Below are 72,089 nucleotides of genomic sequence, written 5' to 3' on the forward strand. Positions count from 1 at the left end.
CCCTGAGTGAATTTCCGTGTTAACTATCATACACTGTCAAAAAATAATAGTCGAAATAACTCAATAAAATTGAGGAAAAGAATGCCTTATTTTTATTAATTAATATTCCTACTGCATTCTTACAGTAAGAATTTACTTATTTTGCTGAATAAATTTTTACCCCGTTAAATCGAGTTACATTAACGGTAATAATTAAGTAATTTAATCATTTGTAATTAAAAAAAAGCTATGATAGGATTACATATTGCAACGTTTGGTACCCATCTATCTACAAAGTAACATCCACTAATCATCACTACTTCGATTAAGATTTAACCGTATATCTACCACCAATCACAAACTATTACATACCTCAATTCGACACATATTGAAAGGCTCCAAATTTTATATATCCTTGAAACAATAATTTATTCCATCTGGACTTGGGTAATCCAGATTCAAATCAAATTACATGCCAAATCCTTATAATTTGAGAACTCTCTCATTTATAGGGCTTATAGCCTCCACTGCTTTGCTTTTCTCATGGTATAGCCAACTATCACCTCCATCACACTTTATATGACATTTTCGCTGTATATTTAACTTTCTCATTTTCACTCCTTCGCTTTCCTCATTAAAGTATTTATGAAATCACTAAAGTAAATTCTCTCTTTCTCATGCAGTAGTAGAAAGACATCGCATTTATACAAACATTAACCAATACACTTAAATAATTAATTAATGATGCTTTTTGCAGTTGAAATGTAATCCATGTTTCTTTATTTGGCAATACAAATAAATGCACTGATAACAAATAAATAATTATTTACACAAAAGGTTGTCAATCACTTTTATAAATAACACAACTTGCAAAATATACAAATGTATATCATGCTGTTTGTTCTGACGTATAACTTTATACATGACATGGACCCTTTAAAAACGTATAAGTTTATACATCGTACAGACCATCCAAAAACGTATAATTTATACATCGTACAGACCATCCAAAACGTATAAATTTATACATCGTACAGACCATCCAAAACGTATAAGTTTATACATCGTACTGACCATCCAAAACGTATAAATTTATACATCGTACAGACCATCCAAAACGTATAAATTTATACATCGTACAGACCATCCAAAACGTATAAATTTATACATCGTACTGACCATCCAAAACGTATAAATTTATACATCGTACAGACCATCCAAAACGTATAAATTTATACATCGTACAGACCATCCAAAACGTATAAGTTTATACATGGATTTGGAGGGTGCGTGCCATGTATAAACTTATACATATAAACATACGTATAAACTTACACAGTGATCCTACAAATTGACCCTCTTAAAGTGATGTGAAACTTTAATATAATAACAAGGAGTAATTACAGCTGGAGTAAAAGCTTAACAATTTCCTCTGAAGTAGGCTCAATGCCACAACAACCACGACAATATATATGCGCTCTCCGAATACATGCACATTGATTCAAAAGAACTAACGATGAAACACCCGCGGCCAGTATTGCTACAGAGGATGCACATATGCAATTAAAGGTATTCAATATAATGATAATTGGTTACACAGAAAGTGCTCATGAATGGTATAACCAGGTGTAAGCAAACAGATACACGTCCAAAAATACAAGATTTAAAGTTGCTAATTCCATGAGTGGACACATGTGGACTTTACTCTGGTTGATTTAATTTAATAGAAATATTTTCTTGATAGTACCATAAAATATGAAAATCAGAAAAGCAATCAGCAAGGGATCAATATTGTACTTGAAGCAGTACATATTTATTACACTCTTAAGGCAATATCTCAAGAAATCTTGCTTGTTGAGGAATGGGATTTTCAGAGTGGCATCGTACATAATTACTAAACAATTGCCTATTTGTTTTCTATGTTTATTGATATAATAAATCAACTGTGCAAACAAAAACCCACAAAGTTCACATCCTCTCTAAAATGTTTTCTTTTACTTTGGTGGCATCGCGCATCAAATATCAAAGAACCAAGGCAGTTTAATAATTCTATTGACTATCCTTTGGAATCTGCCAGATGTTTGCATAAATTATCCTCAGTTTGGACTCCAGCTCTGATAATTCCTTGATTATAACTTTGAAGTATATGATCTTCCAACTACATCATTGATATCAACAACCGTCTTCTGATGCTTGGAAATGAGTTAGATCGAGTGTTTCATTTTGACAAGATGGTAACAAAATCAAGGGCCCAATAGTTGTGACCCGAGTTTTTATCCTTGATAAAATAATAATATGTGGGTTTTTGTGTTGATGCTTTAGAAAAATAAATAAGGTGACGAGTCACGTTCACCAACCCTGTGCCTTTGAAATTACCTTCAAAGTAATCAAGTTCACTTGGCAAGACAAAAATATGCTCTAATAAAAGATAATAATAATAATATTGCACTCTAGTATAGCGCTCATCTATATAGCAAGGTGCTCCTGCATGTATGTTACCTGACCTTAACTAGGCTACATATTTTGGTACAACATAGTTTGAGTGTAGTAAATGTATGTTAAGGTCTTGCCAAAGCTAGACCTTAGTGAAGTGGCCGAGATTTGAACCACATACATGTACCTAATGATCGGTAGTCCAGCCACCTATCTACTAAACTAAAAACACATCTACACATAGACTTAAATACTTGTATTAGATAGCTCAGAGAGTTGCTAAGGTGTGATTGGTCCACAGCATGTCAAGTGATATGGGGACTGCAATTTATTGTTAACAGTTCACGCCCGGTCATCTGGATGGTTATATTGACCAGCTGGTCAACGATAACAGTAGGAGCATACGCGCTTGAGCTAAGACAATGTATTCATGTATCAACAATATTCGTTATAACAGCTAAGCACAGAGAAGAAAGGCGAAGACAATGGATATCTACTGTAGATCAGACTCTATTAAACTGTTCGTGTTCAGACTTTCATGTAAAAACCATGACTTGGTCTTAATCAAGGTTATCTAATATTATAATAGATATTTCCTGTTATGTATGTAATACATATTCTTTAGCCTACCTAAAGGAGTTTTATTTTCCCTCATGAAAATACAACTCCAGCGGCCAAAAGAATGATATATAAACACCCTACCAGCCATATCTGTATAAAAATATTTACATAAAAACGTTAGTTTGTCACATATCTTAACAAGATTTTTCAGAACTAAATGAGGTAGTGATCGAGGTGAGGAAATGAGAGAAACAAAATGCACTAAGGTATAGAACACGTCTGGTCCATGCTTAATACTAGATCTGCATCTAGAATCTCCTCCGAGTCTGCAGCACCCATCATGGCCTCTATTTCTGTGCTGGACAGTGTTGTCTCCTCTACCATCCTCCCATTTCGTCCACATTCTGCTGCAACCCTTGCCAGCAGTCCTGAAAATATAATAGAGAAAAGAATATTTAATTTTGTTTGTCTGGTGAAGCTTGTGAAGAACCAAGTTATTAGACGCAACACTAGGTAAAGGGCTTTAACCACAGCAAACGAGCACCTAATTCCATACCAAATGCATTACATATTGTTCATTTTTGTATTTTACTTTGGTAAGTTCAATATGGAATGCTTTAGTAAAGTTCAGTCTGTCTTTGATTTTCAAAGCTGGTTTTCGAGTTAAATTTGCTCAACATCTCTTTATCAATACATTTCTACTTAAATGATAAACCCCCTTTTTTAAATTTTTGGTTGTCTTACTAAAATAATACTTTTACATTATCAATAAAAAAAAAAAAAGAAAAAAGCATAAACCCTTACTGAATGGGGCTATTTTGAAATTTGTAAGACTGGAGGGGGGGGGGGGGCCTCAGAGCCTACCCCTTAAGTAACCAATTTGGTGGCACTGACGTTTCAATTTTCTTGTTAGAATTTTTAAAATCTGATTTTATTTCTCGAAAATGGTATACACATATGAGTTATAGTTTAAATAGACCAATCTGAATGTCTCAAATTGTAATATCTATGGAAAGTATTTTTAAATAGTGAATATGTGAGCCATTGTTTAAAAACAATATATCTAACGATCGGTTCTAATAACCACCGTTTTAATTTCTCTCCTGGTGAGAATATATATAAAAAATCTCTGTTTGTAACCTATCTAAAATGTTTCATTCCAAATTGTTTTTGGTTTCAGAGTTTTTGAGAAGATATAAAGCTCTCTATATCTCTCTTGACTTGGATTTTTTTTAAATTATATGCTCACAATGTCATCTCAAGTCTTTAAGCTTTTACACAGTTCATTTCTTCTCAAACAGTTTTTATATGCCTTTTTTTTTGCATATTTTTCAATTCTTATGTATTTCAATGTTTTATGAACATTTTTTTTTTTTGCATTCTACTGGAAAACTGGAAGAAAAAAAAAAAAAAAAAAAAAAAAAAAAATCGGCTCGACCTTTTATCATGAAAGGTCTGATTTTCAACACCTCAGTGTCATAAGATTTATAACACTTGAAAAAAAAATCATGAAGCGCTAGCTATTGCTGAAAATGCAATGGGTTTGACAACAAAATTTGTCTGGGGGGGGGGGGGGGGCGCCATCTGAGACCTTTCCGGTAAAGTTAGGGTTAACACAAATTTCCGACAAGGCACAGGGTTGCTTATTGATATTGACCATGATTTTGCACGACCCCAAGTCTCGTGACTAAAATCTTTGTTGTGCAACACTGGGCAACTTTGATGCTATTAATGTCAGTTATTATGCGTCTAGAATTTATGGATAGTGAAAAATAGGTAATATATACTTGAATTGAAAAAAGCCAATTTGAATTTACACAATTTGGACGTTATTTCACAACTTTCCTTTCCTTACATTTTATTTTATTTTTGTATTCATGTTGCTTTATTGGTATCTCTATATATTTAATCTACCCATTTATTCTAAAACTGTATCATAATTTAATTGGATCTGTATATAGATAAAATGTCTTACCGTCTCCAACGTCAAGAACCACTTCATCAATAGAAGTGAAATGCTCCACTGCATATTGTAGAAGTCTGATCTTGATGGCATGTAGAGTTGGCTAGTGCCAGCACCCCTCCTCCTAGACTCGACAATACCATACATACTGCACAGACATTATGGTTGACATCTGTTGATAAAATATATATGCACATTTTATATGGCTACTTAGAACAGTATGAATAAGCCTTAATTTCCTATAGAAGTAAAACGAATATACATACATGTGATTTTTCACATGAGGCACAATTTCTTTTCAAACAGATACAATGTGATTTTTTTGAGTTCTGAATGCACCTTTTTCTTTAGGAATAAAAACCCAGACATTAGAAATGCATTTGTTTCACAATTACTCCGCAGTTGTCTAATTAATATAATTAGCTTGCTTTGGAGGTAATGTGTTTGAGATCACATGGCAAGCATCTTATCTTCATTTGTTCAGCATTAGTCAGCTATTATATGTTTTTTTTCCCCCAAAAGCATTCAGTAATCATTATTTTTTGAAGTTTTGAACATTCATTGTAAATGTCATTGGATTCTGTCAGAAGTTAATTTCTGTCATTACCAGAACTCAAGATTATATTTAAAATCCAAGTGATATAAACAAAAATTTATATGAATGTTGAGCTTCATAGGAGGATTTCTTAAGAAAGAATTTTCATTCAGATCGAGCAGCCAATCTAACACACTGGAAGTTATACGGTAACATTCTTTCTTAATAATTTATATTTTTTTAACACACACTGCAGCTATCTCATTATTACACAACCACAAAAACGTTTGTTATGTTGCTTTGAATACCGAAATAACAGTCAGCTTCATAAGATATTTAATAAAAGACATGGAACATGCATAGTTACCTTGAATATCTCCTACTGGGGACTGGACAATATGCAATATATGCACATCGTGTCGGGTATGTTGGCTGACCACTTTGGATATCGCTGTGATGTCCTTTGTCAGGAAGATTCTGGTAGTAGCCGATGGTGTTGAGGATAACTGGATATCCTGTAATATCAGAAATTCAAATAAAAAGGAAAGACATACAAATTAACTATAATTCTAATATGTTGAGCCCAGATAATATACACAATGCAAAGTTCTGGAAACTGTTTTTTTTTTTTATACCCTTTTCATAATTATCTGCAGCTTAACATTTGCTATGTTGAATCAAAATAGAAAAATCAAATTTGAAAATAGGATGAAATAGCATGTGGGTGCAGTTTTCCATGCCAGTCGTCTGGGCGAAAGTGCCATTGTACGTAATATATGACTTGTGGGAAAATTGCAATTTCTATGCCATGAATATAATTGTTTGTTTTTTGTTATCAATGACAAATTACCAATGATTTTTCATCAGCATAAGATCATTCTCCATGTAAATCCCTTAACCTTGAGTTCCTTATAGATTACAATATTACAACTTTGAGATATTTTAAACTCACAATTTTGAGATTTGTTTTATGTGAAATTCAGTTTACCTCTTTCAATTACCAAGTGCCTACAAATAAGTGCTTTGGAACCTTAAGAATATGGGACAATACCTCTTCTAGTTCTTGTATCATAAGGGCTGGGATGTCGTCTGCATTCATGTCCATGTCTCTCTTGGCCCTGCTGATGTGCTCCAGGAAGACCTCTGGGATGTTACCTTTTGTATACTTTTTACCTGAAAAAAAATACATATACATTGATCATAGAGCTCCGGAGTCAATTTGACCCCCCCCCCCCTCCCCCCACAATATCTTGGCCACAGAAGGTCTGATTGATGGGAAATTTTGCATGGACAGCAATGCACATGCAAAGAAATGTTGCTTTGATGTTTGTTTTTTAAAAAATCACTCATTTATTACTTTATTATAATTCATGCAAATTAAATTCCTATTTTAACACATTCAATAATATATCATTAAACAAGGCAAACGCCAAGCGTTGTCTTGCCTGCATCTTAGGCCCTATAAGCAGATCAGGAGGTGAATTTTGGGTTCTGGTAGTTTACTCTTTAGCAATAATGGAATCCCAAGGAAAGTCTGTTTTCCTTTTGACCTGTTGCCTTTGACCCACATTTGAACTTGACATGTTTTATAGAACAATTTAGAAAAGGCAGTATTTTGTACACAAACGTACTATGCAAAATGTCAATTGTGGCTAGACGTGTGGTTAAGTAATGTTGCATAACCTCTAGCATGGACTGTCCCAATTTTGGGGCAAATTTGGTCTCAAAAGTTGCGAGACAATAAAGTCATTGAAAGGCAGGTTGTGATTTGTAGCGGTTACGTGGCAGTCCTGGATTGTGTACGGGGAGGCAGGGGCCAAATTGACCCCCCCCCCCCCCCCAGTCAGAATAGTCAACCCTACTAGTTCATCTAAACTTTAAAATTTGGATTGATGGAGATACAGGATAGCAATTATTGTATATCTTGCTGGGGCTCAATATTCTCTTCAATAGACATTATACGAAGCCATGATTTGTGCATACCAACATAGGGTTCCAGGGCTGCTTCTGAAGTGAAGGTTGGGTATCTTTCTATCGCCTCTTCCCACGTCTTAGCCCCAACTCCCTTAGCAAACACGCTCTTCAGACTCTTCATTGCCTTCAGTTCATCGGCATCCGCCTTCATCTTTTTAACATTCAAAGACAAGGTCGCCTCCAGAAGAAGTGAATATCGCTCCTCTTCTGAGAGTCCTTGTAGCTTCATGAAACACTATAAAATAAGACAAATGAAAATAATAAGAGTAGTTATTAGTGCACGTGAAGTATTGTTGCTCACTGTCAGAAGACAAATTTTATTTGCATATATATGAACTATCAACTTTTTCAATCAAAGTCAATTCTTCTGCAAAGAATCCCCAATTCATCTATTGTTTGATTTGAATATGTAAAAAACTATTGCTTTAACCCTATTCTCACTTTGAGTGCAAGCTTAATGCGAAATATTGCAAGGACGTCAATACAGATTTGTTTTTATCACAAATTTGTTACTTTATTATAATTTATGCAAATTAGATACCTATTTTAACATATTCATTAATATTTCATTAAGTTATGAAGCTCAATCTCTTTTTTAAAGTTGCTGAATAGCATAGGCAACAATACTGAAATAATAAATAATGAAATTTCCGATCAATTCTTTTGTATTCTATTGTTTCATAAACTACTTATGTATCTATTGTTTTCATTTATATATGTGATTTTTTTCATGTTTCAAAAGTGTATCTTGAAAAGTTTCAAGACAAGTATGGTCAGGCAAAAAGACTAGAAGGCACAATTAACAGTGTTGTAAAGCAATTTAGGAAAAGCAGTATTTTGTACACGAACGTACCTATGCAAAAAGTTGATTTTATTGTTAATTTTTAGAACTCGGTCTCAAAAGTTGCGAGACAAACAAAAAAAGTCAGAAAAAGTCACCGGAAGCCGTGTCGCTATTTGCAGCCATTGCGCATCAGTCACAGATTTTGAACAGGAAATTGAACCCCCCCCCCCCCCCCCTCCAGTCAGAATAGGGTATCCGCCAATGGTGGCGCTATATTACTTTATTTACTTTGGTTGTGATGATTTGATAAACTCCTTATAGCGGCTGAATAAACCACAATTCTCATTTGCACAGAAAACATGTGGTATGTGTGACATCCAGTCCAGCTCAATTTTTGTATTTTTCATATAGCTCATTACTCAGCAATAATATACATTTTCTACCAAAAAGTTTTGAACATTCGCAAGTCAAGTTTTGTTCGATTCTATGAAGAAAAAAAATGCTTTCCTTCATTACTCAAGATGATATTTAAATGTGTAAAAAAAAAAAAAAAAAAAAATTTAAAGCTTACTTACACATTGTTTCAAATCCTTTCCAGTAGATTCTCTAGTTGCATCGAAAAGGAGAGTGGCTTTCCTGTAGCATCTGTTTGAATAACTAGCCAACTGGAAAGTTGGCTCGAGAGCCCTCAGTGCCTGTAAATTACAACAAAAAAAGAAATGGATAATATATGCTCTCATAACCAGTTTGATTCTGAACATTCCAATTCATTCACTGCAATCACCATTGCATTACATAATTCACCATATTGTAATATGACCCCTCAAGTTAAAATATAAGAAATGTTAGAACTTTTTGGCTAAAATTTATGTTTCCAACAGTCACTCTTGAAAGCTCGATCATCTCAAATCAATCATTGATTAAACTCCATTTTGTCATGTACATGTAAGTTGGCTGAATATAACAATAACCTTTTTATTGGGGGGTTGGGTGATGTTCATGAGTTTTTATGCTGAACATAAATCTAATTTAATGTCCGATTCATCGTTTCATTAAAAAAAAAACCTACTTCGCTACAAGTAAAAATAGAACATTGAATGAATTCAGCATTTTATCTAGATGAAAATGTCAGATGAAAATGTCAGCTCTAGTGTTTAGACTTACATTGAAGGAGCCATTTTTCCCAAGGGCTAGGGAACACTTGCGTCTTGTCGAGGCAGTCATAGTGCAGGGCTCATCCTCCACATCAAGGTTGTTGTCATCGTATAGAATTGACCTGCAGACAGCAACCTCCTCCTGCAAGCACGGCTTGTCTACAGCAGGTTGCCCACACCTATGCAGTGATGCCACTCTCAATGCCTCAACCTTGTCCAGGTTTTGGTACACCCTGCAGCGCCATCCACGAGATAGATGTTCATATCTAAAGCAATCAGAAAAAGTATATTGGTTATAGGATATTGAGATGGGTAGGATATAGAAACATGGTGTATATATGTATCATGCAGAATAAAATATTGGAAAAAAGCTTACACGGTATACCTTTCCATGCAGTCACACACTTTTTAAGAAAACAAATATGAACATGGTACACAAGGGAAATATTCTATGGGATTTTATTTGAGTCAGGGATCTAAAAATATTTTGTATTGTCCTTAATATACCCTTCATTGTATAACTATAAATGGAACACCTCTCTATTACCATTTTTCTTCCCAAATGGTACATTGACTACCTGGGTAGCATTTCTTTTATGTTACATGCTTCCACTACATATTTGTGGACTGCATAATAAATGGAGAAAAAAAAAAGACAAGTGATAAATGAATATGTTCTGTACATATAATATCGGTAAGTACATCACATAATCCCTTTAAAAATTTAACCTTTGTCTCATACACTGTAACTACAAAAAGAAACAAAAATAACATTAAAAAGCAATTGCAAAAACGGGTAACTTTTATAGAATAAAATACCTTTCATCGTCAACAAGATCCTTAGCTGCAAGAGCATAGCACACCCCTCCTAGGAGCTGGTAAGCTGTTCCAGAAGGGCCATCTACTGCGAGGACTGGAAGGACATGGGAGCTCTGGAAGTGGGTTGCTGCCTTCATCACGAACTGTTTGGCCTCCATCACTTCCTTCCTGGTACGTGGTCTCTGGAGATCCTTCTCGGGCTCCACAAGTTTTTTGAGGGAGATTTCAGAAATGCCTACATGTAAAGAAATAAAATTTCAGGTCAATGACACATTTTCAAAGATTGTGACATTTAAATCTTTAATGTTTATAAATAATATCCCCTGTGCAGAGAACAATCTACATTTTGAAAATGACACCAGGGGCCCGTTGCATAAAGACTTACTATTATGGTAACTTTGCCATTATGGTAACTACCATGGTAACCGGGCTCAGCAGCCAATCGAAATCAAGGTTTCTATGGTAGTTACCATAATAGTAAGTCTTTATGCAACGGGCCCTGATACATATTATTAGTAACTGGATCAAAACACACAGAGGCTCATCAGGGAAATTTTGTCCTAGAGCTATACAAAAAATATTCCTATAGCCCTTTTCAATTCAATCTCATTTTGCCTTATGTGGAAAATGCAACATATGAACATTGTTTTGGGGAATTGGCAATTAATCATTTTTCAACTTTATTTTGGTTTTAATCAGCAGTTGGCCATTTTACCTTCCCTGTGGCTATTGCAGAGGGGCATTAAATAATCAATTTGGCCCCAAACATGTACTTCATAAACAATAAGAAAAAGGAGATTGTAGTTTTGATGAAAAAAATGGAAATATTTGTGGTATTTGTATAGGAGTCCATTTAAAAATTGTTTGAAGTTATACAAAATCAAATAATAAAAGTGGAATGTCCCAATTTTATCAGGCTTTCAGTGCTGTTATATTGATAAACTATTTTGTACACATTCTCTCCATGATATTTGCATTTCTCTTTGATTTAAAAACTGCCAATCAATAACATCACATTTAAACTTAGTGATATCATGTAGAGAGAAATGTTGTACGTCTGGAATTATTAGTGAAATGAATTTTGTAAAAGAATGGAACACAAACTAACCTTGACATTTTTGTTCAATTGCTGCATCTGAATTCTCCGCCGAATGTTCAGAAGTCTTGTTTCGTCTCTTACGTTCTGGTGGAGTTCCGTCGCTGCTAGATCCAGAACTGCTACGTTTTTGCCTCGATTGTGTGTAAGATTGAGAAGGAAGGAGTTCTTCCTCTGATGACGGAAATGAATAGATCATGTCGTCATTAACGATCGCCATCACTGACAAAACATCGGTCAGGCTGTTCTCCGTTTTTTTCAAAGTCTTTGCCATGTTTGTGACACTCATTTGGCAAAACTTTGCCTGTGTAGAAAGACCATTACTAAAACAGACCTGGGAAGAAAGTAAATCGGACAAATACAGGCATTAATATAAGCTGCTTAATGAAATTATATTCATTTTGCTTTGACAACCTCACACAAAGATTATAAGGGATACAGTTGAATGTTCTACATGTTTGCCTAGAACTAGAAATATCACCGAAAGTGATTAATACTCACTCCCCATGTGTGTGCACGAAAAATGAAGAAGTGGTTTGATATATACAAGATTTTACAGATTTATTGCAATAATAGACCATTACCATGGCAACACACTTTCCGACACATTAAAAAATGTGTCTTGCACATAATCAACTCAAGACCAATATTTGTGCGAAATTTAATGAGCATTGCTCGAAAAATGAAGAAGTGGTTTGATCTGCAAGATTTTACAGATTTATTGCAATAACAGACCATTACCAATGCAACGCACTTTCCGACACATTAAAAAAAATGTCTTGTACATAATCAACTGGAGACCAATATGTGTGCCGAGTTTCATGAGCATTGCTCAAAAAAATGAGGAAGTATACATGTATATAGTTCGATCCACGAGATTTTCCCCCGATATATTACAATAATATGCCGTTCCCATGGCAACGCAGTATCCAACACAGTAAAAAAGTATGTCTTGCACATCTCCATCCTAAGACCAATATGTGTGCCAAGTTTCATGATCATTGCTCAAAAAATGAGGAAGTAGTTCGATCCACAAGATTTGCAACAGACTGACCGACTGACCGCCCGACAACCCGACCGTACGCCAATTCCTATGTACATGTATACCCCCTTCAAACTTCTTTTGGCGGGGGAACATGCAAAAAAAGATCCCTTTTTCCTTGAATGCCAATTTTTACTCATATTTCTTTGTTGTACATGTACATGTAGCTAGGGTAGATATGTTTTGCATAATATACAAATTACAATTCCCCTTGAGAAATCAAGAGTGAAGTTGTAGTCTGCCTGATGATCGTGTCATGTAACATACAACAAATGTGCATGCACAGGACATTCAGAAACTTTTAGTAAGTCGATTTCCTCCGAAATGTACAAACAGTACAGACTATATACCTCTATGTTTAGAGAAACAACCTATATTTTGCACTCTCATTAATTAGATGAATTTTCATTAATACAATTGCGATACAAGTATGGGATGTATAACTTTCAACAGTTTGCACTGCGGTAGAGTTTAGATTCTGCCCTCGTTATAAAGGAGAATAAACTCCTCAGAGACAATTGAATTGTAAGAATGCAGAAAATTAAAGTAACATAAATGTCAGTGAAATTAAGTTGAAGCAAAAACAGTCAATTAATGAGTAAAGACGTGAATTTAAAAAAAAGTTATGATTACTAATGTTTAATATGGAGATCATACATGAAAAACTTTCCAATTTCTTTTGCAGATATTGCACTAAAATCACCTCTTTTATAGGAGGACTTGGACAAAAATTCTGTTCTATGAATTGACTGAGGAAAAAAATGAAATTCACATATTTTTGTACATGTGGGAGAGTTCTCCTTGTATGACATCACAAAAAGTGACTGCGTTGCCAATATGAGATATTCCATGTCATCAGTGATTGAAACTTTTAATGGTGCACCATCCTCTCAGGTTGGCTAGCACTAGGTGGGTAGTCCAGTAATATGGCATAAAGCTAGTCTTGATACCTTTACAATACATTGTACATTTCAGTATAAATTATACCTGTATAATTGGATTTATAATGGAAAACAGGAATGTATGGAAGGGCATTGTACTAATTTGTTACAAGTTTGGTAACATATTTGTGGTATGAATGTCATAAAGAATAGAGGAAAAATTTGTAATCATTTAAGTGTGCATATATTATAAGACTACATTATCAGGATGCTGCATTCTAGGTTAGGAGCCTGGACAGTTCGAGTACCACCGGTACGATTTCAGGACTCAATTATGTATACAGTTCTGTTTCTGTCCCGTTTAAAGCCAGTATAACCTATAGCACCCTTGTAAGGACCATCTGCATAAGTAAGTCGTGAACTATTATATAAATAGTGTATACTCTATCATACAATAATGAATTATATGTCCGACTAAATTACTAAATTATCCTGAGTCAAAATAAACCTGCACGAGGGATAATTTAGTATTTGGAGTTCATAGTCCAGTATTTATAGTGTACATGATAGAACATTCACTATTTATTATAGTAAATAGACTCCTAAATACAAACCCCCCTCCCATTCATGAATTTCAGATTTCTCCAAAAAGGGAATTAAAAAAAACATTCTTTAGAGAATTCTAGATGTGTTTGTTTTTTTTTGTTTTTGAGAATCCTGAAATTCTGAAGAAAATTTTTTTTGGAGACTTTTTTATTTTGTTTGTTTTTGTTGAGAATTCAGAATACTTTCTTTCTTTCAAGAATTCATAAACTTTCATAATACAATATGCTGATTTACAGAAATACATTGTCAATCGCTATGTCAAAAGGTATAAGACTAACTTTGAATGTCGCCCAGTACATAGTCTAGCTAGGTTAATCCTCTTTTAAATATCTCTTTAAAAAATCTAATCTAATCTAAGATGGTTAATGTCAGCTTAAAGCTTAAAGGGAAATTGAATCTTTCATAGAAATTTGGTTTGGATGAATGTAGAAAAATCAAACAAATATGAGTTTTTAAAAGTATATACAAGTATGGAGACCCTCCCATTGGCAATGTGACCATGTATGTATGACTTAGTGGGGAAACTTTCAGTTTGTTAGGTATACTTTCCTACATGTAAGTTCCATGTTTAACCAACATTGGCCATTTAGAAAAAAAAGTACTTTGTATAAAAAAAACACTCTCTGCATCATCACATCAAATACAAAAAATACAACACAAGGACAACAAAGCGCGTAGCAAGCCCTCGCTGGAAACAAACGGCATAATACATCAGAACAAGTTACATGTACGTCCATTAGACGGAATTAAGTTACTGACATCTGGGGATTGAATGAAAAGAAAGTTTACTACTTTACGGAATAACCCAAGACATTTGACCTTTGACCTAATGTACATTATTCCAAAATCAAATTTAGGCTGTATTTGATACCATGCATGTACCTTCATATCAAATTTCATGAAAATCTGTCAAACATTTTAAATTATCAAACGGAAACCAGTACGTGTTCACAAGATTTGTTACAGGCGGACGGAAGGACGGACAGTAGCGTTACTATTTTCCCCTCAGATTTCCTCCGCAAGGGGATTATCTGACAAACATTACTAAAGTTATCGAATGGCAGGGGCCGCGGAGCCGCGGGGATTAAGGGGGGCTGCAGCCCCCCACTTTTTTCAGTAGACGTGTACAAAAACGCGAAAATGACTATAAGATTGTGCTTTTTTGCATGATCCGCCCCCCCCCCCCCCACTTTCAAAAAACGCTCCGCGGCCCCTGAATGGAAACCGCATATTCAGATGCATAGTAAGCTATTTTGCATATTTAATGAGCTATGACCTTTGACTTAAATACTCTGAAATCAAACTTAATAGGCTGTATGTTTATACAATATGTACAGTACCTTCATACCATATTTTATAAAAATCCATTAAAGGGGAAGTCCACCCTGAACTTAAGTTGTTTTTAATAAAAGCAGAACAGTGAGAGAAACATATCAGTGAAGGTTTGACGAAAATCCGACAAAGGATACAAAAGTTATGAATTTTTAAAGTTTTCATTTTGTGACGACGTCACATGCGAGCTGCTCTCCTATACGTTGTGTACTGTAAATTCCATAAATTGCCATTTTCTCAGAAAAATAATAATTATTTTACCTGTGCATTCGATATATTATCAGACACATGCTTTTATACACGCCTCTATGAAATAGATCCATTCCTTCATCAAGAACCATGAAAAGGGGGCAATTTATGGAAATTACAGTACACAACATATGGAAGAGCAGCTCGGAAGTGACGTCACAAAATTAAAAATTTAAAATTCATAACTTCGTTATCCTTTGATGGATTTTCGTCAAACCTTCAATGATATGTTTCTCTCATTCTTCTGCTTTTATTAAACCCAACTTAATTTCAGGGTGGACTTCCCCTTTAAACATCGAACGGAAACCACACTTTCGCATATTTAAAGACTTATGACCTTTGACCTACATACTCCAAAATCAGACTCAGGCTGTATTTTGATCCATGTACCTTCATACCAAATTTCATTAAAATAAGTCAAACATTACCGGTACTTAAGCTATCGAACGGAAACTACATTTTAACATATTTAAAGACTTATGACCTTTGACATATATACTCCGAAATCAAACTCGGGCTGAATTTTGATTCCATGACGTCATACCAAAATTCATTAAAATCCATTGAACTTTACTAAAGTTAACGAACTGAAGCCATAATTTGCTATTTTCGCATATTTAATGAGCTATGACCTTTGACCTACATACTCTAAAATCGACCTTAGGCTGTACTTTATACCATGCATGCACCTTCAAATCAAATTTTATTAAACTCTGCAAAACACATCTACAGTTATCAAAAGAAAACCATTTGTTATGGAAGCACGGAAGTAAGGATGGACGGCAGCTTTACTATATCCCCTCTGACTTCATCCGCGAGGGGATAATAAAGTCTTCCACTATGTGTCAGGTATGTTTTAGCTATGTGACTCGACTGGACACACAAAATATGGGTAAACTAATTGAAGTTAGAGAAACCAATCAGTGAAGGTTTTGAATGAGTCAGAAATATTCAACAGGAAAGTCTACACAAATAATATATATTGATTTTTATGAATAAGCAGAAAAATCAGGTTGACAGCTTGATGATAGTTATCTGACAAAATCTGAAAACGGATTATAAGCAATGTTATACAAATTTTAATTTCCAATCAAACAAAAATCTACAACTCTGTGACGGACATGTAACTTAAAAATTCTTATCACATTTTTGTAGACGTTTCCATGGTAGTTGATAAAGTAAAAAATCTAAAAGTGTGTGAAAACATATGGCACAGGCATGAATAAATTGTGTTCAAGAAATTATGAATTCATTCAATTTTAGCACACAATAAAAGTTCATCGCAGAGTTTTAATTTGGGTTTAAAAAAAACTTTGTAATAAATCCTTTATCAAATATTCACCAAACTTTTACTGATAATTACTAGATCTAGCTAGCTTGGGTCGGCTCCCAAGACGAAAATCCAATTGGATATCTCTCTGCACACCTGGATCTGTGCGATTGTTAATTAAAGAACCAAACATGAACTCAATCACTTTTCTAGCAATATTTTGAATTACATCCTGGGATACAAAAAGCTTTGAAGATATTTTGATTAAAAATTATATTGAAGGAAATTAATTTTTCCTGGCTCATTATATAATTTCATATGTTATGCAGATGCAGAGAGTTTGAAACCCTATATTAGTTTACCCAGATCTACATGTATTCATAGATCCATTTTTGCATATGGCATGTAAGTTTTTGCTGTGATTAGATGAAATAAAATTCATCGTTTTTGTAAATATTTTTTGTGTACATGTGTAACAGGGATATAATTGGTTACATTTATACTGGTCACAAGAAATAATTTGGTGGAGGCTAGGCTTCAAGACTTGGTCGCTAGTAGACAGTCAGCCGAACTGTCTCATGACCTGAACCAAGTCTGAATTTGATGTGATTTCAGTTTAAATAGAGACCTCTACCTAGATTTATAGTTGAGATCTCAATCACGATGGAGTAATAATTAATGGTTTAATGCTCTGTCAAACTCATTTCACATAGACTCTATTTGACCTCAACCAGAATATTTCTTTACATAGTGACAACTAGTGTCTTTGAACAACAAAATAGCAGACACAACTTACTTACTACTGACGTTAAGTTTTAATTGGCTTAGTCTAGATCTAATCTACTTAACTTAGACACTATAAAATAATATATATTCTAAGCCCGGGTCACATGCAACCAGCTCAACCAAACCAGTCCCAGCAAGCTACTATAGACTCTACTAGTACTAGTAGTACGACTATAGTGCTAGAATAGATAAGTGATATACATAAAAAAATAGGTCTAACACTAGTTTGTTAAACCGAACTTAGAGATCTGAGATAAATAGATAACTGAACTGACAGTTAACTGTTGTTGAGTTAAAGTTAGATCTTAATCCCTACGTTGAAAGTCTACGTTGCACTTGCACTTGCAGGCAGTGCTGCACACCATTTGAAATGATTTCATTTGCACTTGTCCAACAGTTAGAATGTCTATCAATCATGTCTTGACTTGCATTGTTGCAAGGTTGCATTTTTTTAAAGAGTAACCATGTCAGAAACACGAACTGCAGATTATTCTAGTAGGTTATGTAAGTTTCTCACCTGTATGCTGTCTTCAGTAGATGAAGTGGTAGCGACGCAAATCATGCTGATGACGTCGGGAAACTCGACATTCCTGTTTCGGCTGAATGCCCTCCGTCCATTCACTATCAGGAACAACTGGTTCTGCTTTCGCTCAAGCCACCACATGTTGAACTAATATAGTCTGGATCAAGGCACTTTTAACGAATCGACGATATCGATGACTTTTTCGAGCAAAATAGATGCTTACTAAACTAAAATGCCAACTAACTATATAATAGAGGAATGTTTGAGTATCTATACAAGTCGTCAAGGCAAGCTTAAACTGACAGAAAGCGAAGTGAATACTCTAGACTATTAGAGAGATTAGTAATGCTTTAAACACGACGGGGCGAATGCAGACTATTCATATGCAAATGAGTCTACACTATACCAATATAAGCCCTCGATCTATCACTTGTTATGCAAATTTTCGCACGCGACCATTGCCGATTGGTGTTTCGTTGTGAATGGGGGACAGGAAGTGTACCCCTTTGTTTATTTTGTTATGTAAAATAGAAGAGCTCAGTATCATCATCTAATTTCTTGAAGGCAAGCATGTAATCCCCAGGCACGCAGTGAACTTATTGTTGTTTTGTGATGGGGGGGGGGGGGGGGGGGGGGGGGGGTTACTAGTTTGTCAAATAAATTGTAACTATAGCTGTGATATGCCAGTGCATAGCTTAATCAAATCGTTCATTGTAAACAGCATGTCATTTTTATTTTCAATTTTCAATGTAGTTTCAAAGCAAATTGGAAACATTTCGGCGATCCCTCATTTTCTTTTAAAGTTGACTCATAATACCATGGAGGACTAAGAGCTAGGAAGATAATTATGTTATGCCTTCATGACTGCATATTTTTCTCGCTTAGTTTTAGACAATTGCAGGCAGCAACCAAACAAGAAAGAAATTAATTTAATGATTTAGTTATTTGGCGCCCCATTTATAAATCATATCATATTTGACTCACTTTGGATGACTGGGCCGAGGTTTATTTATTACCCCAAAAGTATATGCGCCTAATCTTAGTCTCACATAGTGAGACATTTCTAAAAGAAGAAGAAGAAAAAAAAAGAAGGAGAAGAAGAAGGAGAGGAAAAAGAAGAATTAAGAAGAAAAAGTTCAGAATTACAGAAGAAAACGGCGAAAGTCACACTCAAGTGACTGCGAGCAAGACTAGCTCTCTCAAACTGTTAAACAACCATTTCGGTTTTATGAATGGGGTGACAGAGCGTGGTCCAAGTACCCCTTTGTTTGTTACGTAACATAGGAGAGCCCAGAAAACATAATCCTAGACTTGTTGTTGAAGTTGTTTTTGTAATGACTTCATGTGTCAAGTTTAACTTATAATTGTAACAATGTGTCACAATCCTCTGGTTATCATTATTATCTATTATTCTACTTCTACTCCGATCCTAAACTAAAACCGTACGTGATTTACAACTATTCATATTACTACTGTCAGGCGGCGGGGGGGGGGGGGGGGGGGGGGGGGCATAAACCCAAATTTAATTTATAAAGTGCCCCAAAACGGGTACGAACAGGATTCCCCCCCCCCCCCCTCGAGAACAAACACACACCATCAAGGCGGAGTAACAGAGGCTGATTTCAAAGCAAAAATCATAATTTAAAAACTTTGTTGGCCGTTGATCCCTCATTTTAAAAGAACAGCGGTGGATCCAGGATTTGGAAATAGAGGGGGTGCAGACGGCAAATTTGAATAAAGAGGGGGCGCAGAAGGAAATTTTCTTAGTATGTTCAATGTGTGATTCTCAACAACAAGAAAGAAAGGAGGGGCTTGCGCCCTCTTGCGCCCCCTGCATGGATTCGTCACTGTAAGAATAGGTCTAAGCAACAACAAACATGTTAGTTAAACCTTCACTTCCAACACTTTTTATAATTTAATTTTGGAGCCCATTCGTTAAATTCATTTTCTTATAATCTCCTTTAAATCTGCCCCTGATATATTTGAATGCATAATGCGGGCTTCATTTTTTTTCCCCTGAAGACCTAAAATTTGACCCGTGTTAAAATATATTATGAGGAGGGGGGGGGGGGTGCTCAATCCGAGACCCATCCAAAATAAGCTAGGCTCAGTGATATCTAAACTCCACCGTAAAAACCACCCCCCCCCCCCAAAAAAAAAAAAAAAAAAAAAAAAAATCGAAATGAAGTCATGCGAGCTGTTTTTTTTGTTGTGTTTTTGATAAAAGAATGATATCTGAGCTCCCCCCCCCCCCAATATTTTGGGGGAACTCATCACACGGGTGGAAATGTTATCCTTTTTTGGGAGGATCGAGAGAGGAGCTCAATGATAATCGATTCCCAACAAAAATATGGTAGACACAATGATATCTGAGCCCCCCCCCCCCCCTCAAAAAAAAAAAAAATTGGGAGAGGGCTCAGTAATATTTGAGCCACACCAAAATTATAAGTGGCTTAGAGATAACTGTCCCCCACCAAAAAAAATTGGTGGTTGTTCAATTAATGTCTGAGCCACCCCCCCCCCCCTCCGCACACACCCCTCTGAAAGATAGAAGGGGCAGGCTTAACCCCAAATCCGTCTTAGTTTGTTCCTACTAAAAAAAAACCCTGCCCCTGATATATTAGAATGCATAACATGGGCACGATTTTTTTTTTGCCCGATAAAGACCCGAAATTTGACCTGTGTTAAAATAAATTAGGAGGAGGGGGGGGGGGGGGCTCAATCCGAGCCCCACCCAAAATATGATGGGCTCAATGATATCTGAACTCCACCCACAAAGAAAGAAAGAAAAAAAAATGAAGTCATGCGAGATGATTTTTTTAAAATTTGGATAAGAAATTATTTCTGAGCCCCCCCCCCCCCCCAATATTTTGTGGGAACTCATAACGCGGATGGAAATTTTTTCCTTGAAAGAGAATTGAAATTTGACTTTTGTTAAAATATCTTCGGAGGAGAGAGGAGCTCAATGATAGTCGATTCCCAACAAAAATATGGTAGACACAATGATATCTGAGCCCCCCCCCCCCCAAAAAAAAACAAAAAAACAATGGGGTAAGGGCTCTATAATATTTGATCCACACCAAAATTATAAGTGGCTTAGTGATAAATGTACCCCACCCAAAAATTTGGTGGTTGTTCATTGTCTGAGCCCCCCCCCCCCATCCGCACACACCCCTCTCCAAGATAGGGCCATTAGCCCCAAATCCGCCTTTGTTCTTCGTATGAGCAAATTTTCAAACTGAAGTGCACGCGAGCTGATTTTTTTTTTCTCGATAGAGACCTAGCTGAAATGTGACCTGTGTTAAAATGTATTGGGAGGGGAGAGGGCTGTATATAGGGCCAAGTTTCGTAAAAATAATGCAAATCGTAAAGATGCATAGCCTACGTTACACACTTCAAATGGGGGTGTTTCCATTTGTTGACCTCACCTTACACCCCTAACTCTAAGCATAATCTTAAACATAACCCTAACCCTACCCATGTCAGCTAGGATGACAGGGGGTGTATACATGCAGGTAACATGTGGAAACACCCATTTGAAGTGTGTGAAGCCTGTGCACTTTACAATTTTTTTTTTTTTTTTTTTTTTTTTTAACGAAAAGTGGTCCTGCAGATCGAGGCTCATATAATTTTCGAAATGCAAAAAACCCAACAAATTAATGATTTAGTTTCTTATTACACCCTTTAGTTGGCATCTCACTTGTTCGACGTTGGAGTCGAGGGCAGAGGCACCTCGGCCTACGTTGTACTGTATAGAATTATATAGACTCAGACTAGCGGGAGTGGCGTAAACAAAAACAACAATAAAATAAAAGCTGGAGACTTGAGGTCGATGGATCGAACTCGATCTTGTAAAGTTCTAATTTTGAGGTTGTCCCAACAGTACAGCAATTAAATGTCTTTACCCCCACCCTCACCCTGCCCCCTCCCCCTCCCCCCATCCCGTACAACGAATCTTTAAATGCGCGTCCCGCGTCCATCACAGACTGGGAGTAAGACTATGCGTTGAACCGATTTCTAAGAAGTTAATAATCCCGCACGGGCGATGTGTCGAGCTAGTTTCTAAGAAATTCCCACGGAGCGCGGCGGACATGTCTACCTACGTGTGTACTATACTTCTATAATCCCCATGTTTGGGTGTTTTGTAAACAATAGATTTCCCATCGACAGCACGTGCCGAATCTTGAATCTTGAATTTGTTGCACCCAAAAAGCTACGTTGACAGCTGTCCGAGGAGAAGAGTCAAGACTTGATTATCTACGGTACCTTCAGAGTACTGGCGTTGCGTTGGAAAGCGAGAGGTAATTTTACAATGCTTTTTCTTTCAAGTTTTACAGTAACGTTAACTTAATTAGATAACAGTTAATGTGTTACAATTTACAAAGTGTTACAGCTACTAGTACTACCACAGTGTTTTGTTACTTAGATTCACACGTTGTGCACTGTAGTGTACTGGGCGAGACGGAGCTAAGTTACGGTGTTAAACAGTTATTGGACTAACGTTGCTGTACTAATCCACAGTAGCTATAGACTCTGGCAATTTGGAAGTCTATTTTATGTTGGATCTAGATCTAACTTTATGTCTAGTATTAGTAAAACTAGATCTAGTAGATCTAGAACTTAAAGGTACTAGATCTATGTCCCTTTTGCAGCCAACCTCAAATTCTGTAGAACTTTGCAGGAATTATGAATAGGGTCTAGCCTATGTCATGTAGGCCTAGACCTATGTCCTATCTGTGAAATTTAAATGTTAGCAGTGTCCTCATATTCAAATTATGCAAGGAAACCCGTTTACTTGCTAGACTTCACTGTCAGACACTACTGAGTGACTGACTGGCTTTTTTTTCTTCTTTGGTCATAAAATACATGAAAAGAGTTGTAAAGGGTACATGAGCATTTGTCTAGATCTACATCAATAACCCACTTCTTGTGATGGCCAAGATTAAACTGATTGAATCTTTGCGCAGCATAAAACGTAGACCTCTATGACCATTCGGTACAGTTGTCTGAAAATCAAGACTATTACTTTTGGGCTCTAGGCCTATAGCCCTAAAGTCGATTTGACAACTAATAGATCTAGTCGTTATTTTCCCACTTGAAGACATTTTTAAGCCCCACTTTGTTTAGGGAAGTTCTAAATTAGTATTATCTTTCAAATGCAGTTGGAATTTAACTTTTTCATTTTTTTGGCCTGCAAATGGGACATAGTACCTTTAAGTAAGAAGGAATACAATGTCACTTTACAAATATGTTGACTGGGCTAGGCCACTCATACACGATGTCAATACAAAGTATAGGCCACTCATAACACGATGTCAATACAAAGTATAGGCCACTCATAACACGATGTCAATACAAAGTATAGGCCTAACAGTTAGGCCCTGGCCGAAGTTAAAGTGATCTTTTTAAAATTTGATGGTCATAGATCTAGTCTACTCATAGTTTAGATCTACAACTGTATGATGGAGGTACTTTTAATCCACGCACTTTGTTTTGAAAGGCTAAAAAGTCAAATAATTTAACATTTTTTATCAACGTTTTTTCCTCATTAAATACTAAATATTCTGAGGATCATTTATAGAGAAAACTTTGACAGGAATATTTGGTGAATGTTAACTCTCGTGTCGATTACGTGACCGCTTCAATTTTTCTTTGACAAAATCAAGCGGTACATTAATCCACGCACCACAGTTTTAATACAGGAAATGAATGTATATTTTCGTTTTCTGTCTCAATGAAGTGTATTCTTGATGATTTCATGAAATCATAAAAATACAAGAAACCAATGATTTTCCCTCAAAATTGTTGTGATATCGCGATAGGCTTGTTGTTTTATTGTCTATCCAAAAAAAATGAGCGCATATAACGCGTCGCATCGCGCGTATTGAGGGATGCGTGGATTAATGTACTGCATGGATTAAGGTACCTCTACCATACTAATAATACAGTTGTTTATGAAGTCTTGAAGAATGTTGTATAAACCACAAATATTTTTTCAGGCATTTTTTATGGCAACACTTTCTTGCTGCTAACTGTGTGTTAGACTTTCGAAATTTGTGATTTTTTTTCTTCACTTTTTTGACTTGTTTAAATTTCTAGATGAGAATAGAATTATACTTTTTATAGATCTAACAAAGTTAGGTCTAGACCTACATATTACATCTAGATCTAGATCTGTTTACATTGTAGAGTATTGGCATGCACCCCCCCCCCCCCAAAAAAAAAAAGTATCTGAAAGGCCCACTTTTTTTAAAAGAACCTATTGTAATTAATGTGGACCATTTATCAGGGGAGGATTAACAGGATCCTGTTAATGAGGATTATAAAAAGCGCTTAAAATGCCCTGTTTTCAGGTAACTAGATCTATATGAAAAAATTTCCGCTCGCATTATTTGTTTAAATGAAACCAAAACTAGAATTTCATCAATTATAATATATAATTTTTACCACAAGCTTTCCTTTGATACATAGATCACCAAAAAACGCCCACTGAGTACCCCACATCAAACTGGCAAATATTTTGAAAAATAGGCATTTGCGATGTCGTCTGCTATCAAGGGTGCTGGCATGTTTATGATCTGTAGTGAGACCCCCTACATGCAAGTCTGTGACGTATATTTGGACTTTGATAACATTCCATATTACCTTTAAAATTAATTAGATCTAGATACAATTTTGATATAAAATACGCTATACAAATACATAAAAATAATATAATGATAGAAACATTATTTGTTTTACTCAAATTTTAGGTTTAAACATTGCGATAGAATAACAGTTATATTGTTAGGAAGCTTGTAACTCCCATTGTGTAAGATTGGCTGCATACCAGCATATGAATGACTAGACTTCTTTTTCATTCATTATGCAGATCGTACAGCTGATCTAACACAACGGGAGTACTGTGAAAAAAAAGTTCTTCAACAATTACATGTATGTGGATAAATTAAGATCTACAAAGCTTGCTAACATCCTCGTTCTGATTAAACAGTTAATGTCATGATTTTCATGCAGTTTTCGGGATGAACCGTTGCTAGAATTTTATTTTGAAAGGGATTTTACATATTAAATATATAAATGCAATGCAAGAGGTTTCTAACACTGCACATTTCTTTTAATTAATATACTACACAAACAGTTCGTTTATGATTGTGAAAGACCAGTAAGGGTTTGTCCATAAATACATGTACGTCAAAAATTGGGGGGAATGGAATCATCATGGTGCCGCCCAGGGCATACCAAAATGGCTTTGAATGCTAGCGTAATATTTGGTTTACACCTTTACATGTATGGAAATATTTAAAGAGGTGATTCAGGGATCATATGAAATGTGAAAATGCTTCTTTTTGCACACAGTATGCCTTTGCGTTTTGGCTTTTGGCCCCCTTTTTATAGGAAATACATATCCTGCTCATCAGGATTTAGAGGAGTGCATGAGCCTAAAATTCCCTGTGTTCAGGTTGCTTTAAATATAAAAAAATGACCTCGTGTTTTGCGCTCGCATGATTGATTAAGAGAAGGGAGGGGTATTATACATGTATGTTCATGGAAAATTTAAACTCAAAAAGTGCAATGATTAGCCTACTTGACTTCAGGTCACTTTATGAAAATTTCCACTCACGATTTGCACTCGCATTATTTGTTTAAGGAGATACATTCCCTGTTCATGAGGATTAAAAGGAGGCACTTAAAATGCCTTGCTTTCAGGTCACTCTGAAGAAAAAATGGTTAATGTTGGATCTGCCTCTGCAAACAGTTATTTTGTATCAAAGGTCCGTTTTATCAACTTACGCACCCCCCCCCCCTGAAAAATCCCATTTACAGGCCTGCCTTACCATACCCATATTGGCAAAAGAGTACAAGGTTATAACTAGACCGAGGTATCTGTCTTCAGATACATGTCTAGGTTATAACCTCATATAGTGGATGAGTGGTTAGATCTATAACTTTACGCCTTACCATACCCATATTAGTAAAAGAGTACAAGGTTATAACTAGACGAAGTATCTTCAGATACATGTCTAGGTTATAACCTTATACAGTGGATGAGTGGAATAGATCTATAAATCTTAAACTTTTAGTAGAAGAATACTTCAGAGTAATAAGACTAAATTAGACATACATGTTGATCTAGTTATAATACTACATCAAGTAGGCTAGATGTATATAGATCTTGACCTATACACATCATATGTATGTCCCCCCTTAATCTAAATGGCGTAACTTTTTATCAAAAAGACACTGACACTTACCTCTTGTGTTTACAGAACAATTGATGATACATTTTGGTAACAAGATCTGATGTGAATTTTTTCAATAAACTGAAGGGATTTTGTAATTTTTTTCCAATTTAGGAGGCTTGAACATTGCAATTTGTCCCCTAAAATTATGCTCACCAAACCGTGCAAAGACACAAAAAGTGTCAGGATAAGTCAGTTGCAAAGGGGTCTAACAATGGATGATAAACAACAACAGTACTTGAACTACTACACCATATAAAAGGAAATTGCCAAAATGCACCGACCCCCCCACCCCCCACCAGATAACTCTTGTGACTTTAAAGAAAATCCAATCTCAGGGCATCCAATGCCAACATAAACACTGATATTTCGGTCTAGCCTAGACTAGTCTAGATCTATGCAGGTAGTGCCTTATATGTTTTTTATTAAAAATTGAGTTTTTAATTCATGTTTAAATGTAAAACTTTGATTTATTCCCTCTGATCATACATTTAAAGATAAACTCCAGTACTGGTAAAAAAAAAAAATTAATTCTCACAGAATCAAACGAAACTTACACTGAATGTTCAAGATTACAAATAAATGACATGTGCCAAACAATTTTGGAAGAAAATGTATACTGGCTGAGTAATGAGCATAGAAAGACAAGGAAACCAAGGTAGTACCATCCCCGACACCATGTGTGTTGTCCCATATATAGCTTTCTATGTGAGTGTTTGTTACTTTACCAAGACTCGGTCAAATTTATTATGATTTTGATGACTCCAGAACCTTGCAGTGCACACCAATACTTACATGCTACATGATCAACTGTTTCTGATCCTTTCACACCTCTACTTTCACAATGCAAGCGCATTACCAGTACTAAAGTTTATCTTTAAGTTTAAGGACACTCTATGGGTTACTTGTTAAAGAATTAGAAGAACTAAACAGTTTACATTTGCCCATAGATATATACCAAACACCTGGGCCTGCGTCTACCACGTGCATGTGCATTGGGTTGCTAACATAGAGTTACATGTACATACGCAGGAACTGAGTGCGCGCACATGAATAAACGCACTTAGCACCCAAGTCGAGTTGGGTGCCGCGCGTCGAGGGTAGACCCGTTAAGTTCTTCTAACTCCTTAACCAGTAACCCATAGAGTATCGGATAAAGTTCTTTGGGGTTTATTTTATGTATTCTAGCTGTTCAAGATCTAGTGCTTCATGCTGAAGAAACATGGCTGTTTTGGATCCACTGACAGAGTTGGAGAGTGCAGCTGAGCCTGATGATGCTCTTCCAAACACACAGATGACAGGTAAGTAAATTATGGGAAAGAATTCTTAAATAATGTGCTGTAAGTGAATGCAGAAACAAATGTAGCACAGCGAAAGTTTGCAAAATGGACATAGATGAGAACTAGTAGTAGTGGGTCTTTCCATAACCTGACACCCTAACCCTAAACCCTAGGGTTAGGATTAGGTTTAGGATTAGGGTGTCGGGTTATGGAAACACCCAGTAGTAGTAGGCCTACATGTACTGTGAATTTTCAAAGATCATTGTGATAATTGTGTAAATATCTTCAGCTTTCATAGCTATTGTTCAGTGTATTTTAAATTCACAGCATATTGAATTGAATTGAATTTATAATATTAACAACAATACTATTATTTATTATCATAGTGGTGTTACATAATACATGTATGCTGTAATGTTTTGGACGATTACAATTCCTAGTTTTTTCAGAGCTTGTTTTTTCCCAAAATTGTAAACAGATTTGTTTTGATGTTGTGCAACATGGACAGAAATTGAGCTTTTACACAGTCTGTCATGTTGTCTACATGTACAATGTATCCCTCATTTCTAGGAATAGCTAAATCCTTTCATTGACCTTTCCATATAAAATAAAAGAAGAGTGCCAAACAATGTAAACCATTTAAGCAATATCATATTTATGAATGTACTTAGGTCTCCAGACAGAGCTTGAGAGTGAAGCTGATGAGGATCTACATTGTGAGACAGGTATGTTCTGGGAAAATTCCATACAATGTTTTGGGGAAAAGCAGAACAAACTTTAAAGAATGAAGAAAAACTCAAAAACTTAAACATGACTTAAAGTATCATTGAAGAGCAGAAGACTTTATTCCTGCGTTTATATTGAAGTAAAACCCCAAATTTGAATAAAACAGTTCTATAGATTTGTCTTCATTTTGTAATGCATTGACAGAATTTGAGCTTTTGCTTTGCGTGTGCATGTTTATATTCTGCGTTCTGGTATTTAAGCTTCCTTTAAATGACTTTTCCGTAAACTAAAGAAGAGTGCCAAACAATGAAAACAAAAGCAATGTCCCCTATGATGAGTAGCTATTCAGCTCATACATGTAGTATACATAGTACAATAGACAAGATTAAGTGTGCTGGTCAATGCCTTAATTGGGTCATGAAAGTGAATACCATTTTCCTATTGCATCTGATTGTACATATATATATATATATATCTGCCTTACTGTTGTCAGTGTAGAATAGGTGGCCCACTAATTTTTTACAGTTTACACTATGATTAAAATTTTGTACTTACAATTTTCACTAAAATTCTTATTTGCTACACAAAAAAGATAATTAAAAAAGTATTCAATTCTATCTAATTCAGGAATGTGTATGTTTTTACAACACCAAGACAATTTGAACTACAAAAAAAAAGGTGAAATCTGACAAGATATCATACACGTACATGTATTTGCATGTCAATAATAAATATTGCAACTTTCCATTCACATTAACATTAAAGTTTCCTGTGAGCATGTCACATAGCTTGCCTGGTCTATTCTTTTTTCCCCTTCATTTGCTATATATCCGTATTGGACAGCACAAGTACAGCTGACTGTCTGCTGTCTTTGAAAAAAATAACACCATGCATGGTTAGCAATTAGCATGGCAGGGCTTAATGTATCTGTAAAAGACAAGTATTATGCCCTTACCTACATTGTATTATGTTAAGCGTATGTGGTATACATGTACATGTACATCTTTTCATTTGAATTCCTACAGGTCCCTGGACTCCTGGTATCTTTATCACTGAACTTGAGAGTGATGCAGATGAGGATGCTTGCCATATTCCAAGGAAAAGGGGTTAGTGTAACATCACTTATGAGTAATTGGTGTTCAATAAAGCTGTATGAAATTTTGGGTGAATTGACACTTGGTCTACTCTCACTTTGTCTAATGCCCGTTTGGTCTCATCCCACATTGTCTAATATCCCATTTTGTCTATAACCAGTTGGTCTAATAACCATTTGGTCTAATTGCCACTTAATCCATTTCCTATTTCTTCTAATTCCCAGTTAGGCTATCCCATTTCGTCTAATACCCTCTTGGTCTAACACCACTTAGTCTATCTGATTAGATGAACTGGTAATAGACCAGATGATCTTTTGGCAAAATGGGGAAAAGTATTATAGACAAAATGGTAGTTAGACCATTTGATAATTAGACAAAATGACAATCAGCCTTAGTGGGAATTAGTCCAAGTGATGATTGGACCAAACGGCAATTAGACCAAAGTGATAGTAGACCAAATGGGTTTAGCCATGTTAGTGTTAGATGATGTGGGAATTAGACCAACTGGTAGTAGACCAAGTGGATATGAACCAAATTTTGAACCATGAGCTTATTTCAAGTCAATTGTTATCCATATTGTGACTGGGCCTTTTATTTTATTTGAGGGCAGGAAATGACCTGGGATGGGTGTCAATACCATACATGTATGTGCTAGACATTGAACAATTTAAATGATTCTGTTAGAAAAAGAGTATTTGTTGAGTAATCAGCATAATAACCAAGGCATGATGTAGAAAGACTGTAATTTGATCAGTATTGACCAGTTGTTTTTTAGCTAGTAGTCAATATTTGATGATATTTTTGCTAGCCTAAAAAAAGCTAGTACACACATCTCAAAGCAGTCAATATATCTATATTATATCTTCAAAAATATTTGTGTTACCAATCTGGTATTAAAAAAATGAGCTTACCCTGTTCTTTCATCCAACTGGCATGTCATTAGGGCTAAATGAGGCTAAATTTCTTTGAAAAAACTTCACATTTTAGCAAAAATTGATGTTAATCTTGGCCAAAACGGTTCATATTTTTGGCTCACTTTTTCTCACCACAAACATTTTAGATAAGACTTGTTATGCCTCCACCTCTGCCTCATGTTTTCGGGTTGTCCGTCCGTACCCCCCTACCCCCCCCCCCTACCCCCCATTGGACAAAGCATGTTTTTATGTGTGTTGGTTTGAATTTTTTTTGTTAATCGGGGTCTACCAAAATCCTGCGCCTGCAACCCCCCCCCCCCCCCCCCTTAGCAAAAAGCTAAGTTGAGTCAATTAAGATTTTTGTATCCATTTATACTGCAACATAATGATAATGATTATACAAGATATAGTTAAGTCATTCTTCATTTTTTATATCATTGCACAGGAAAAAAGAGAAGACATGTGACATTTCAACTGGAATCATCATGCAGTGATCAAGAGCAGAAAAAAAGAGGTACTTACTCAAACAATCTGATATAACAAAGTAATTCTTAAGGGTCTTTCCAACATTTGCCCCTGCGGTAAATAAGTTTGCACATTGACCCCCCAAAATGGCGTGTAAACCGGGCAATCAAGATGAGCAATACGCATCGCAACAATGCAACATCCCATTTTCCTGGCATGTGATTGGTCAAATATTTTTGCCTCCAGGAACCAAAATAAAAATTGCTTAGGTTTTGATTGGAGGAGATGCTTCTTCGTATGTGAACAGTCTGATAGGTTTATTACTGCATCGTTTTCTCATTTACCGCGGGGGCAAATGTTGAGGAGGTTTACCTGCTCTTATGAGAACGGCCCTTTATTATAGTAGACGGCAGTTTTTTAATGAACCATGTAAGTACATGTATGATATTATTTAGAAAATGTTACCATGGCAATCGCCAAAGACTTCTGTAGGTAAATGGTAACAAGTGGATTTGACAACGGGATATTTCAATTTTGCATGGCGATCCAAATTATATTGTACTTCAAAGCAAGTAAAGTCCTTCAGAAGTTGCAACTTGAATAAATTTTGAGAATTTTACTTCATTCCATTCATACATGTACATAAGCTGGCTATGCCGCACAAAGATTTGGTTATTCTTGTAGGCTTTCATGCCTGTTTACAACAATGGAGACGTAACTGCTTTGTTTTTTACTTCCCCTTTTGCAGTTAGAACTGGTCATCAGACATTTATAACTGTCCTTGCAGGAAGATGTTGTTCAACAGATTGTCTGGCAAGAGTCACACGAGCAGATGCAGCTGCAGCTCGGATCGCTTTTAAGGAAAAGTCGCTGGGTGATCAGAGGACATGGCTGATGGAGTACTTCAGAACCCACTCTTCTCGGTCTGAAAATGAAAGTCTCCAATTCTCCTACAACATCGGTTTGGAGCAGGTGTGTGCCACAGCCTGGCATCAAGTCGTTGGAATTGTGAGGTCAAGATTCTACTACTGGCAGAAGCAGTTCAGAGGTGAGGTTCATATTTCAAAACAGTTTCTTTGAAAATTCATGGCCTTTGTACATAATGTACTGGGCAAAAAATGTACATAAACCCTAAAAGAATCTCCCATATTCATCCAACGTATTATTGTCCTTTTTTGTTTATAGAAAGCTTGCAGGTAGTTAAACTTGAAATACAGAGTGACTGTTGGTCATTCTTATTGGTTTGGCTAAAACTCTTTTTTCCTGGCTCATTTGTATGATATAAACCTCTCACAAAATTATAGGTAAAATTTCTTGTTTTGATATCTCAAAATCATTTGAAATAAGTTCATCTTCAGAAGAATATGAGAATACTGCATTGGCATTCAATCAGAATTGATATCAATTAAACACAATCTTATCTCTAAACAAATGAAGAATTCACTGTTGACAAAAATGCATTTTGCAAGATTTGACTTTCTACTTGGTCAGATATTCAGGTGTCCTGCATATTCCATGATTACATTATAAAAATTGGGCATCATTGTCTAGGGGAATGAACAGGCTTTCCAATGGTGCCAAACTGAAGTATCATTTAATCATTTAATACAACGAGAGATACCCTTTCTCAAACTTGAATTGCAGAACTTTTTGTGAGGGGTTTTCGTGTACGACAGCTGCATTATCTTTCATTACTCTTATGTAGCTTTAACACTTACTGTACTGGGGGGTGGGGGGCATCAGCCCACCCCTGCATTTTCGGGGATTGTGCTGTAACCGCTATTTGCTGTTTTTGGAAATCAGTAGGATGCGAATGCTAGAGAGTTACCTGACCTTTTGTGACCAAAGGTCAAGCCGAAAATTGAAATTTTTGTCATCTTGTCTACCAAACAAATGGCAAAGTGAAGTTTCTTGTTTGGGTCTATGAATCAGTAATGTTTCATTCTTTAGACTAGATTTATCATTTACTCAAACTGTAAATTGATCCAGATAATGATCTTAAGTATAAGAAGTCCTAAAACAATAAAATACATAAGAATTGAAAAACAGTAAAATACATTAGAAATTCATAATGGGGCGCCCAGTGTCAAATCTGACAGACATGGCGCAGTACAAATGGCCGTTATTATATTATTATTATTATAAAAACAAGTATATGGACAATTCAATTATATGATAATGTCAAATAGGCTTTTAAGAAACTTTTTGCCAAAAAATAAACTCTGTAAAAGCAGCACAGCATTTATGTTCCTTGAGCAAGGCACTTTGTCTACATTGCTTCACCTTACCCAGGTGTTAAAATGGGTACCCTGTAGGATGCGAACGCAATGCAGTTGAATTGGCATTGTGTGCGCCTAATAGGTGACCAGCTGGAATGCTCCCCAGGGAGAGGAGATTGTGCACTGTAAATGCTGTTTTTTTTTTGTAATTGAATCCAATGACTGGGGCAATAATATGCTGTGAGCGCTTTGGTCTTAACTCGTAAAGCGCTTTATAAGAGACTGGTATTATTATTATTTATTTATGTAATTCATAATAAAAAACATATTCATGAATAGAATTTGCATAAATGACAAAGTAAGCAATTTTCAGCCAAAAATATAGGTAAGGTCTCTTCCTTTGCGCAATATCTGAGGCGCATGCCGAGTTTTGTGGTGATCAGCCATTTTCGATATTTCTAGTTATTTCCATGCATGCATTTAATTTGTTGTGAATAGATGGACTGCTATACCCATTGCCTGCTAACTGCTTGAGGAAAGGACACAAGATTAACAAAACCCTAAACGCGAAGACAGAACTTAATGCATTTGCTCGTTCCTATGGAGACCGAATGCCTGACAGAGAGTCTGTAAACCTTCCACATGGGTTCACAAAGCGAGAGGTGTATAGAAGAATACGACAAGATAATGCTGAGGTTTGTTCTGAGACTCACTTCAAAAGGATTTGGAGAAAGGAAGAGCAGCACATCACAATCCCCAAGGTATTGTAAATTCCATTGACCCTAAACTGTACTGGATGGGAGTGAGTGGGGCGGGACGCTCAAAAGCTCTAAACATAGGTTGTTGCATACCATAATCAAAACCGCCATGTTTTCAGCAATGCCACTTCATTACTTTTTATTTTGACACTACACTACCGTAAGTTTTTGCAAAAACAGACAATTCTTTTATAGTGTCATATGACCCATCATGATTTCAGGTCAGTTTTTTTGTACAAAACATATTGCAGTTTTAATGCACTCCAAATGGGCCAATCGCCACAAAATTATGCAGAGATTTTGCCATTAGTTTCGCGGAAATTTGCTTATTTTATCAATAATGCTAATTTATGCAAATTATACCCCCGGTACAGTTAGGGTTAGACATAGATGAATTTATGATTCTTAGCCAGACGAAATCTGTTAAATTCCTGAGGCCTCTTGTATCTTTGTGTCAATATATTATTATATTAGTCTTATAACATCTACATTTATATGCATCAAGAAAACACATCCATAACATTAATTTTGTAATTAACAATCCTTCTCTTTGATATTTTTCTTTTTTTCTTTATAGGTGAACCGCTTCTCTAAGTGCGATGTGTGCACAGAGCTGAAAATGAAGCTTGGCAAGACAAACGACAAAGATGTTCGAAGACAATTGATTGCACAACATCAAAAACATGTAGAGAAACAAAGGTACAGCAAACTTTGATTAAAGCTTGAAGTTAATGTTGTAATTGATTTTGATGTACTTTTTTTTCTTTTAAGCATTTAGAATGAGGTGATCTGTGATCCAGTATTTTAAGTGCAACAAATGACAACCATGGATGTATTTTACATGTAGCTACAATATACAACTAGAGCTATGTCATTATATGCTTTCCTCATAGAAGTGAATATTTCAACAAAGATTTTGAAGGAGACAAAAACCGAGAAAGCTTAGAGGAATACTCAGGCTCCAAGATAAGTTGCTTTAAATAGAAGCGGCAAAATTGGAGAAAAATAACAGAACAAATTAAAAAATTGGACAACAAATATTAGCAATAAGAGAGTAATGAAATTCTTAATGGAAAAAAACAACAACAATGTTAATATATTTGAATAGGTGACCACAATAAAATATGGGCATTTGAACTGCCTATACGGATGTTTGGTTCTAATCAGTGGATATTTGACGTGAAAAGCCTATAGTAGAAGAAAAATACAATAGTAGGGAAAACAGGAGAAGAAATGTAGGCACAAGTTCATTACTTTAAAAAAGTATATTGGTCACAATTAAGTATCATTGATATAGACGTAAACCTAGCCAAGTCTCAGATAACACATTCAAATTACAATTTACTCGTGTATTTAAGGCATTAGTATTGGTTTTGTGATCAAAACTTCTAAGCATAGCATGACTCCTCATTGCTCTTTACCTTCTTTTCAGCAGCAGTGAGAGACAAAAATATTACAAACACATCCGCAAAGCGAAGTCACAGCCAGAGAAATACATGAGTGTAATCATCGATGGGATGGATCAGCACTGCACATCAATACCGCAACTCCATCCAACACCTAAAGCTCTGAGCTACAATGATCAACTGCACACTCACATCACCGGTGCACTTGTTCATGGAAGAGGTCAACACGCCTACATCGATTTTAACGAGTACCCACATGACAGCAACCTAACCATTAATATCCTGCTCAACATCCTGGTCCGTTATGCCGACTCTCTTCCACCAGTCCTCTACCTACAGCTGGACAACACTTCTAGGGAGAATAAGAATCGACATCTCTTTTCTTTTCTGTCCCTGCTCCTTGAACTCAATATCTTCAAGAAGGTAATGTTTAATACATGTTCTTTTTAGTAATTAATTGTCAATATAAGTATTCAGTCTGTAATGATGCTTTATTTAATCGCAAAATGAAAAGGAAATTTTGTTTATTTGAACTTGTATTGGATGGATAAGAGAATGCCTTTGTCTTGGAGGTTCTTTTCAGAATCATGTAAAGGACGAGTCAGAAATAATGATATACCTCGGAAATTGCCCATTGTTTGAGAATAAACATTATAAATATTCACTTTTGTCAGAAAACTATTCACAGTTGACAGTAAATTAAAGTAACTTGGTAAAAACCCAATTGCACCAAAACCTTGGGTTTAAAAGTACATGATATTTTGTGAAGGGATATGTAAATATAAAAATGTTTGACATGTACTGGTAGAGTACACTTTCCCGCTGCATGCAGTACCATTGCTGTTGGGCATCTATTCATGAAACAGCGTTTGAAAGTGGGTCAAACCCACTCTCTCGAAGTTGTAGTGTGAGCAGGAGAGAACAACGATGCAGAAAGAGTGTGAAAAAAAAGAGAAAATATTCATGATTACAAATTATTTTCACCATGGCAAATTTCCAAGGTGAATCATTATTTCTGACTCACTTTTTATGATGGGGGATTTTGCGCTATTGTATTGTTGCATATCTTCAGTTGATCCTCTGTTTTAATCTATCAAATACATTTACTGCCCAAAATGTCTGATATGTGTAGGCATCATAGGGTTAAAAAAAGATATTGTGACTTAGAATTATTTACTTTACACAGATACATGTATACCAATGGTAAATAGTGTTTTGGGTTTTTTGTTGTTGGTCGTAGCCTATTATTCTCGGAAAGATTGAACCCTATGAACGGGAAAGAGGTAGTGCACATTAGAAACCATGGGCAATATAAAGTTGTCATCTTTGTCATCAGTGTACATATGATTTGTAAAGCGTAAACAAAAACAAGCTTTGATAAATATGTTTTTTGTTAGATAAATGTTCTGATAAATGAAGAAAAATTTCAATTGAATAAATTATCCCTCATGCTTATTGGGTTGTATCATTGAGGAATGTCCCTAAAATTCAATTTATTCCATACTGTTGTTCACCTTATAACGTTTATTGTTTGCATTTAGATCAAAGTTGGCTTCTTGATGGTCGGTCACACACATGAGGACATCGACCAGTTCTTTTCAAGGATTGCAACTCACTTGAAGAAAAGGAGCACCCCATCTTTTCCAAAACTTCTGCAAGCTATTCCCGCCGCTTTCCACAAAGCTCACTGCCCTACAACAGCGGAGCGCATCTTACACCTCTTTGATGTTCGCAAATGGCTTCTTCCCCATCAACACAGCATGTGCTATCACAGTAAACCACACATATTCAAATTCGCACTGCACCAAGGAAAAGCCACCCTACAAACCAAAGACTGGTCAACTACACCACATTGGAGAGACACCACTGGCATCAACCACATCCTGTCATCACATCCAGACGGACAACCAACATTGGTAGAGAAGTCATTTGCGGACATCAATATCATACATCTACCAGACAAGCTCCAGCCATACTTGGAAGAAGTAGACATTGAGGCATGGAGGTCCCTCTATGAGCTACTCACCTTGGAAGAGGAGGAGAATGAAGGTATCATTTCTGTCATTTTTTAAACTTCCAAAATTGATGGTGTTATGGTATTTTTTTCCATCACCTATGAAACATTGAAAAATACAATGTAGCATCTTCAAGCTTTATGGCCCAAAACTTTGACAATTTGTATTGAAGTCTTGACTGTTACACCCCTTCATGGCACAATTCACAAAAAAATCTTAATAGCGAACTAGGCTAGTGGGACACAAAAATATTGGTTTATCTAATGCATATAACCATTGACTACAAATCAAATGGATGGTGGTCTATAGAAAAAAGAGGAATGGCTGTTTTACAGAGAGCCAGCAAATTACGCGCCAATTTATGATATTTGATTGCCTCTCACAAGGGAGCAGCTGAGTCAGCAGCATAGATAAACCTGAGAGGATATTTTTGAGTTTTTCTCCACTCATTCTTTAAAATTTTTTTTTTTTAGAGATAGATATTATGGTATTGCTATTTTTCGAGATTTAACCCTATAGCCTGGATGAGGGGGGGGGGGGTGGGGGGTGGGGGGGGGGGGAGGGGGACTAATTTGGCCCCCCCTTAAAACATTTTTCACAATAACTATTTAAAGCGAAGACATTCTGCGCTGAAATTTCATGACTTTTTTCCTTCACATCTCGCGCAACAACGCCCGGGCATGCAGTTCCTATGCTACACATAATTTTGTACATGTACTTGCACATCGGACCCAAAATAGCTCAAAAACGTGGTTTCTTGTAGAATTTCAATACAAATTGTGTATTAGCTAATATTTTTAAATGTATTATTATATCTGCTTTCACAGATTGAAATCTATTTCGTTTATGCTAGTTATGATCGCATAAGTGTTGCCAACAAATTTCATTGAAAAAACAATAAAAATGAAAAGGTCGAAAAACAGAGAAATTAAAAAAACAATGAAATACATAACTTAATTTTGATACTGGATTTTTTTTTAAAGTACGCTTGTTAAGAATAATACATAGAGTGTCTAGATCAAAAGAACAGCACATTTCGAGCTGTTTTGAGTGATTTAGAGCAAAAAAGGTCTAATTTCATGCTTAAATTAGCATAATTAGCATAATCGATTAAACAAAATATTTTTCAGAGAGATTAATATACGATTTTGGAGATTATGTTGCAGGTGACGATTTCATCACGATCAGGCAGTTGAGGGGCGAGATCTCGGGGGGGGGGGGGGGCTAAATTAGCACCCCCCCCCCCCCCTTTGACACTGCATAGCCCGGGCTATATAGGGTTTTAAAAAAATATATATATGACCTTTCAAGAGATTAGGTCATAGTATCATTAGATAAAACGATTATTATTCCAAGAATTTGCCACTATATGTTTATATAACTGGATGAAGGTAATAACAACCTATCTAGCTGGCTGATCATAAACTTTGATATTTTAGCACACTGTTTCTTACATCAGGGCTATAATACATTTCCTTTGTGTGTTTTAACAGAAGATTCAACAGTGAGATGGCCTATATGCGATCTACTGATAATGGCCAAACAACCAACTGACAGACCACAGCTTGAGGAGCATGCTTGCAACACAGAGGATGAAACATTCAGACAGGTACATGTTTCATTAATATGTCCCTTAATTAAGACAAAGATATTGTGAACCATATTTAGTATTAAATGTATTTTAATCGTTATTTACAACTTGAGTTGCTTTCTAAAAAAAAAAAATGTAAATCATCTACAATGCTGCATGACTAACACACTCAGCTTAATTGCATCTTGAGTGCAACATTATTCCCTAACAGAATTTACACTCTGTATAGTCTTCACACAAGATCTAGCCCCTAATATATATACATGTAAGCCCTTGCATAATTCCAGTCATTACAGTAATTACAAGTCATGCCGAGTATTTTGGGGTCAGGCCATGTCAGGTAAAGATTAGCTTTGGGTACTAGTGATTGCTATACGCTTGTGCATTAGTTGCAAAAGTCTTCCCAAATTTTTGTTGTTTTTGTTGTTTCTTGTTTTTGTTTTTTTCTTAAACATCAATGTGAGCACCTCAAAAAATTGTAGTTATCTGCATTTACGTAATCGTAGGTATCGCACATCTGCATTTCTGCATTGAATTGCTACAATACACAGACAATGGGAAAATCGTCAATTTGCACGTTACCCGATGGTCAAAACTTTTTATATTTGGCATCAAAAGATGCGCAAGACTCTATGCTATAAAGTCATGAAAGCTCCCGGCACAAAAAAAAAATATCCTTAAACATATCCCGGTGAACGTACAGCCCTTTTAGGGTTAATTGAAAATCAAAAAATACAAAAATAGTAGAAGTTTCAACAATATTTTCTGATTTTATAAAAGAAAATTATTTATTAGGTTTCAGAAAGAATTACTATAATAATATGTTTATATGTTGTAAATAAAGTGTACATAAGGAATTGTCTTGAATCACTGATAATGTATGTAGTGGCACTACACTATTCGTTTTCAATTCACTTTCTTATTTTATTTATTTTACTTTCTTTTTCTTTTTGTTAGGTTCACATAGGACCCAAAGTAAAGGAACAGAGGACAGAAGTTAGGGAGAGAGACATGGTGGCAACATATCTCCCAGAGTACTCGACACACTGGCCTCAAGTTGGCTGCATTCGCAGTGTACATGAAGACAAGTCCCTACAGATCGAGTGGTACACAGGAACCTTGACTTCTAAGTGGAAGGAGGTAAAGGTACCAGTCAAAGGACAAAAGGGCAGGAAACAGCTTTGGGTTGAGACTATTGATTCTAGTTCTGTGATTCTCCCTCCTTTCTCACTGACTGCTGGAGAAAAACTTCCTCTTCAAACAGTGAATGGTTTGAGAGAGAAGCACAGTAGCTATTTTCAGTAGCTTTGTAGATCCTAGCTTAATTGGGCCATTGTAATTGCCTTAGCTATCAAATAATTGAGCAAAATAGTAGGCCTATTGGTTTCAATAAAATTGGAGTAATATTTTTTGGGGGTGGGGGCTGTGAAGCACAAGTGGAGGAGCTTTTTAATTTCACCAGAGGGTCCTTAGTACAAATCTTAGTTGCATGAGATTTACAATCTATATGATTTAAACAGATGTAATTTTATCTTTTTATGCCTCCGTTACGAAGTAGCCGGAGGCATTATGTTTTCGGGTTGTCCGTCCGTCCGTACGTCCGTCCGTACGTCCGTACGTACGTACGTACGTCTGTACGTACGTACGTCCCGTTCTCGTGATCGCGTTATCTGAAGAACTGGTTGATGGATTCCTGCCAAACTTTGGTCATATATGTATCTTGTAGAGCCGATGAACTGATTAGATTTTGGGGTTACGAGGTCAAAGGTCAAAGGTCACAGGGCTCATTATGTATGCAAAACGAGCTCGTGATCGCGTTATCTGAAGAACTGGTTGATGGATTCCTGCCAAACTTTGGTCATGTATGTATCTTGTAGAGCCGATGAACTGATTAGATTTTGGGGTCATGAGGTCAAAGGTCAAAGGTCACAGGGCTCATTATGTATGCAAAACGAGCTCGTGATCGCATTATCTGAAGAACCGATTGATGGATTGCTGCCAAACTTAGGTCATGTATGTTACTTGCAAAGCCGAAAAACTGATTAGATTTTGAGGTCACGAGGTCAAAGGTCAAAGGCCACAGGGCTCATTATGTATGCAAAACGAGCTTGTGATCGCGTTATCTGAAGAACCGATTGATGGATTGCTGCCAAACTTAGGTCATGTATGTCACTTGCAGAGCCGATCAACTGATTAGATGTAGGGGTCACAAGGTCAAAGGTCAAAGGCCACAGGGCACATTATGTATGCAAAAACAGCTCGTGATCGCGTTATCTGAAGAACCGATTGATGGATTCCTGCCAAGTTAGGTCATGTATGTTTCTTGCAGAGCCAATGAACTGAGTAGATTCTTGGTTCATAAGGTCAAAGGTCATGGGCTCATTATGTATGCAAAAATAGCTTGTAATCACAATATTCTGAGAACCTGTTAATGGATTACAATTGAACTTGAATTCAAAAAATTTCTTCTGTTTTGGTTTGTAAAATTGCTCTATGACGGAGGCATCATTTTTGACTGCGCGCAGTCGAAGTTCCATCTAGTTTAATATTACTGTAATATTTTGAATTGAAAACTTACAAGCTTATTCCGCTGCCAGACATGGCCGGATCAGAAAATGTACAAGTAACGGATGGTACTTTTGTTTAATCCGTCATGCGGCTGTCACACTTGAGGAACGGATGTCGTTTTTTGGCATCGGTTGATATCCGTTAAAATGGTTTCATGTCCTTTTTGTCTCGCCTGCGTAGCAGGAGCCAGGCATAGGCGTCACTTTTTACACCGGCGGTGTCGGCGTCAACAATTATGTTGTACACCCAATAACTTTCTATATCTTCGAGCTAGGATCACCAAATTCTTACCAGTGGTACATTTCTTGAAGACTCAGGTCAAGTTCGAATATGGGTCATGGTCGACAAAGTTCAAAGGTCAAAAGGTCAATGAACTTAATATACAAAGCTGTACTTATGCTGTACACACAATAACTCTCCACAGCTTTGAAGTAGAATCGTGAAATTCATACCAGTGGTACATCTCTTGAAGACTCAGATCAAGTTTGAATATGGGCGATATCCGACAAAGGTGAAAGGTCAAAAGTTGTTGTTGTTGTTTTCCAGTTTTTACGGCACTGTCAAAAAGTCTATGAACTTTTTATTAAAAGCATAGTACACACAATAACTTTCCATAGTTTTGATCAAGGATTGCCAAATTCACACCAGTGGTACATCTCTTGTAGACTCGGGTCAAGTTCGAATATGGGTCACTCGTGTTCAACAAAGTTCAAAGGTTAAAAGGTCATTGAACTTAACATACAAAGCTGTATACACACAATAACTTTCCACAGCTTTGAAGTAGGATCGCCAAATTCATACCAGTGGTACATCTCCTGTCTGGTAAAAACTTATACGATTCAGAGAACAAGTGTCATGTATAAACTTATACAATTTAGAGAAGAAGTGCCATGTATAAACTTATACGCTTTAGAGAACAAGTGTCATGTATAAACTTATACGCTTTAGAGAAGAAGTGCCTTGTATAAACTTATACGCTTTAGAGAACAAGTGTCATGTATAAACTTATACGATTCAGATAACAAGTGTCATGTATAAATTTATACGATTCAGAGAATAAGTGTCATGAATAAACTTATACGCTTTAGAGAACAAGTGTCTCGTATAAATCTATACGATTCAGAGAACAAGTGTCATGTATAAATTTATACGCTTTAGAGAACAAGTGACATGTATAAATTTATACGATTCAGAGAACAAGTGTCATGTATAAATTTATACGCTTTAGAGAACAAGTGTCATGTATAAACTTATACGATTCAGAGAACAAGTGTCTGGTATAAACTTATACACTTTCGAGAAGAAGTGCCATGTATAAACTTATACGCTTTAGAGAACAAGTGTCATGTATAAATTTATACGATTCAGAGAACAAGTGTCATGTATAAATTTATACGCTTTAGAGAACAAGTGTCATGTATAAATTTATACGATTCAGAGAACAAGTGTCATGTATAAATTTATACGCTTTAGAGAACAAGTGTCATGTATAAATTTATACGCTTTAGAGAACAAGTGTCATGTATAAACTTATACGCTTTAGAGAACAAGTGTCATGTATAAATTTATACGATTCAGAGAACAAGTGTCATGTATAAACTTATACGCTTTAGAGAACAAGTGTCATGTATAAACTTATACGATTCAGATAACAAGTGCCATGTATAAACTTACATTAATTCATTGAATTAATCAATATATATGTATTTGAATTTTGATACAGTATACATGTACATGTAACATATATTGATGGACAAATAAAGGATACCAATGAATATTCATTGGTTTTATTTAATTGGAATCAGTTGTGTAATGCAGTTCAATTTAATGCTCTGAAAACAGTGACTAAGTTAGAGTTTGCAGAGAGTGTTGACATGTGTTAATGAAAAGAAGCTTGATTCATTATTTTTGTAAACCTTTCTTTCCACCTGATATTAACAATTACACATTTTTTGCAAGTTATCGTTAGCTTTTTGATAAACATAAGGCATCAATTATATTGGAAAAATAAAGAAAATATGTGAAATTGGCAGTCCATAATATGCTTTTTTTGTCCAGATTGGAATAAATTATTGTTACATACGTATAACAAATATACAAGACACTCTTTGAAAATAAAAGAATAACACTTTGATAACCTTAATAATTATCGACATGTTTCAGATTCAGATTTTATTGTACTGTTCATATACATGAAAAGTACCCATTCTGTCATAATATGTAATCATAATATGTAACCAAATCTTGTCAAAAACGCATATTCTTTACTATGATTGTTAAAGACATTGCCAAGGTTGGATACGAGCAACTTTTGAGACTTGAAAGCATTTAAAAGAAATAAAGGACAGTTGCATTCATGACCCCTCCCAGCATACAATTGAAGAATACTCGAGTAGGATAACTGTACAAAATATGAACAATCATATACACTGATAATCAATGGAAAATAAATTATTAAGCAGAAGTATCATTAACACTCAACGAATAATATCTTACATTATATACCTCACTTAAGAAATCCAGCCATCTGATTGGTCGAATTGCATTCATAAACTTCAACTGTTCCTGTAAAATTCTCGGTAACCATGCATAAAACATTTCAATATTTTTAATAACCATGGTTATTAAAAAAAGTTGGTCAGCCTCCATGGTTACCCCATAGGTTTACATGTTAAAAAATGGTTTGAGCGATGGAGGATGCCGTATGTGTGCGAAGGATTGGTCGGTAATTTCAATACAATTGAATCTCGATCGATCTTACCGACAATTTTATCTTGCATTGTTGACATGAAGACGAAAATAAACTTCCAAAAACAAAAAAACAACATCTGCCGATAGATCTTGATCTAAGTTCGTGCCAATATGCATTGCAAAAGTAAAAGAAGAGTCCGTATATGGAGCTTTTGCGAAGCATTCATCACACGCGAAGCCGGTTTCAATCCATTTTGATGTATATATTGGAGAAAACTGCCAAACATGTTAACGGCGGGCCATAGCCGAGTGGTCTAAGCGTTGGTTTTCGGTACACCTCTTGTTGTACGCAAGGGTTCGAATCCCGTCTTCGACAAAATGATAAATATTTTTAATTTTTCATTTTTTAGTCTATTTTTTTTCGGCATATAAAAGTATTAATGACTGCTTTAATATTCGAGAAATAGTTGTTTTCATACGCTCTCGGGAAGGTTACAATTGGGCTATTCCCCTCGGCAAGCCTCGGGGAATAGCACAATTCTAACCTTCCCTTGAGCGTAATAAAACAACTATTTCTCTCAAAGCAGTCATTAATACTATATTATTAACCGTATTCTGAGCAGGTCAATTTTTAAATGTTATTGCCCTCAAGGTTTGATGGATAAACCAACAAAATTACAATAAATTAGTCCGCTCAGTAAAGTCAATGGGATTTTGTGTGTAATCTGGCGGGTAATATAGGTTATACAGTAAACCAATGCGCAAATATTTTAGCCCGCTCAGAAGAGTCAATGGGATTTGTGTGTAATTTGGCGGGTGATATAGGTTATACAGTAAACCAATGGACAAATATTTTAGCCCGCTCAGAAAAGTCAATGGCAAAATGCGTGTTAAACTAGTGAGCAATAATGTAGATCCAGTTGTAATTTACATCGCGCATCAGCTACTGTAATTTACATCGCGCATCGCGTATAAGAAAATGCGCACTTTGCGCCAACTCCATTGTGACGTAACAATCACACCCTAGGCAAACTGTTTGCAGTGTATCGAAAATCTGTCAAACACTGGATGAACAGTGCTGGTTTGACAATGTTTTTGCAACTTCTAATGTTAGGAAACCCTGTATAGCCTACATAATTTAAGAGTATAAGATAGTAAGAGTTTCTTGTTTGCTCTAGATGTCTGATGTGGTTAATAATAGTAATATTGACTGCCTAATTCAGGGCAATACGACTTGTCATATATCACCCTCACCTTCGGTTCGGGCGATATATGTCGTATTGCCCAGAAGGCAGTCAATATCACTTAAGTATGAGTCAATGAATTCATGAAAACACCTATACCGTTATCTCATTGGCAATACTTGGTAAATATAATGAAAGAAAGATTATCATATGCAAATCGAAAGATTTTATACAAAAGCGAACACAAAAGCAATACTTATACACATGTTAACAACAAAAACAGTAATAATCGGAATACATAAGTGATAAATATACATAGACATTTACATTCTAGACATTGAAAAGTAAAATTACCCATAGCAAGTGTAAAGGGGGAAAGAGGGTGAATAGAGGAATAAGGACAGGCGATCGAGGTGGGGAGAGAAGGGAATGAGTCATCAGAAGGGAAAGGATATAGAGAGGAAGGAAAATAGCTGAGCAAGGTTAAAGAACAGAGATGTAGGGACAGTTGTAAAGAGAAAGAGATAATAAAATGAAACGATAAAGTTATTAAACAAGAAGGTTTTGAATTTCAGCTATCAAATTAGGTATCTTGACATAAAAGTGCAACAAAATATATTTAAAAGAAAGGTGATGTAATATGAAAGAACCTGGAAAGTTAAAAGAAAAAGAAAGTGAAACTGACATAGTAAGTGCAGAGCATAATTCATGGAAAGTGCTTTTTAAAATATAATATATGTAGACAGGATATGTTATGGTTTTCGAAATGGTTGCTATTCGCATATTCCATTCAAATAAAAACTAAACTGCAAAATATACAAATTTACAGAAGATGGCTCTAAAAAAAATAAGACAAAACATTTCACCTGTTAATTAATTAAGCATCAGTTTCCATGATAGATTAGAAAGTCGGTTGTAAGAAATGAGCAAAATTCATATGGGTAATTATTGTACTCATACATGTATATGAAATTATCTTCTTTATTCCATGTGAGCTGTTTAAAGGCCCTCATGGAAATGGGAATGCAGGATTTCAGAGAGCTATTTCTTCTACACTTTGGGGACTTTTACCTTTTCGCATCCAACAAAAACATTGATCGAGTGGGTGTTGAGGATAATTCATGATATATTCTGCCTTCTAAAGAATTATTGCAGAACGAATCCCATCTAGACATAATAATAATAATAATAATAATAATAATAATAATAATAATAATAATACAATATTTATAAAGCGCATAATAAACATAAGTTTCTCTATAAGCTGTACAAGCATAATGATGAGAAATATAATCACATAAAGGAATCAACACAGAGAAATATACAAATCTTATACTACTAAAATGACTAACTTAACATAGTAAATAACATAATAAAGAGATAGCTAACATGGTCAAAACAAAGAATGTAAGTAAGGGGATCATGTCAATTAATACAAATACTTATATTGATACCGCCACAACAACAACATCATCAACAAGACCACAGAAGTAACAACAAAATCAACTACTACTACTATTACTAGTGGTACATTGTGCATTTAGAATATTTTTGCAAAATGCGATAATGTCTCAGTGCTCTATACAATAAACATAACAAATACAGAAACATGTGTTAAAATATCAAGCTTTATGCTACATGATTTACTCTTAATAATTGTCTTACATGGAATTAATAGTTCACAATGACCAGTTGAACTTGTAGAAAAACAGCTTATTAGATATTTAACATTTATACATTCATAGTTATCATTAATAACCTGCGTTGCAAATACATTGCTTTATATGGGCACATATCTTTAGGCAACGTTATTTACAAATTATCAACAGACAAAATTACAAACTCATATATATCATAAAATATTGTTTTACCTTTCCAAATAAAAAATCATAAATCATTACAAACCTTTTACGTAACACAAGCAAGAGGTCATATACACGATTTATTGAATAACACAATGCACTGTTTTATTTGTGAAAGAAAAGTGGTATTCATTTGATCTGTTGAAAGGGTCGATATAAGCCTCCATGACAAAATACATCTCCTTCATTTTCTATCTGTGGATACAAATCCAAAAGGTTTACCCTAAAACTCTTGCGCTTGTGTGAAATCATATAAGGCCTCGTGCTTAAATTATCATCAATTTAAACATATCAATTATAGAATCGTTTCTAAGTTTGCAACCCAAATATTGTGAGTTGTATCTACGTTCATTAATAATCAAAGTGAGTTTATTGCGATTGTCGGCAGGAAAACTCTTACTTTATTCAGAGAGGATTTTCAAGGATGTAAGTGTCAATTTGAGGGAAATCTACCTTATTCTTGTCTTAGATTATCATGCACAAAAGCAATATAGGCCTGCGAGTTAGAGATGTGTGTGTGGGGGAGGGAGGGTACTAATAACTTTTCCTCTGAATATTTGTGTTCGTTTTATAAATTAATTTTAGTTATTGTTCAGATTTGTTGTGGTAATATTCTGTATTTATACATTTGCTTTTATGTACTTTAATTACTGTCATTTCTGTCATATGTTCCTTGTTTTTTTTAAATTGTAGAATTTCAATGTTTACACATTCAAAGCTCTCATTTAGAGCACCCTTTTGGTTCTGAAAAGACCACGCTGTTAATTTTTTTTACAAAGAACGTAATAAATAAATCATGAAAGCTAATGACACAGACATCATTTGAACAATACTCATTGCACACGAGGCAGTGTTAACATTGCATTAATACCTGCGCTCACCGAGCTAGGTGATTGAGTTAGGACCACAACGTCCTTAAATTCGAAGAAAGGTTTGCATCATTCAATTTGCACACACTTTGTGTCACGAAATCCCTGCATCGTGTGCACGGGGCTTCAATGCAATTATAAAACCACACAAATAATTCTGAACGATAACATATAGTATCCATTCAAAATATAGTAATCTCATCAAATCTTGGAAAGATGTTAAGTGATAAGGCAGGCAACATTGTTGCAGTTATTAAGAGTAATGAAGAACTGGTATTTTCAAAAGACCCTTGACTGTAGCATGAATAACTCTCTGTTCTAAGCCTGATCGGTTATTCAGTGTTTGTATTTCATATGTCCATGACATTAATTGAACACTCTAATGGATTCTAATTTTGGTAGGTATCCATAACTAACAACCACATTTTATCAAATTTAAACTCCCTAACGCGACACCCTTAAGAATGATATATAAAATAGCTCACAGCAATCCATCACCTTCTTTACAGGTCTCTTAACTCTGAATATTTATCCATGATTAACTGAGCAGGCTCTTGTTCCATGAGAATGCGTTTTTCTGTCATCAAATAATGTTCAAAGCCCCTATCAGGGATTTGCAAGCCCTCGGAAACTTATCTAAACATTTATCTGCAGCAGCAAGATGATTATCTGAAATGATGGGCAAAATTTAAGATCAAATGACTCTATAATTTTTTGTAAAAATTGAAGCCCTAATTTTGTACATAACAAGCAGCGGTAAATAAAACTAATACAAATTAGAATTGACCGTGATTTTGCTAATAATGAATATTTAGCCATCTTACTTATAGGAACGCTTACAATTATGATATTTACAACATTTTGACCCTTTTACAGGTCTTGAGATTTTTACCGTGGAAATTCCTGACCCCCCCCCTGAAATTCCTTATTTTGGAGAGAATTCAAAATCACAATTTCTTCAATGGAAGAAAAAGAGCCACAAAATCGATGTCAAGAATACACATCCGTGTAATATCTTATAAATAGGCACATGTTTCTTTGGGTGAATAACTCGATTGGGTGACAATTGTATTTGACAAAGTAGAAAAAGGGTCATGAGTTCAAATTGATCGTGATAGTATTTAATGGTGTATTTATGTAGTTGCCACTAATTTAGCCGGTAATTTCGTCTTCGCGAGCAATTGTCGTCTGAGTGAACCGATCTATTAGGATGCCATCTACCTGTTCACTAGTCCGTTTACTGATGTGAGAGAAGAGAGAGAGAGAGAGAGCCGTATCAATGTGTACATCAACAAAAAAGCAGCGCAGCATCAAAATAATAACATAGAACAGTAAACGGAGGACAAAGAAGAGAGCTTGACTATCTTATTGCTTTACGTCAAACAAAACCATCTTTACTAACCTGTTAACTATTACGTCGAAAACGACATAAAACATAATACAAGCAATTCGAATAAATAAATGGAAATAAATAGGCCTATATATAATTTTTTTTTAAGCAGAAAAAAAAAATTCTTCAGTATGATATTTGCTAATCCTGTAACACAGCCTATGCTTTCGAATAGGCACCTTGGAAAATTCATAATTACAAATTTCCATTGAAATATTATTTCACGTACATGACTTTTGTCAAATCTTCGTTGTATTTTTCGAAGATTTATTTATGTGAGTTCATGAGACATGAGTGGTACAGGATGTCAGTTTCTATCTTTTCCGATGAAAATGAAAACAAACAAATAAAGACATAATAATAATAATAATGTTCAATTCTTATATAGCGCATATTACAAAATTGTCTCTATGCGCTTAGATGCGAGAGAGAGAGAGAGAGAGAGAAGAGAGAAAAGACATGAAGAATATTGAGCTTTCACCATTTAGCAATTACAATTATCAAATCAATTACAAAATTCACATGTTTACTATATAAATTTAAATTTAAGACTGGCATGATCGAAACAGATATGTTTTTAAGTCGGATTTAAACTGATGTAGTGAAGAACAACGTTTTAGAGACTCTGGAAGATTGTTCCATAGTTCTGGTATGGCATACTGGAAAGCACGGTGCCCATATGTTTTGGTGGATGTGACTAAAGGTGTGAATGTATGTTTTGAAGATGAACGGAGATTGCGAGTTGGTCGATGACTTGAAATAATATTTTGCAAATACATGGGAGTATCATTATGTTTACATTTATATGCAATTGTTAAGAGTTTAAAGATGATTCTATCTCTTACAGGACATATTTATGTTTGTCTTTTGCATTTTGTTAATGTGAAACAATACATCAACCCTGAAATGCGAAATAACTACATTCTTATAAGATATTTAAGATATTTCTCCCCTGTCTATTTAAACACATGCATGGCCTTACGAGCAGACCTCGCGCCTGAATGAATATCAGAAACGACTGGCACGAGAAGGCGAGCACGCGTGCTAGTCTCCCACTAATCATAACAATATTATATAGACTTCATTTATGTTGCACTCTAGTCGGCCCGTAAATCGTTAAAGTTGTCAAAAAGAGGAAGGTGACTTTATTGAAAAACCTCCCTGAGATTAAGAACAAATTCCTGTGAGCATGCGTACGATACACAAGCACTATTGTCGCAGAGGGTTTAAGAGACATGCAATCATAAATAAAGGTGCAGTTATAAAAGGCTACATGCAAGTCTTGAAGTTAAAATTATAAGGACTTACCCAAGTGGTTTGCCATGCTCTACCTTTACCTCCATGAATTGATATAAATTCCAAACAGCGGTGAAATCATCCATGCGCTTATCTGTCCCGCATCTTATGAACCTAAAAGCATGGGGATAGATGGAACACGGCATTATCGATGTTAAAGGGGGTGTAGCATGACAAATACTGGTTAACGCCGTCTACGACTTCTTTTGGACAACTGCACGTAAAATAGAGAGATAGAGAGGGAGAACAAAATAGGAGAGAAAAGAAGAGAGAAGGTGGGAGGATAATAAATGTCATGTAGGCTGATCGTATAAGCTTAAGCTATGGTCACAAATCAGAGCAGCGACCGACCGATCAGTAGCCTGCTCGGTCGCTGCTGGAATGTAGGCATCGCCCAGCGATTAGGTCGGTGCCCGGGCGGCGACCGCCCAGGCACCGAGCGTATTTTTGGGCGGCGAGTGAAAAGTGAGCAGGCGCCGCCCAAATATTAACTCCGCGCTAAAACTTCAGCGGCGACCGAGCGATGCCCTAAAAACGAGCGGTGCCTGGGCGGCCGCCGCCGGGCAGAATTGGTTAAAAACTCGCCGCTCGGCCGCCGAGCAGGCTACTTTTGGGTAATGTGACCATAGCACTATCATTAGCTGAATGGAATAACATGAACATCGAAGTGACTTTGCCCTTTTTTTGAACGCATTAACACATAAACCGAAGGACAGCATATATGCCACAAAACTTTTTCATCCAATATCGCAATCTTAGAAATAATATTCTCAAGAAAGTGATAAATTAAGCTCGCCACCTGACCGTGAAGCCTCCTATTTATAGGTAAGGCCTATATGGATTTCCGCCCATTTTCGTCACCTCTTGGATCAATTTTTTGAAATGTACGTAGGCCTATAGGACACCATTCTTCCGCCTTTTTCTGTTAAATTCATGGGATAACCAGGGCCTACGGCTTTTTTGCGGGTCTTTTTGACCCATCTATTTATTTGATGGGGTCATGGCGGATCCAGGTGGTGGGGCGGGGGGGGGGGGATGGACATGCCTTGGGACACCGCCCTCTATTCTAGCCGTAAGGGGTACAGGAAGGGGGTGGTTAGGGGTTAACACATTGCAATTTTTTGAAATTTACGTAGGCCTATAGGACACCATTCTTCCGCCCTTTTCTGTTAAATTCATAGGACAACCAGGGCCTATGGCTTTTTTGCGGGTCTTTTTGACCCATCTATTTATTTGATGGGGTCATCCCAGATAACAATACGGCGTTGGGCCAACGTCGGCCACGGTCGGCAGGGTCGCAGTCGGCAAGCCAACGTTGGCTAAACGTTGGACCATCGTCGCCATTTTTTACTGATAAATGGTTGCTATTGGTTGGCTCATTCGACGTTGGGCCAATGTTGGCTGAACGTTGGTCCATTGTCGCCATTTTCACTGATAAATGGTAGCTATTGGTTGGCTATTCGACGTTGGGCCAATGTTGGCTGAACGTTGGTCCATTGTCGCCATTTTCACTGATAAATGGTGGCTATTGCTTGGCTATTCGACGTTGGTCCAATGTTGGCTGAACGTTGGTCCATTGTCGCCATTTTCACTGATAAATGATGGCTATTGGTTGGCTATTCGACGTTGGGCCAATGTTGGCTGAACGTTGGTCTATTGTCGCCATTTTCACTGATAAATGGTGGCTTTGGGTTGGCTATTCGACGTTTGGCCAATGTTGGCTAAATGTTGGTCCATCGTCTCAATTATCACTGATAAATGTTGGCTATTGGTTGGCTATTCGACGTTGGGCAAATGTTGGTTGAACGTTGGTCTATTGTCTCATTTATTACTGATAAATGTTGGCTTTTGGTTGGCTATTCGACGTTGGGCTAACGTTGGCTCATTGTCGCCATTTTCACTAATAAATGGTGGCTATTAGTTGGCTATTCGACGTTGGGCCAATGTTGGCTGAACATTGGTCCATTGTCACTATTTTTACTGATAAATGGTGGCTATTGGTTGGCTATTCGACGTTGGGCTAAAGTTGGCTCAACGTTGGTCCATTGTTGCCATTTTCACTGATAAATGGTGGCTATTGGTTGGCTATTCGACGTTGGGCCAATGTTGGCTGAACGTTGGTCCATTGTCTCAAATATTACTGATAACTGTTGGCGTTTGGTTGGCTATTCGACGTTAGGCCAATGTGGGCTGAAAGTTGGACCATCGTCTCAATTTTAACTTATAAATGTTGGCTATTGGTTGGTTATACGGCGTTGGGCCAATGTTGGCTTCATGTTGGTCCATCGTCTCAAATTTTTTTTTAAATGGTGGCTTTGGGTTGGCTATTCGACGTTGGGCTAACGTCGGCTGAACGTTGGTCCATCGTCTCAATTTTAAATTTTAAATGTTGGCTTTTGGCTGGCCATTCGATGTTGGGCCAATGTTGGCTGAACGTTTGTCCATCGTCTCAATTATTACTGATAAATTGTGGCTGTTAATTGGCTATTCGACGTTTGGCTATTAACGTTGGCTCAATGTTGGTCCATCGTTTCAAATTTTACTGAGAAATGGTGGATATGTTGGCTAATATACGCGACGTTGGGCCAACCTTGGCTTAACGTTGGTCTATATCGTCTCCATCTTTACTGATAAATAGTGCATGTATATATTGGTTGGCTATATGACGTTGGGCCAACGTGGCAAATACGACCTAGTACCGCTACATCCGGGTAAAAAAATTGCATGCGCATGTGCTCATGCCATATCCTGTCCATTTGTCTGGATCAGTTGCCGGGGAGTACCAACACTGCATGGTAAATGAATGATTTTCTTTCTCTTTCAACGTTATTTTTGTGAGCATGTCGCGTGAAACTGATAAATTGTATAGTGTGAGAACTCCCCGTCACAAAGCGAGGGAAATAGCATGAGAAATTGTTAAAGTAATCATTGATAATTCCCTGTCCAAATGAAAGTGAAAGTGCATGAGTACGAGTGTACCGCTCGGCGTACGCTTATAGCATGCACACCCGCTGCGTGCAATTGAAGTGTGAGTGATGGCTATGATGGCTATGATGGGGGCCGAAGTGTCGGCATCAGATGCATTGAGTGTTTGCCGTGATAAATTTTAATATGTTCCTGACTTAGAGTTAGACCTAGGTGATGTATTGATGCATCATGTTGCAGCGTCCGTGACAGTGATGATGTTCACCCCAATATGCAATATCGACCATGAATCAAATGATTGTGAATCTGTTGGTGTTACAAGTGTTGAAGGTGCTGATGCATTGTTGGAAAGACCAATTGAATCAAATAGAGCTGAATGGGAAGACGCATCATTTTTTTATGCATATCTAAATGATATTATAGTCTCTGATACTTACAGATTTAGAAGTAGGTCTATACTATACTCTGTAGTAGCTCAATATATGCTGATGATGATTCAGTTCGAAAAGGAATAAATTACGAGATTGGGCTGTGAATTAAGATATCCCGCTAGTACATGTTTCTAGCCTCCTGAAATCTTACAAGGGAGTGTGCCAATAGTCTGCCAAAATATGCAAGAACTTTGTATCAACACATTTAGTGGATTGTGAGTGTGATGTGAAAGAGGTAGCTGGTGGGAATTACTCTCATTTTGGCATTTGCAATCATTTAAAGTCGCAATTGGCCAAGAACCTCAATTTGATCAAATAGTAAATAGGAAAAAATATTGGGGGCGGGGGTAACACTGATCGATCCCATAATTTTCATTCACAATTTTCATTCACAAATTTGATTATTGCTGCATTTTTATTCTCATTTTCAAATTAGTTTTCATTGTTTATGCACATGTATATTAAATTGCTATAATTTGAACTGAAGGTAAATATTCTAATTATTTATTTTAAAAATTCTGACGTTCTTTATTAATACATTCAATTCTATATAGCTCTTCCAAATCCCAATACTTTTTTCTCCCATAATCCCTACAATTTTGAAATTTAAATATGAAATCCTGCATTTCATATCGTCAACTTTACAACAAATTCCAGATTCCTCTACCCGTTCAGATCCAGCTACCCCTACCTCGATCATCCAGAACAGCATCAACAGCACCAAGGACCCCCTTCGACATCGACCCCATCAACCTCCAGAACACTGTCGACCCCAACGACCCCATTGACCTTAACATTCAGAAATATGGGTATGTCATTTGGCATTTTATTCATTTTGTATTTAGTTATACATGTAGACAGGATAGCACTTCTTAGTATTCGTTATAGTTGTGCCCTGCACACAAAGTACAAATTAATGTACTGGATTAATGTACGTTTGTGTAGGACATAGCTGCTAACGGATGCTAGTATCTTTTTCCTGATTATATTGAGAAACTGCATTGTGATCACTTACAAAACTATTCAACAACAACAAATCTTGAAATACTGCTTATAGCAGTATTTTTTGGGAAACAATTCTGAATGCAGGGTGCCACAAAAAACAAAACACAGTCAATTGATTTGTTTCTTGTATAAGCAACTAACGATATAGCTTTGTGTTTTTGTTTCTACTTTGAAGCCCCTCGAGCTCTCTCAAGTATTGGGAGCTTACATAAATACAAAAAAAAGTATTGGGAGCTTCACATTTCACTTCAATGTTATAATGATGTGAAAGAAAATGCCACTCTTCTTCAAAAATTTGTCCTAAAAATTAGAAAGAATACAAACTTACTAAGGGTTTTGTGTTGTATGCAGAAAACGCAAATTTTGTATTCTTTCATCCATATTCTACTTCAAACACATTTGTTAGGGCAATATTCTATTTGCAGAAGTGTCCGGGTGTTAATGACATCCTCTTTTTACATCATACCATTTATTAAAGTGAGATTGTGCCATCTATTCTTTTGCTAATTTTGGGATCCAACACTTAAGAGGGGCTTTAAACTGTTATCAATCAAGCATCTCAACACTGAGCAAACAGATACTATAAATTGGTTCTTTCTATTGAAGAATATTACTGCCATTTTACCTCAAATGTATATTTCCTTTGTTAAGAAGAGTGTTTGATGCTATTCTAATTAAACAAGACAAAAATAAAAGAAATCCATTCCTTTCTAATTTCCATACGTCTGGGTCATTCGCTCTAAAGTTTGAACGAAGTTATTTTCATGACAAAGTACTTCTATCCATGAAATTTCATCAAAACTAGGGAGGATGTGCCACTCAGGACTACTTCCCTTGAATGCCGTACTATTTGATTAATATCCGTACTATTTCAAGGTGATGTTTCCATGATCTGCTTTTAAATCTTGTTTGGTTTCTTTCTTCTTCTTTTTTTTTGCCGCAGATGTCGAAGTTGTACCACCACAAGCTAGACAAGATTTTGATTCCGACTAACCCGTTCTTTAAAGGTCCATTGCCTTAGGACATTAAAACTTTTATGTCTTGTATCAAGACCCTTTTAAAGCAACATAATAAAAATTGTTTCATAAATAAATGCCTCCTTTTATTTTTTACAATTTTTTGAAAACCTCTCCAAGTTGCTCGTCTAATGGAGGACCCCGCCCCTTACAATTCTCAGAGTTCCTCGGAATGACTGACCAAAGGATTAGTGATGTTATATCAAGAACGATCTCCGCTTAGGCAAGCTACGGTGCTTGCTAGCCAGCTCTGCAGGCATTATGTTTTGTACACAAACATAAACAATAACTTTTGTTATTAAATAGTGTGCTATGCATCTTTACTTGTTATTTATTGTGGTGAAATTTCACTGATGGCCCAATTTTAAAAAGAGAGCTATACCATGAGTCGAAGAAGGTCGTAATTGATTTGAATGCCTGTATAACGTGTCAACTAAATGCATGCTATAAAGAATTTCAAAGGTAAGAAAAAAATGTTTCATATATCTAAGTGACTGAATGTTTTTCGTACTACCTTCTTCTCAATTTAAAGAAATATTGAAAGTGGTATATCAGAGTGAAGAAACTTGTGTTTTTCCCTTTACAAGCTCTGCTCTTTCCTACTTCACTTTCAAATTTCCTCTCTTGTTATATAAACATTTAGCGATTGCTTTACTTCACACATTCAAGCAATGTATACTATCCCTCCTAAAAAAAAAACATTTTGTAGATGTGTTAACAATAGATATGGCGACGAAATGTATCAGCATCTCTGAAATGCCTAAGCATAAAAAATGTTGGCAATTTCTCTGAATTTCATTTTTTATTTTTTTTGGAACATTGTTTACATTAATTGCCTAGTTCTTGGTATGCAAATGGTGGACACTTTATTAATTTCTTTATATTTTTGTGCTGTACATATGTAGAGGAATCTTGTCATAAGCAATCGTGTTCGTCTGCCAGAAAGTTTGTTTTGTTTTACTCGGGAAGTTGTGAGGATTGTTTATTATATTCGTACAATGAATTTCAGTATGTTATGTTGTGTTACGTGTAAGCGACAATTCATTTTATAACAGCTCCTATCGTCCTAGCATTCATTGATAGGCCTATATTGTGACACATTGAGATACCTTGAACTTGAAACTATGTTTACATCTTTTTCGAATTCAAACGAAAATACAAAAGAAAGATGTACAATAATTGTATTCACATTTACAACAGTTTGTTTATTACACATAAAATAAAGTATGTTTTATCACAAAATCAGTTTATTTTCCTTGTTCTTTTGTTTTGGAGGGAGGGGGATGATTGTATTCAGAGCAAATTCTAAGAAGCAAGATGGTGAACTTTTCATTAAAATGGGACAAATAAGTTGTTATCAAGTTTTGATAGTGATTAAAATGTACAAGATAATAGACATTACGAAATTAAAATAACATGTCCCTCTTGCTTCAATATTGTTATTATACATATCTTCCAGAGGGATCTAAGTCGAGTTCTATAATGAACTTTTCTCAAATTCAGTCTAATTTTGATGAAATTGTTACTATCTTCATTTTGTGGATTTTGCTCTGTTTATTTATTTAATCCAATCTTAAACTACTTGGCTTTTCCTTGTCACGTTGTGATGCATGTGTTTGAATGATTGTACATGTCCGATGTAGTATGATCTTGACGATGTTCTTATATGAACGGACGACTGATGTTGGTGTGAATATGTTTTTGAGTTGGTGTTGGTAATGTCAGAAGAATGTTGGCATGAACTGGAAAGGGGAGGTACAACGTCGGCACATGGTGGGATACGGGTTGGCATAACGTTGCTTCTACGTCGGCAAATGGTGGAGAAGAGGTTGGCATATCGTTGGTCTAGCATTGGCACATGGTGGAGGAGGGGTCGGCACTTGGTGGGAAAAGGGTTGGCATTATGTTAGGACAACGTCGGGGAGACGTCGGCACATAGTGTAAAAGGGGTTGGCATTACGTTGGTCCTACGTCAGGGAGACGTCGGCACATGGTGGAAAAGGGGTTGGCATTACGTTTGTCCTATGTCGGCATATGGTGGGATAGGGGTTGACATGACGTTGGTCATACGTCGGGGGGACGTTGGCCCGATGTTGGCTTAATGTCATTTCGTCGCTGTCGAGCCAACGTTGGCCCGCCGGTAAGAAAGCCGTTGGCCCAACATCACATTGACGACGATGGCGCAACGTAACAGCCCACGACGTCGGCACATGGTGGGATAGGGGTTGGCATAACGTTGGTCCAATGTCGGAACTACGTCGGAACATGGTGGGATAGGGGTTGGAATAACGTTGGCCCTACGTCGTGGAGACGTCGGCACATGGTTGAAAAGGGGTTGGTATAACGTTGGGCCAATGTCGAGGAGACGTCGGCACATGGTGGGATAAGGGTTGGCATAACGTTTATCCAATGTTGGAACAACGTCGGCACATGGTGGGATAGGGGTTGGCATAAAGTTGGTCGTACGTCGGCACTTGGTTAAAAAAGGGTTGGGACGACGTTGGTCCAATGTCGGAAAGACATCGGCATACGGTGGAAAAGAGGTTGGCATAACGTTGGTTCAATGCCGGGAGGACATCGGCACATATGGTCGGATAGGGGTCGGCATAACGTTGGCCCGATGTTGGCTTAATGTCATTTTGTCGCTTTCGGGCCAACGTTGGCCCACCGGCAAGAAAGCCGTGGGCCCAACATCATGTTGGCGACGTTGGACCAACGTAACAGCTTACGTTGGCCCCACGTTGGCGTAACGTCGTATTGTTATCTGGGATGGCGGATCCAGGTGGTGGGGGGGGGGGGGGGGGGGGGGGGGAGGGGAAGTCAGCCCAAAACCAAAAAAAATCTGCTGAATAAAAAGAAAATTGTGGCTTGTCAAAAAGATTCCGAATATTGGGCCCCTTCCCATCACAAATCATGCACATTTTTTTTTCTTCTAAGGAACGCAATATTGAATCCATAATTTCTCAAATTATACTGACCATTATTTAAATCGATAATAAGGAAAGGGAAAGGAAAATTTTAAACTACGAATGGGTACAAAAAGAAAAACATTATCGACCAAGAATTCCAGAGATTGCGATCGCTAAAGGGGCTTTCACACCAGGCCTTGCGTAGAGTTGCGTCGTGTTGCGTACCGACTACGCCGAGCTTATGCAACCATACGCTGAAGGTACGCAACCCTACACTGGCCTACGTAACTGTACGCTGAGGGACGCAAATGGGTACGCGAGATGGACGCAGAAAAATAACATGTTCATTTTTTTTCGCGTACCTTCGGCGTAGACACTATACGCAGGAAGTACGCAGAAAGTACGCAAGTCTACGCAACATTACGTTACTGTACGCCATCCCTAGCAACACTACGCTACTGTACGCCATGCCTACGCAATAGTACGCTACCCTATGCCAGTCCGACCACAGCACACAAGACGATGCTGATGGTGAATGTTTATATGGGGTTATATGAACTGTGAATCATAAGAACTTTTAAATCAGTGTTTCAGGGTGATGAAAGACTGTCATTGTCGCTGTGATTTTTAATTCATGATAACATGTATCCTGTGATTATGTCCATGTGTAATAACATGTGAAAGTCTTGTTAAATTACACACCTTAGTTTTCAGAGTGTCAGCAGAAGTTTATTGTCAGTTTTCAGGCTGTTTTTATCATTATGGTAATCATTATTTCGTGATTCGGTTAAAGTAATGTAATTTGTGTTAGTTATTTTCATTTAAACTTTACGGTTTAAATTTCACAGTGTTAGCAGGAGTTTAAATGTCAGAATTATAACTTCATGATTAAGTTATACGGTAGTTATGTTCATGTCTAATAACGTCTTTCAAATGTCACAATTTTCAAATTGATTTAATTAAAAGATTCATTACCTTATAACAAAGTTATAGTTGTGTAACAACATGCACAAGTTGGCTCCATCCGTTTTCATCCGCTCCAGAAATGGACAAAATTTGCGAAAATTTGCGAAAACAGAACGGAAAATAACTGACGTGGGTAGTATGTAGGGGGGATGTCAAACGGATGTTCATCGGAAGCCTAGCGGATGAAAGCGGATGGATAGCGGATGAAGCGGATGCATCACGTACGCCTAACGGAAACAAAGGGGATGCCGAGCGGATGTATATCGGATGCAAACCGTTCACTGCGCATGCGGGGGGTGGGGGGGGGTATGAATTGCGTCCGTTCCGTGGATATAAAGGGATGCAGCACGCACGCAGTCAGCATAAAGCGGAAAGACGTGCTGGCGGCTACATCGATACATCTCTACTACGTCTCATTATTGAAGAAGGCTACATTGCTACATCTATACTACCTCTTGTATCAACACTATGGTGCGTCAGTCAGGCAAGAAAGGAAGTACGTGCCTGCTCGTTCAAGCCCTGGCAAGGTGAAGAAGGCCAGAACCAGCACCCCACCCCCTGACACTGACTCTGATGGTGAAGCTGCTGCTGCTGTGGTGGACCAGCCCCAAGGCCCTCAAGCCCCTCAAAGCCCTGCTGCTGAAGGCCCTGATGTTCAAGCCCCTGAAGGCCCTGATGTTTAAGCCCATGAAGGCCCTGCTGAAGCTCCTGAAGGCCCTGAACAAGCTCCAGTCAGAGGGAGGAAGAGGCAAGGGAAGACGAAGGGAGAGAGGAAACAGTACACCGTTTCCGAGGAGCATGAGGACGATGTGCTGGAATGGCTGAGGGAGAACGAGTACCTCTGGAGAAAGGGCCACAGACTGTATCGGGACACCAAGAAGAAGCAGGCAGCTTTGAGAGACAAGGCAGAGAGCCTGGGGTACACTGCAGAAGTACTCCTTGGATGGTGGAAGCACATGCACTCCTAGTATGGGAAGCTACACCTCAAGAAATCCGGGCAGGCCGCCGTCAAGCTCACTGACCGGGAGAAGTAAGTCATGGCCAAGTGCAGTTTCATGGAGGGTGAGATCCGCCACCGAGGAGCAGCCCCTCTGAGACCCCTCTCCCTCAGACAGCCCACAGACAGCCAGGTATCTTCAAGCCAGGAGCCCTCGACAGCTGCATTCCCCATGGTGCCGAACTTGGAGGATCCCGTGGAGGATGACGCCCTGCTGTCACAAATGGATGAACAAGCGGCAGCCACCAGAGGCCAACCAACCCCCACCTCCACCACCAGATCCAGAGGACGCAGGCAGAGAGGCAGACTGGAGGGCCAGGACGACAGTGTGCTGTTGGAGATCAGGGACACAATGAAGACCAGCACAGAAATTCTCTCTCAGCTGGTCGACTTGGACAGAGCATCCTCGGCCCGGAAGCCCTTCATCACCTTCGTGTGCCAGACCCTGAGGGACCTGCCCGAGGCCGAGTACCAGGTGTTGAAGCAGAAGATCACAGCACTTATCCACAACCCTCAAGGCCCAGCTGAAGCTCGTACTATCCAGTCAAGGTCTGCTCCTTCACCCCAGCACACTCATCCCAACCCTTCCTCCACCCCAGAGCCAAGGCCGTCAACGGACAATCTCTCAGCAGTATTGGGCCTGACATCTCTAGTTCTTGATGAAGGGTCTCTCAACCTCACGGGACTGATTCAGCTCTCGGATACCAACCCATTTGTTTGTTGTTTACTTAATAAAGTGTTGGTAAAAACTTTGAAACACTTGTTGTGAACACTTGTGAGCAGCATTGTTTACTTATAGAAATGTTTTGTTTACTTAATAAAGTGTTGGTAAAAACTTTGAAAAAATGGTTAAAACTTTGCATTTATTTGTTGGTTTACTTAATAAAGTGTTGGTAAAAACTTTGAAACACTTATTGTTAACAACAAATGTTTTGTTTACTTAATAAAGTGTTGATAAAAACGTTGAAAAAATAGTTAAAACTTTGCATTTTGTTTGGTTTACTTAATAAAGTGTTGGTAAAAACTTTGAAACACTTGTTGTGAACATATGCGCCGGAAGTGGGGGGCAGTTGCCCCCCAACCAAAAAAGTGGGGGGGGGGGGGCTGTTACACCCACACATGTAATAACGCCCACAAATGTAATAACACTTTACCCACAAATGTAATAACACCCACAAATGTAATAACACTTTACCCACAAATGTAATAATTTCACCCACAAATGTAATAACCACTTTACCCACAAATGTAATAATTGTAAATCACCCACAAATGTAATAATGACTTTACCCACAAATGTAATAAATTTGAAGGGATATTTTGTCGAATTTGTTCAAAACTAAAACCCTGTAATAAAGCATGGGTATAGCGCGCAGTCTTTACTCCAGACCCGGTTATTTAATTTTGTATAAAAATCTTTAAAACTAAGACCCCATAATCCTTTTCCTGTGGAATAACATGAGAATCAAGCGTAGTCTTTTCTCCAGATCCGGTTATTCAAAAGTAAAAAAACAAACAATTTTTTTTTAAACTAAGACCCCACCATCTTCCTAACTAAGACCCGGTAATAAAGCATGGGTTTAGAGCGTAGTTTTTCTTCCAGACCCGGTTATTTCAAAACTTTTTAAAAATCTTCAAAACTAAGACCCCATCATTTTATTCCTGTGGAAGAACATTTTACATTTGTGGGTAAAGTGTTATTACATTTGTGGGTGTTATTACATTTGTGGGTAAAGTGTTATTACTTTTGTAGGCGTTATTACATGTGTGGGTGTAACAGCCCCCCCCCCACTTTTTTGGTTGGGGGGCAACTGCCACCCCCCCCCCCCCTGCCCCCCACTTCCGGCGCCTATGTTCACAACAAGTGTTTCAAAGTTTTTACCAACACTTTATTAAGTAAACCAAAAAAAAATGCAAAGTTTTAACCATTTTTTCAAAGTTTTTACCAACACTTTATTAAGTAAACAAAACATTTTTATAAGTAAACGCCCCCCCCCCCTCCAAAAAAAAAAAGGGCAGTAAAGGGGTAAACATGGTTTGTATTTTTAACCCAAAATAACATTAAAAAAATTAAAACCTGAATTAAATCGACCTGAGCTTCCGGGGTCTCAGCCCCTTGACCCCCTGACTAGGCTCATGCCCTGGATCCTACGCCAAGTTACGCTCTACCTGATCGTTAATACTCCACTTTGAAAAACGTTCCGCGGGACCTGCATGTAACGTGTAAGACTGGTGGTGGTGCAGATTTTTCGTCTGCCCCCCCCCCTTCCGAACGTTCTTTCTCATTACTTCACTGCCCCTGGAAGGTGAGCCCCCTGGAATGTTTGCCCCCCCCCAATCCCAAACTCCTTCCGGCGCGCCTGGCTGTGAACACTTGTGAGCAGCATTGTTTACTTATACAAAAAATGATGGAGTGCACGAGGGTCTTCATTCCTCAGCTCCACCATCAACTGGTCATACAGTCCAAGCTCCATTCTTCTCACGATCCATCCTCGAACCCACACAGCGCTTGGACGTCTCCTTCTTCCCCTTCTGTCTAAAATTGATACAGTCTGAACATGTTGTGGTTCTGCTGTTGAATGAGTGCAGCTTTTTTGATCATTCATGGTGGAGAACAATTGATGATGTTGAAGACCAAGACCAAGAGTGATGAGGTCTGCACACCACGGCTGCTCGACTCATACTGAGATCCAGATGATTTTCTCCCCCTTTTCAAACAAAATATCGGTTGTCCGCTAGGTGTCCTTCTACATACTCTAAACATACTCAAGACATCCTAAATATACGAGATACATCCCAGATACAAACGCTTCGTCCGTTTTGAATGCTTTATATACGAGATGCATACGCTAACATCCTTTCTATTTCCGTGCTACTAACGATGTATAGACGTTCCATGTACCTTATCTTTCCTCCCTCTTTCCGTTTTCAGCTGCAGCGGATGTGAGTTGGGAGGATGCCCAGAGGATGCAGAGAGGATACAGCGGACGTTTAACGGATGATAACGGACATAGACTGTTTGTTGCTCGTATTTGTCGCGGATTTACATCGTACACGGCGGAAAGTTCATCCGTTCTAAAAGTTTTGTGCAGCTGGGGAAAATGTCAAAATGCTCTTTTAATAGATGACATAATGTCTTACCTGATAGTCTCCAGATGTTTGAGGTTGTGAGTTGATCTGAAAGCTACTAAGATTTGTTCCACCGTTCTGTTGCCAATGTAAACATCGCAGAGTGTCACCTTGACAAGCTGAGGGGAGATATTCAGGAGGGCGTTGGGTAGTGAAGTGGGCTCCTCGTAAAATGGCTGTGCATAACTCTTCTCAGGTGGTTGAATGGTAAGTTCTGTTGCTCCTGGTAGATGGATCCTCTGAATGACGTCAGAGTTGATCGGCCTAACTACCATTATAGTGACCCTCTTCACATTATCAAACATCGAACCACAATCCTGCCACCCTTTTAGTGTGTAGTCACCCACTGCCAGCTCAGTCAGGGTCGGGCTCGTGTTAACACTCTGGTCGTCCTGCACTACAGACTATTAGATTCAAGTTAATAGCAAGCAAGAGAATGAGGTAAAATTTACTGGTAGACGGACATTATAAGCCAGTTCACCGTTGCAGTCTGAGCATGAGCAGATAAAGGTCATTGCAGAACAAATTTTGAAATACACGAAGACGAAATACTGGATACGTGCTCATGAAAGTTATGTAACATTATTCATTTATGCTCATTCAGTGCACTCCATGGTACACAGGTGGAAGTATTCTTTGAAAAAGGGGGAACAAAAGCTATTTATAAAGCACCTCCATCGCTATAGGAGTGATTATTTCAAAATGTACAACGTAGGACCTCTTCATGTTTTGAAGATCTGTGGATATTCGGGGTCATTGCAATAAGGTGCTAACCGTGAACTGGTCTATTATATTCATATTTTAAGTTAATTACGCTCGTTTTAAATTATTCAGTATGAAAAAATTGTATAAATTAAATGAGGTGCACTCAGTATACTAAGGGGTAGTAACTGCACCCTCCCCTGGTTATAGTATTAACCCCCCATCCCCCTCCCCCCAATCCCCCCCCCCCAAAAAAAAAAAAATATATATATATATATATTTACACAAAAATAGATTAAAAAATTAAAAGTAATTAATTAATTAAACAATTAACAATAAGTAAATAGATACATAGATAAATTTAAAACAAATAAATATATGCATAAATCAATAAATTAATCAATCAATCAATACAAAATATAAACAAATAAACGAATAAACAAATAAACAAATAATATTGATCATAATAATAAATAAAACTAGACTTTAATTTGTCACTTTGACGAATTAGGTGATACGAAGCTATTTTTGTATCATGAATGTGTGCTGATGATGATCTAATGATAAAATGCATAAATACGATAATGACGATACTGATGATGAAGATATTTTGGTTTTAAATGACGATGACCATGATTAAAAGTGGTATAGCGCCCCCTTCAGGTATTTGATAGAGAATTGTTATATGATTAAACTATTAATTTACTAAACAAGCTAAAATTTTCGCCTGATTGCAGAGCCTACCAATCATTGAACTGATATTTCGACGCACTACATACGCAACATAATGAACAAGTCTAGACTGGAATGTAGTATCAATCACCTCCCATAGGCATAACACGCATATTTAGCAAAAATCTGACATATGTCGCCTTTAATCGCAATTTTCACCATAATGACGTCATCAAAATGAATCAATATTAGGAATGATCTTGTGGATTGTCTCAGCTACAACATATCAAAATTTAGAAGTAAATCGATCAATATTTACAGAGATACATACGATTTCCCATAAATATGCTGACGTCATAATGTGAGATTTCGTATTTCGGCTTCCAAGGCTATTATAATGACGTCACGATGTACTTAATGGCCAAATGAGACATGAAATCATATCTCCTACTCATACTCTATCCAAATATGAAAAAGGAATGGGGAGTCTCTAGGCATCCCAAAGAGCTATAATGGACTTTTTTTAGGCATATTTTTTTGCCAGTATATGCTATGTATTACAAAACTCGCGCATACGCCTTGAACAGACGCTCATTCCGTTATTTATAGTGATAAAGAGATAAACATGGTATCAATTTGTTCGAAAAAATATGAGAAATATCCTGTCCAAAAAGATTGACTGGTAATTATTTTGAGTTCGACTGTGACAGACGAAAACGCGCGAAAATGCGCGTTTGCGCGATTTTTTATAAAATGCATATAATGGCATGAAACATATGCAAAATAAATTTGAGATGATTTGGAGCAATTTAAAATTTTGCGCGCGCATTTACGCGCGGACATACGCGCATGCGCGTTTTTGTTTAACTGATATTGATTGGACGGATATTGACCTTGACCATAACAAATATGGATGAGGAAAGACTTTCTGTTATGAAGATATGATCATGAGTTGATTTTCACAAAATGGCGCCTAGATGACGTCACGGTGATCTTGAGTCTCTGAAAAGTCACGCAGTTCTAAGTTAGACTAATATCTATCATCATTACAAGTTTCATGATAATAGCTTTATTCATTCTTGAGATATCTTGCGAACAAATTCGAGGAAGAATAATAAAAATAAACTTTAATTCGTCAATTAGACGAATTAGGTGATACGTATGATAATGGTTTACAAAACGAATAATGCATTAAACGATATATTATTTTATAAAATGCTTCTCCCATTATGATCTATCCATATGTCAAGATTAAATTGTGTCTCCTTGATCATCATGGATCTAGGGAAGATAGATTGAGACCATAAATAACAATTGACCCTGTACAGTAACCAGTTACACCTTTGACTCTAATTTACATCATGAAGAACGCATTTTGACGCTTTTTATCTTATTCAATGAAATGAAAATGTAATTGATATATTGGAGCTTATGCTTGAGTATTAACAAGTGAATAGTGTATGACGTCACGATGTCCCGGCGTAAATAAAAAGTCAAAATAAATGTGGGAATACATGCATTAGCAATTATTGTTTAGTTGTCGACGTGACATTAGCTAGTTGCTTGATAATAAAATCTTTAAATATCGGATGGATATATACTGTCACTGTATAAGGAATGTGAATTAGACCAAAGTTGAATTAACAGGAAATATTGTAAGAAAGAGAAAAAATGAGAGGCAGGGAGTGTTGATTTTTTTATCAAGTAATGCATGGAACTGTAGATAGATGAAGATATTATTTGGAAAGGAAAGGAGCTTAGCAATCATCGAGGCCAGGATGGTAAAAAAAGAGACGAAAATGGAAGTTTGATTTTGACCCATCGTCTTTGACCCCAATTTCCTTCATGATTCCGTCATCAAGAAAGAAAATAAGTTGTATAAGGAACTTAGATCATAACCTCAGCTACTACATATTAGAATTTGGGAGAGATTCGAATAAAGATAAATGAAATATGGTTAAAAGTGCATTGTCGTTGATTACGAAATCAATTAAAATCGATTGAAATTAAATGATTTAAATTTAACGAGCAATATGATGATGTCGGGAAATTCGATTAGCCAAAAAGATGTAGGAAATAATATCTACAACTCATACTCTATCCACATTTAATAAAACAATTGGGGTATCCGATCATTTTGAGAAATTATGGCCAATTAAACATAGGCCTGTTTTTTTTTATTTCTGAGAAATGTGCGCACGAGCGTGCTGTTATCTTTGACGCGCGCATATTACATCAATTTGAGTCAAAAATGACTGAAATTGACAGGGATTGTTAATGAACTTATCGTTAATCCAAAACGAGCAAAAAAACTAAGAAATTAAATCTTCGTGCGATACAAACGCAAATACGCGCGCGCTGACCGGCACGCGCGGAAATTTTTGAAACGCTCAGAATTGGCTGAAACGTATGCAAAATTACTTAGTTTGGAGTTTTGAGCATTTCGTTTTTTAATTTCTTTTTGACGCACGTGTACGCGCACGTAAGAGGGGGCAGACAAATTTGCGTGGGCTAAATTTCTGACCCATGACCTGAGCATGATTGATACCAAATTTGAATTGAAATCGATATTGCATGGCTGAGATACGACCATTAATGACATTTTACATAATGACGTCATGATGACGTCACAATGCCCTGGTGTCACTGAAAAGTCACGCAGTTCTAAGTTGGACTAAGATCGATCTTCAGAGAAAGTTTCATGACAATGGCTTCAGCCATTCTTGAGATATCCTGCGAACAAAATTGAGGAAGAATAATAAAAATTTCTTCTATACAGACACAAAATAAATACTAGACTTTAATTCGTCACTTCGACGAATTAGGTGATACGTGTGATAATGGTTTACATAACGAATAATGCATTACACGATATATTATTTTATAAAATGCTTTTCCTATTATGATCTATCCATATGTCAAGTTTAAATTGCGTCCCCTTGATCAGGGATCTAGGGAAGATAGATTGAAACAATATATGACCTATGACCCTGTACAGTAACCAGTTACACCTTTGACTCTAATTTACATCATGAAGAACACATTTTGACGATTTTATCTTATTCAAAGAAATTAAAATGTAATTGATAAATGATTATCATCATTATGATAATGATGATCATGATGATAATGATCATGATCATGATCATGAGCGCAATCCTGACATCTTATTACAAAAATGAGGGTTGATTTAGATAGCATAAAGTCTCAGCGACAACATACTAAAAAATCAACAAAATCCATGCAGAAATAACGGCGATATTGCTCGTAAAAGACAGGAATGTAGAATCCAGATTTGAGAAAAAGTCATCTCCCGTAGGGATTACACGCAAAAAGTAATGGATGAAGTGAAAATAGGGTAATAATAAAGTAAAAGGGGTTATTTATGACATTATTTGCGAATCTACGTGTTGTAATAATCAAAGGAGATGGTACAGTAAAGGTCAAAAGGAAAAAAAAGTGAGAAAAAAAAGTGTTGGAGACACCCGGACTCGAACCAGGGATCTCGAGGTTGGAAGTCAAGTGCGTTACTGATATACCAAAACATCTCCAATAGCGATTACACGTAAACGGGAAATGGAATTCAGAAATCCTACTTTGCAAGTGAAATATGAGCAAGATCCCGGCATCTAATCGAAAAATAAAGTACACACTTTTGATAGCTCATTGTCTCAGCTACAACATATTCGAAGCTCAGCGAAAACAAAGCTAAAACAACGGAGATTTTGCTCGCGAAAGACAGGAGTGTAGAATCCAGTTTTGAGAAAAAGTCATGTCCCATAGAGAATACACGCAAAATGCGAAAAATTGACATGCCTCCTTTAATCGCAAAAATACACCATGATACTTTTGTCAAAAATAAAAATTGTGAATACTACATTTTTAGAAAATTGTCACAGCTAGAACATATCAAAATTAAAAAGAAAATTGATCCATATTTACAGAGATACAATCAATTTTCCAAAAATATGCTGACGTCATAATATGCAAATTGAAATTTTGAGTTTGGATGCCATTATGATGACGTCATGAGTTAATTGAGTACAAAATGAGACATGAAATCATATCTCCGACTTATAATCTATCTAAATATGAAAAAATATTGGGAGTTTCTATCTATTCTGAAGAGTTACAAAGAATTTTGTATAGGCATGTTTTTGCTCATGTATTGTGGATAAAGATAACGCAAATCCGCGCGTGCTGTCAACTTTGACGGACGCTCATTGCGTTATTAAAAGGTGAACAAGTTATCAAGATGCTTGGAAAAATGTACCGAATATGATGACAGAAAAAAAATCGGCGATTCTATGTTGCAAAATGCCAGTACGCGCGAAAACGCGCGCGCATGCGCGTGTGCGTAATTTTTTTATCAAATGCTTTATATGGCCTGAAACGTATGCAAACAAAATTTGGGATGATTTAGAGTATTTTTAATTTTTGCGCGCGCATTGACGCGCGCACGAACGCGCTCGCGCGCGTTTTCGCACGTTTATTGACCTTAAATTGACCGGATGGATATTAATCTTAATCATGATTAATATGAATGAAAAATTACTATCCGTTATGAAGATATGATCATTAGTTGATTTTCACAAAATGGCGCCTGGATGACGTCACGATGACTTTGAGTCTTTGAAAAGTCACGCAGTTCTAAGTTAGACTAAGATCTATCATCATTGAAAGATTCATAACAATGGCTTCATTCAGTCTTGAGATATCCTGCGAACAAATTCGAGGAAGAATAATAATAACTAGAAATTTAATTCGTCACGAAGACGAATAAGGTGGTCTGTCTAAGTCTTATGATAGATTTGAGAATGGGAGAAGTTATATAGACATGTAAACAATGATGATCATGATGAACATGATGATGATCATGATAGTAAAGGTGATGATGATGATGATGATAATGATGTAATATGACGATAAAAACGATAATTTTTATGATGATGATGATAATGATCATGATCATGATGATGTTGATGATGATCATCTTCAGACCATGATGATGATGATGGTGACATTGATGATAATGATGATGATGATATTGATGATGATGATGATGAGCATGCATGAGCATGATCCTGACATCTGATTGAAAAAAAGGAAGGATTTAGAAAGCAAATAGTCCCAGCTACAACATACTAAAATTTGGGAGAAAACTGTTGAATAATAACCGAGATACTGGTCAAAACACATTGTCATGCAGATAAATGTTTTGACAAAAGTGACCTCCCATAGACATAACACGCAAATATGACAAATTATGCATTGTCGCCTTTAATCGAATATTTCACTATGATGACGTCATTCAAATGAAAAATAAATGGCATAGTTCTGGTAGAGAATTATCTCAGCTACAACATATCGAAATCTGGGAGAAAATCGATCACTGATAAGCCAGATAATCTCAATTAAACAAAGACAAAAATGACGTCATCAACAAAATACATTTTCTTTAGTTTAGATGCAAATAAGAAGATTTTGTTTCACTTTGTACGAGTCAGGGTGGTATGAAATCATATCTCCAACTCATGCTTTTTCCAACCATGATATAAAAATTGGGGGTCGATGGACTATCTGAAGAGCTATTTCGATTTATAAAGTAGCATGTTTTTGATCAAATTTACATTATATTGCCCATAGCAGCACGCGCGGAATTTGAACTTTGACGCGCGCTCACGGCCTTATGAAAGGTCAAGAGTGACTGGAATTAATGTAAATTGTCATTTACGGTAAGAGGAATCTAAATCATGTAAACAAATTGAATTTGATCTTTTCCGTGCGTTGTGAGCGCGCGCACCGCGCGCGGGGACAAGTACGGACGGAAATTTTTGAAATGCTTAAAATGACCTGATTCGTACTCTCGTTTAATAGTTAGGTGATTTTGAGCATTTTAAAATTTTGACGCGCGCGTACGTGCGCGTCATGACCTTTATGTGACCTTTGATGACATGACTTGTTGACCCTTGACCTGAAGTATATGTGATATGAATATAAGTGACCTTTGCTTATGCATCATGAAGATATGATGGATAATGTGATTTCACAAAATGGCGCCTGCATGACGTCACGATGACTTGATGACCTTGAAAATGTTACTGGAACGTCTTATGGCAATGACTTATGACTGTGTCAAAATTGAAGGAAATTGACTTAACTGATCTTGAGTTATCCTGTTCACAAAAAAGTGAAGGAAATAAAAATAAAGAACTAGATTTGTAATACTTGTTTGGTACAAGTATAGGTGGGCTGGTCCAGCTAACATTTTAGACAAAATGAAGGGCACATTTGAGATAGCTAATTGTCTCAGCTACATCATACTCGAAGTTCAGCGTAAATGAAGCTAAAATGACGTAGATGTTGCCCGCGAAAGACGGGAATGTAGAATCGAGTTTTGAGAAAAAGTCATGTCCCATAGAGAATACACGCAAAATGTGAAAAATTGACATGCCTCCTTTAATCGCAAAAATACGCCATGATACCTTTGTCAAAATGAAGAATAGTACTGACTGCATTTGTAGAAATTTGTCTCAGCTAGAACATATTAAAATTTGGAAGAAAATTGATCAATATTTACAGAGATACAATCAATTTTCCATAAATATGCTGACGTCATAATATGCAAATTGGAATTTTTAGTTCGGAGGCCATTATGATGACGTCATGAGTTAATTGAGGGTCAAATGAGACATGAAACAATATTTCCGAATCATACTCTTTTAAAATATGAAAACAAATTGGGGTCACCTTGCATCCTAAAGAGCTACAATGGATTTTGT

General features: G+C 36.7%; 3 protein-coding genes and 2 long non-coding RNA genes across 6 annotated transcripts; 2 read left to right on the forward strand and 3 right to left on the reverse strand.

Annotated features, from left to right (window-relative positions):
* Nucleotides 1–1,757: 1,757 nt before the first annotated feature.
* LOC115928312 lies at nucleotides 1,758–5,005 on the reverse strand. The gene is made up of 2 exons (XR_004066011.1): nucleotides 4,949–5,005; nucleotides 1,758–3,401 (listed from the first exon to the last, which is right to left on the reverse strand). It is a non-coding gene; the product is annotated as an uncharacterized LOC115928312 (long non-coding RNA).
* Nucleotides 5,006–5,039: 34 nt separating this feature from the next.
* Nucleotides 5,040–19,464, reverse strand: LOC115927910. Its single transcript, XM_030994253.1, has 10 exons — nucleotides 17,982–19,464; nucleotides 11,311–11,632; nucleotides 10,203–10,437; nucleotides 9,394–9,649; nucleotides 8,805–8,924; nucleotides 7,455–7,680; nucleotides 6,523–6,644; nucleotides 5,839–5,986; nucleotides 5,095–5,108; nucleotides 5,040–5,060 (listed from the first exon to the last, which is right to left on the reverse strand). Exons 1-10 carry the CDS (start codon nucleotides 18,126–18,128, stop codon nucleotides 5,040–5,042), a joined length of 1,611 nt encoding a protein of 536 aa, XP_030850113.1. The 5' UTR covers nucleotides 18,129–19,464.
* A 1,566-nt stretch (nucleotides 19,465–21,030) lies between these two features.
* Nucleotides 21,031–40,014, forward strand: LOC755447. Of its 2 annotated transcripts, none has more exons than XM_030995431.1 (12): nucleotides 21,031–22,288; nucleotides 27,416–27,528; nucleotides 28,179–28,232; nucleotides 29,259–29,339; nucleotides 30,687–30,755; nucleotides 31,455–31,754; nucleotides 33,424–33,686; nucleotides 34,261–34,382; nucleotides 35,119–35,512; nucleotides 36,631–37,138; nucleotides 38,598–38,713; nucleotides 39,653–40,014. In XM_030995431.1, exons 2-12 carry the CDS (start codon nucleotides 27,450–27,452, stop codon nucleotides 39,998–40,000), a joined length of 2,334 nt encoding a protein of 777 aa, XP_030851291.1. In that variant the 5' UTR covers nucleotides 21,031–22,288; nucleotides 27,416–27,449; the 3' UTR covers nucleotides 40,001–40,014. The 2 variants fall into 2 exon arrangements, with proteins under 2 accessions (XP_030851291.1, XP_030851292.1); XM_030995432.1 differs by having other exon boundaries at nucleotides 31,494–31,754.
* A 5,979-nt stretch (nucleotides 40,015–45,993) lies between these two features.
* On the reverse strand, nucleotides 45,994–64,491 carry LOC115928313. The gene is made up of 3 exons (XM_030995433.1): nucleotides 63,946–64,491; nucleotides 50,568–50,669; nucleotides 45,994–49,109 (listed from the first exon to the last, which is right to left on the reverse strand). Exons 1-3 carry the CDS (start codon nucleotides 64,236–64,238, stop codon nucleotides 49,022–49,024), a joined length of 483 nt encoding a protein of 160 aa, XP_030851293.1. The 5' UTR covers nucleotides 64,239–64,491; the 3' UTR covers nucleotides 45,994–49,021.
* LOC115928314 lies at nucleotides 53,295–57,111 on the forward strand. The gene is made up of 3 exons (XR_004066012.1): nucleotides 53,295–53,350; nucleotides 54,569–54,720; nucleotides 55,860–57,111. It is a non-coding gene; the product is annotated as an uncharacterized LOC115928314 (long non-coding RNA).
* Nucleotides 64,492–72,089: the final 7,598 nt, after the last annotated feature.

Source organism: Strongylocentrotus purpuratus, unplaced genomic scaffold, assembly GCF_000002235.5.
Source record: "Strongylocentrotus purpuratus isolate Spur 01 unplaced genomic scaffold, Spur_5.0 spur5_scaffold_21, whole genome shotgun sequence".
NCBI lineage: Eukaryota > Metazoa > Echinodermata > Echinoidea > Camarodonta > Strongylocentrotidae > Strongylocentrotus > Strongylocentrotus purpuratus.

Coding starts and splice junctions, on each gene's coding strand:
- LOC115927910 (XM_030994253.1), bottom strand. CDS start 18,128: ATGTGGTGGCTTGAGCGAAAGCAGAACCAGTTGTTCCTGATAGTGAAT. Junction 10,438..11,310: donor AATTGAACAAAAATGTCAAG/GTTAGTTTGTGT, acceptor CTTTACATGTAG/GCATTTCTGAAATCTCCCTC. Junction 7,681..8,804: donor GAAAGGATTTGAAACAATGT/GTAAGTAAGCTT, acceptor CTTATTTTATAG/TGTTTCATGAAGCTACAAGG.
- LOC115928313 (XM_030995433.1), bottom strand. CDS start 64,238: ATGTTTGATAATGTGAAGAGGGTCACTATAATGGTAGTTAGGCCGATC. Junction 50,670..63,945: donor AAACATCTGGAGACTATCAG/GTAAGACATTAT, acceptor CCATGCTTTTAG/GTTCATAAGATGCGGGACAG. Junction 49,110..50,567: donor GAGCATGGCAAACCACTTGG/GTAAGTCCTTAT, acceptor CTCTCACATCAG/TAAACGGACTAGTGAACAGG.
- LOC755447 (XM_030995431.1), top strand. CDS start 27,450: ATGGCTGTTTTGGATCCACTGACAGAGTTGGAGAGTGCAGCTGAGCCT. Junction 28,233..29,258: donor GGATCTACATTGTGAGACAG/GTATGTTCTGGG, acceptor GAATTCCTACAG/GTCCCTGGACTCCTGGTATC. Junction 29,340..30,686: donor CCATATTCCAAGGAAAAGGG/GTTAGTGTAACA, acceptor ATCATTGCACAG/GAAAAAAGAGAAGACATGTG.